The sequence below is a fragment of the Engraulis encrasicolus genome, chromosome 10 (assembly GCF_034702125.1).
Source record: "Engraulis encrasicolus isolate BLACKSEA-1 chromosome 10, IST_EnEncr_1.0, whole genome shotgun sequence".
In the NCBI taxonomy this organism is placed as follows: domain Eukaryota; kingdom Metazoa; phylum Chordata; class Actinopteri; order Clupeiformes; family Engraulidae; genus Engraulis; species Engraulis encrasicolus.
The window spans coordinates 18616193-18687617 of NC_085866.1; the positions used below are offsets into that span (position 1 = coordinate 18616193).

At 44.0% G+C, this 71425-nt stretch overlaps 6 protein-coding genes across 6 annotated transcripts; 2 read left to right on the forward strand and 4 right to left on the reverse strand.

The window, feature by feature from the left end:
* Positions 1-7267: 7267 nt before the first annotated feature.
* On the reverse strand, positions 7268-9717 carry b3gnt7l (UDP-GlcNAc:betaGal beta-1,3-N-acetylglucosaminyltransferase 7, like). The gene has a single exon (XM_063209619.1). It carries the CDS (start codon positions 9335-9337, stop codon positions 8018-8020), a length of 1320 nt encoding a protein of 439 aa, XP_063065689.1. The 5' UTR covers positions 9338-9717; the 3' UTR covers positions 7268-8017.
* A 7975-nt stretch (positions 9718-17692) lies between these two features.
* On the forward strand, positions 17693-19841 carry c10h1orf174 (chromosome 10 C1orf174 homolog). Its single transcript, XM_063208288.1, has 3 exons — positions 17693-17874; positions 18578-18988; positions 19487-19841. Exons 1-3 carry the CDS (start codon positions 17860-17862, stop codon positions 19586-19588), a joined length of 528 nt encoding a protein of 175 aa, XP_063064358.1. The 5' UTR covers positions 17693-17859; the 3' UTR covers positions 19589-19841.
* Positions 19842-24709: 4868 nt separating this feature from the next.
* On the reverse strand, positions 24710-32775 carry dffb (DNA fragmentation factor, beta polypeptide (caspase-activated DNase)). Its single transcript, XM_063208291.1, has 7 exons — positions 32383-32775; positions 32074-32200; positions 31522-31707; positions 31039-31118; positions 30050-30223; positions 28379-28479; positions 24710-25218 (listed from the first exon to the last, which is right to left on the reverse strand). The coding sequence occupies exons 1-7, from the start codon at positions 32503-32505 to the stop codon at positions 25011-25013; spliced, it is 999 nt and encodes a 332-aa protein (XP_063064361.1). The 5' UTR covers positions 32506-32775; the 3' UTR covers positions 24710-25010.
* A 93-nt stretch (positions 32776-32868) lies between these two features.
* Positions 32869-33805, forward strand: mnd1 (meiotic nuclear divisions 1 homolog (S. cerevisiae)). The gene has a single exon (XM_063208289.1). The coding sequence runs from the start codon at positions 32972-32974 to the stop codon at positions 33587-33589; it is 618 nt and encodes a 205-aa protein (XP_063064359.1). The 5' UTR covers positions 32869-32971; the 3' UTR covers positions 33590-33805.
* A 1167-nt stretch (positions 33806-34972) lies between these two features.
* Positions 34973-46401, reverse strand: zgpat (zinc finger, CCCH-type with G patch domain). Its single transcript, XM_063208290.1, has 11 exons — positions 46199-46401; positions 45376-45449; positions 44787-44975; positions 44685-44726; positions 44350-44612; positions 41755-41888; positions 40229-40378; positions 39423-39545; positions 38654-39068; positions 35535-36957; positions 34973-35299 (listed from the first exon to the last, which is right to left on the reverse strand). Exons 2-10 carry the CDS (start codon positions 45430-45432, stop codon positions 36819-36821), a joined length of 1512 nt encoding a protein of 503 aa, XP_063064360.1. The 5' UTR covers positions 45433-45449; positions 46199-46401; the 3' UTR covers positions 34973-35299; positions 35535-36818.
* An 11013-nt stretch (positions 46402-57414) lies between these two features.
* Positions 57415-62949, reverse strand: LOC134456766 (tumor necrosis factor receptor superfamily member 6B-like). The gene is made up of 4 exons (XM_063208292.1): positions 62171-62949; positions 61525-61915; positions 60787-60969; positions 57415-59853 (listed from the first exon to the last, which is right to left on the reverse strand). The coding sequence occupies exons 1-4, from the start codon at positions 62177-62179 to the stop codon at positions 59603-59605; spliced, it is 834 nt and encodes a 277-aa protein (XP_063064362.1). The 5' UTR covers positions 62180-62949; the 3' UTR covers positions 57415-59602.
* Between the last annotated feature and the right edge of the window lie 8476 nt (positions 62950-71425).

Genomic DNA, 71425 nt, shown 5'->3' on the forward strand with positions numbered 1-71425 from the left:
GTCCTGTGCATGAGTGATCTCGCTCTGGCTACTGTTATCTCTGTCCTACGACTGTTTAGTGTCGTCCTCCTGGGTGTTTGGCCGCTGGTGGTTTCGCCTGTGGGCCTCTTGATGATGCCACCGGCGCTTACGCCTTGACGGCTGCTGCAGGCTGATGTGTGGGCCTTGGTACCTTTGTGATGGTATCGAATGTGCATGGTTTGCATGATTGCATTGCAGTGAGTGGTCCTGCTCCCTGTCCTGCGGCCTGGCTTCCTTTTATTCATCGCCTTGCGACTGATACGAGTCGTTATCCAGGCTTTGGTTGGCAGTGGCCGGTTTCGCCCGTTGGCTTCTTGAGCACACCAGGGCACCCGCGCCGTCATGGCTGCTGCCGCTGTTGGAGTGACTTCGCTCCAGATCATGCTGTGTAGCTCGCTACTCTTTACCATGTTGGCCGTGGGCGGTCCCGCCTGTCGGCTCCTTGAGTGTGCCGTTGGTGTCTACGCCTCTACGGCTGCTGCTGCTGTGTGAGAGTGGTTCCGCTCCATGCCCTGTTTTCTGCTCGTCTGCATTATCATTGGACTGTTATGCGTCATCCTCTGGGGCCCGTTTGGCCGTGTGCGGCTTCACCGTGGGCTGATTGTGGTTGCCGTTGGTGCCCTCGCCACTTCGGCTGCGGCTGCTGTATGCGAGTGTTTCCGCTCTGCCTCCAATTGTCCGCTTTTGCCCACTGCCCTATGGCTGGCGCATCGTCCTTCGGACCTTGCAGGGCCTTTGGCTGTTTCGCCCCTTGGCCCTCTGGTGGTCCACTGTGGCTGATGCCACTGTTTGTGAGCATTCCTGCCCCGAAGCAGTTGTCTGCTTTCTTTGTCTTCAGCCTGCTGCTTGTTGTCCTCCGTAGGCCCTTGGTGACTTCGCCATGGCCTCGCTGGGGGGTGCCCTTGGTGCCTACACCACTGCGGCTACGGCATGTATGTGGGAGTGGTCCCGCTCCATATTCTGTTGCCTTACATGTTTCCCTGTTTCATGGGATCGCTTTCCCCAGGGGTGATGATGGTGCCACTACAGCTTCTGTTGCTGTACGTGGGCGGCCCTGCTGCATGTTTTGCCTTTTTCTGACGACTGTTCCTCGTCGTCTCGCTAAGCTCGCCTCGTGGGTGATCTCTCCTCGCTGTTTCCAAGCGCCGGTGGGTGACTGCGCCCCTACGGCTGCTACTACGGTGTATGGATGGTTAGGCCCCATGTTTTGCTATCGGCTGCAGGGGCATGATGGTTCGCTTATCGCGGGCGAGTGCGCCCTGTGTCGTCTCGTGCCTTCTCTGGGCCTGGCTTGTTGCCATTCCCACCTGGCCTGTTGCACATTTCTATTGCAGTGGCTGCACCTGCTGCTTGGCAGCACGTGCCACCCTGTCCTCTCTCCTGGTGTGTCTACCCAGGGGATTGCGTACTCTCTGCCAGGGCTTCGGAGAGCCTGACTGTCTTCGTCGGGCGGACGGCCCTCTCCCTCTGTGCCGACGCCCCCCTACAGGGCTCTGTGTGTGTTGTGGCTGACCGTATACGTATGTGGCTGACCGTATGCGCTTTGCGCACAGGTTTGGCGATCAGACTTTGGCCGGCATACTGGAGGCCTCCACCTATGGCCTTGACTCCTTCCCGGGTATTGGCCCGGTTCTGGACGCTCTACTTGCCTCACCAGTTCAGGTGTTGAGCCTGGGGGCACGCTGCCCCGGCTGCAATGTCACGTCGCAGATGTGTTCGTCTGCGGGAGTTGTGATGCAACATTGCGTGCAAGGTCTTGAGCCTGGAGGCACACTGCCCCGGCCGCACTGTCACGGCGCGGATGTGTTCGTCTGCGGGAGTTGTGATGCAACATTGCGTGCGGCACGCCAGGGTGCTCGGTGCCCCATGTCTTGTTGGCCGTCTCTCGGCCACCCTGGGCCATTGTGGCCTGGCCGCAATGTCACGTCGCAGATGTATTCGTCTGCGGGCGTTGTGATGCGACATTGCGTGCAAGGTCTTGAGCCTGGGGGCACACTGCCCCGGCCGCAATGTCACGGCGCGGATGTGTTCGTCTGCGGGAGTTGTGATGCAACATTGTTTGCGGCACGCCAGGGAGCTCGGTGCCCCATGTCTTGTTGGCCGTCTCTCGGCCACCCTGGGCCGTTGTGGCCGACCCGCCTGCCCGGGCCTGCCTCTCTGACTCTTGGTTGCAGGCCTATGTGTCCGGGGTACTGGGCAAGGTTTTGCCCAACCGGACCATGGCACGGTGATTGCTGTGGCTTGCGCAGCACCCCTGTCTGAGCCATGCTGGGAGCTGCCAGCGATCTCTGGACGCCCTTTTGGTCCGTCCACTTGCTGCACTGTGGTGTAGCCTTCTGGGCGCTGCGGTTCCTTACATGTGGTTTTATTCCACTTCAGTTGCCGTTCCCGTCATGGCGCGGGCTTTGCCCCGTTCTCGACTTGCGGCCTCCTGGACCGCCGTCTCGAGGTCTCCTGCTGCTGGCATCCTACGTGCCGGCATTGGACGCGCTCCTTCCTGACGCTATACTCCTTCCGGGTGTCGGTGTGTGTGTGTGCCGACCCCGGCATCCTGCGTCGTTTCCCTCGGCCTCCGCTTGCTGTGGCCTCTTGAGGTATGGGTACATGGTCTTGCCTACGCCATGTCCCAATGCCGCAGACTGTTCTGCATTGTCTCCAGCTGCTTACTCTGCCTTTGTCCGTGGTAGTGACACTCGCCTCGGTCATGGTGTACACTTGCGAACATCGTACAGGACTCTGTTGCTGACCTTCTTTTCCTGTGTTCCGCCGTTCTTCTCAAGAAATAGGCCTACAAAATGTGCATGAACTAACTAAAATATCTGTAATGAAAATAAAAGGTTATAAAGTCTGCGAGAAGCTCGGAGCTTCAGAGCAACATAAGAACTGGTGCTCCCACGCCACGGTTCTTTGCGATCTGAAATGAAAGCCGGCTCGTCCATTCTTAAAGCGACAGTACACATTTTTAATATAGGCTACAAAAAACCCAACAAATGACCTAAACCTGTGAATTCTTATTGTTTTAGCTTTCCTATATAATATTCATCATTTTAATCATGGAATATGCCTATTAATTACATTTCAAATTCAAATTAAATGATCTTTTTGACAATTTTTAACTATTTCTATTTATTATAACTTAAAGTCTACTTTGGCTGCTACAAGGATTATAAAGATGACAGTGGGTTAATTGATTAAGCATCCTCATATTTAGCCTATTAATTTACTCATCATTTCATTTCATTTAAGATGAGGATGACTCAGAGCCACAGACCTCTGCACATAGGGCAGGTAGGCATAAGACTGATAATCTCTGTGACTGATACAGGTTTAAAAACTATCAAGGCTTTTTCTCATAATTTCATTTAATTTAGGGGCAGCCACATACCACACATGAGGAAATGTGGATCAGGAGACATTTAGGGCAGGTGGGCATAAGGCTGATCATCTCTGATATGATTAATAGGTAGGCCTACATGTTTAAAAACTAGCATGTTATATCATATGGTACGCATATTCAGGATACTATACAATAAAAAATATTAATAATTATGACAATAATATACTACTTCTACTACTACTACTAAAAATAATAATACCCATGGTGCAGTTTCCTAAAAATTCTGAAGGCCGCTCATTGTTGATGGGTTTTTTTTTGGGGGGGGGGGGGGGGGGTGTTGCCCTTTCTTCAGGTTAGAGCAACTGCCCTTTGAAATTCCTGTGCACGTCCCTGTTAAAATCAGTTCAGATCAGTGAAAAACCGAACATTTTACCACCCGATTCGATAAAACGGGCCACCATGCATATTATATGACTGCCACTACTTCTACTTCGTCGTCAGGGCCGAGATATAATTTTTCAAAGAAAAAACCCATTCATTTGTTGCAGGGGCTTGGAACGTTGCCAGCAGGGGGCGATGAGATTACTTTCCCTCCCAATTAGTCACACCCAGTGATTGGATAATCTTTGGTGAACTCTACAGAGTATCCAATCACTGGGTGTGACTAATTAGGCTGAATACACTTGGAAGTGTGCGCACTAGGTTTTGAGAAATGCCCACTCTCTCTCTGTCTCTCTGTCTCTCTCTCACACTCTTTCGCACAGATACACGTACACACACATGCTCTCTGTCTCTCTGTCTCTCTCTCTCTCTCTCTCTCTCTCTAACCACATAGTTTCATTGCAGTTGAGACCCTTGGTGTACTGATGAACAGCCCCCCTTTCCAGCATGCACCTACACACACACACACACACACACTAATGAACCAACATTCACAAACACACACACACACACACACACACACACACACACACACACACACACACACACACACACACACACACACACACACACACACAGTGCAGACACACATCGTCTCATGTCAGTTGAAGACCTTGTACTGAGGTTTCATACACGAACAATGTGTGAGTGGCAGAGTCTGTGGCTAACCCCAGTGTTGCTGCTTGGTTGGTGTCATGGCACCTCGTGTTCATGTCTCTTCTGTTCTGCTAAAGAAATACGCTTTCAGGAGGTTTCGTAGCGGACTGCTCTGTCAAAAAGTTACATTTGGGGTTCTCAGGACCGTGAAAGTGGTCACGAGAGTCATTGTTCACTTACTAAATTAGTTTAGCATGCTACACGGATCCATTGACTTTCACTAGCTTAGCGACATGCTCCCTCTTTTAACTTGTCTTAAAGCAAGACAACGGCTTACATTAAAAATAAGACACTTTACCACCTTTATAAACCCCAGCCAACGATTTTAACTGTATTAAGCCCCAAAATAGTGGCATACCCCTTTAAACGAATGCTGTTTATTTAGTGTATACCAGAATAAATTAACTATATGCTGTAAGTTGTCATGACTCATCAGTTATCACTAATATAATTTTTTACAAGGTAGTCTAATGGCTGGTTTACAGTACTCGAGTATCTCGTTTCCACCACTTTGTGGTGGTGCGCTGACTGTGAATGACACTGGACAGAGGTGGTGCGTTGAGAGTGTGAATGTGTTCAAATGTGGCCAGTGTTAAAATGGAAGTACTGAAGAGCGCAAGTCAGCAGTTCGTCTTTCATTCAACACTGGGGGCTAACCTAGCTGGCTGGCTCCATAGAAAACTTGTTCCACTACTTACTCGCATGCACAAGCACACGCACGCACACACACACACACACACACACACACACATACACATACGCACACACACACACACACACACACACACACACATACACATACGCACACACACAACATAAATTCCACCACTAGCACATGAGCACACAAAGACACACGGATATACATATGCATACTAAGACACAGGGGACTACCCCATCTCCCTAGTGCTCCGTTGCACTGCGCCAACACGCCACTGAGGCCTACTCTGTCTCCATAGTGCCCAACTGTCACCACAGTGCATCTGGAACTGGAACCCCTGTTTCCATAGCGCATTGTTATAACACTCTATAACACTGTCACCATAGTGCATTCTGAATGTGGAACCCCTGTTTCCATAGCGCATTGTTATAAGACTCCACAACACCACTGTCACTTCACAAGACACGCAAACACAGACATCAGAGCTGACAACCCCCTCGGCACAGAGGATTGTTCTCCTCTGAGGGAGGCTGTGTCAACATGTTTTTGTTGTGTGTGTGTTTGCGTGTGTACGTGGGTGGCTAGTTTACAGCTTTTTTTCTGTGCCGGAATTGTTTTTCTTAGTAGGAATATGAAGAAAAGTCAATATAAACGTGAACATGCATGTTTCAATACTGTAGAAACAGTCCAAATCTTAAGATTTAATTTATCTATTTTGAGGTTTTGTCACTCTGACACAGCATACCCATGGTAAGTATCTCAGTGAGCGTTGTCAGACAGTAGCCCCTTGCTGCAGATGGGCCCTTTAAGGGGCCTATTCACTCTTTGCTGGAAACACTCAACTTCATCATGACAACATTGCTATGACAATCCAGAGTGTCTTAAGTAACCGATTAAGACGTGGTCGTTTTGTTGACAATGAGGTTATAACAGAGGCTCTGTGCTAAGGGGTTAACAATGAAAATGTCATCAGGAAGTGTCCTGGATGTTGTATGTTAGTCTACACTTCGATACATCAAGAGGAAATCTCTAATTATTTCTTCCCCATAACGGCCCTCTCCGCCAGCACAACAGGCCAAGGGAAGCCATGTTTTGGTTAGTTTTTTGTATCTCTCTCTCTCTCTCTCTCTCTCTCTCTCTCTCTCTCTCTCTCTCTCTCTGTGTGTGTGTGTGTGTGTGTGTGTGTGTGTGGAATAGAATAGACCAGAAAGGAACAGAATAGCCTGTAAGACCCATCTATTTTAGAGCTTATAATTCTGCATTCACAAACCGCCTTGTAGGAATACACAGAGGAAGACTGTCTGTGTGTGTGTATGTCTCTCTCTCTCTCTCTCTCTCTCTCTCTCTCTCTCTCGCACACACACACACACACACACACACACACACACACACACACACACACACACACACACACACACACACACACACACACACACACACACACACACACACACACACACAAACACACACACAGAGAGAGAGAGCAGGATCAGAGTGCCTGCCCTCAGCTGTTTTATGTTCAAAGACACCCAAGGTTTAGTAAATAAAGCTTTGCCCAAAAATCCCCTTCTGTCAAGTGTTTGTGTGTGTGTGTGTGTGTGTGTGTGTGTGTGTGTGTGTGTGTGTGTGTGTGTGTGTGTGTGTGTGTGTGTGTGTGTGTGTGTGTGTGTGTGTGTGTGTTCTAAACAGAGTGTGTAGTTTGCGTGGTATTGTCTAACATGGTGCACACAGACGCACCCTCAAGACCCGTGAGGAACACTTCTTTTATCTGCGCTATCTGCTATTTGCTGCCTTGTTTTGCCAAGACAGGCCTTTGTTGACGGTGCACAGCGGACACTTGTGAAGACAACATGGCTCCCTCGGGACCGCTTCTGGAACAGGTGCCTATTCATTTGGTTTTGGTCAGACTGTCAGCACCCCTGGAGGAAAACGATGCAGCCAGCTAAATACACCATAACTTTGAACTCTTAGAGCTTGCATTGGTCTTTTCCCCTGACATGGGTGCAATTTTATCACACTGTTTTCACTTTTCCATTCAACCATGCAACTGCACTTGCTGTGTGGTTATTCAGTACGCCAAGAATCCTGGCACATGTCTACCATGTCATTCATTGACACCTCTGTCTACTGCACTTAGCAGCTATGGGGTGCATTTTTCCCTCAAGGCCTAGAGAAGAATAAATGTAAAATTCAAATTCACAAACAAAACGTGTACAGAAAAAAATACATTTATTTGCCGATACCACCATACTCGCACAGAGGTCAATGCGTACACAGTCCAGTAGCCTAACAGTTTAACCCATGGCGCAGTGGTTTTATCATGGCGCGAGAGATGAGTCTTCTTTGGTTTGTTTTGACCGTGCCACATGGCCTATGTCCCTTGGACCCTTAAAGGATGAACAAGTCGTCGTTTGTGTATTTTCCAGGGCAATTTGGGTCATTTTCCAAACTCACTCTTCTCTTTTTCTGTAGCTTATATGGGGGTAGGGCAATCTGCCATTTCAGCACGTGCCCAGCCCTTCAGTTATTGTCCTCGTGGCCAATAATGACACTATATTCAGAGAGAGAGAGAGAGAGAGAGAGAGAGAGAGAGAGAGAGAGAGAGAGAGAGAGCATTTCACAGTGTTTTGAGTACTTTACACAACGTTTGATTTTCACTGGCGTATTCAGGTCGTGTCTACGAGGCCTATGATCACATGCTCGTGCGCAGTAAGCTATCCATAACTTCAGAATCCTCACAAGCGCGCGCAGTGGCAGGTGCTACTCTGTGATGGACAGTGTCATTTGGAGCACTTACAGATTATATCCAAGCCCTTCATAGGTCAAATATATCATCCAGGCCTATTCAAGTACCCTTCTATCATCATTATTCCCTTTGGTTTACTTTCCCCATACCTTCACATTCACAACACAGTCCTTTTAGCGCATATGAGGTTCTCATTCGTAACTATCTCCCACATCCTCATCAGCTCCTGCGGGGTGAGCTTGTGGATGACTATAAGGTTACGGAAGAAGCAGGGCTCGCTGTTCATCCGGCTGTTGCGCCGGTGCTTCATGATGCCGAACGTCTTGAAGCCCGGGTGCATCTCTGGTGCGAGGTGCAGCCGTTGCAAACACATCCCCAGAAACACGTCGTCAATCGGATAGAGCTCCAGGCCCTCGGACACCACAAACAGTCTCCGGGCCAACGCCGCTGACATCAGGAAGCCTCCCCCTCCCACATATGGTGGATAGGGCTTATCAAACAACTCTTTGGGGATGTAGTATTTACTTTGGCGGTTGCGGATGGGTATGGCCTTTGCGATTGTGTCCCCCACAAACAGGTTCTCCACTTTTCCCTCGTCTGCTCTAAAGCCTATTAATTCCACCAGGTTGTCTGGGTTCAGAAACACGTCATCGTCCCCTTTGAAGATGAACTGCACCTGGGAGCAGTGAATGTGGAACCACTTGAGGAAATTCACCTCCTTTAGTGTCAGGTTAAAGAATGTGTCCATGAAATCCCATTGCAAAATGTCTCCATATATTTTGTCCTCGAATTCCACCAACTTCTGCAGGTTTTTAGCATCCTTACCTGTGGATGGCGTGCCAAGAAGAAACAAAGTCTTAATTCTTTTGCCATTGATGACCTGTTCTTTGCCCCACGTCTTCCTCACAGCATCCCGCCTGTCGTGTTGCTCGATGACCGACTTGACCACCATCAGTAGGTCCACGTCCCCACCTCGGCACTTCTCCGGGTGGTCCAGGAGCATGGGGAAATATCGACAGTGTCTGTGCAGCACAAACTGGTGAAACCTCGGGTCCAGTCGTCGAAACCAGTCTTTGCTCCGCACCGTATGGTCCTCTGTACAGTTAATAACATTCACATCCCAGGACGTCGGACTTGGTTTAGTAGCGACAACATGATGAGGATCATCCGAGCCCTCAGCCTGAGCCAGGAGCGAGTAATTTCCAGCGGGAGACCGATGGTTGTCGGACCGCTTCCCCTTCGATAATTGGCACTCAGGTCCGCACCAAGTGCTTTTCACACCCGGTCTCACTCCCAACTCTTTCATATTACTCTCCAGCACTTTTAATTTTTGTATCATCAGCAGACTGGCAAAAACAAAGGCTAAAGTTAAGAGAGTCTTAAAAAGTCTCTTTCGCCGGAAAAAGTAATCCATCACTGCCGCCGCGCGCCTCAAGCAGGGTGTAAACCCCTTTCGGATGGACTGAAAATATTCCATTCACGCTTCATGTCCTCAAGATTGGATCCGTGTTTCTTATTTCCCGGAGAGCAACAGGCGACGTCCGTCCGCTAGTCATCCTGTCGGGACAAGGCGCACGCTCGCTCTGAACACACTGCGCGCGCTGTCAGGGCATCTCTGGCACACAGGCAGCGCTCGAGGCTGGGTGCGACCTGTTCCATGGAACTCCACTGGGGTTTTTCCTCTTCTTCGAATCTCCCCTCTACGTTTCTAAAGGAAGAATCTCTCCTCCAGTTGATCTCTTTATTGTTTGTTGGTGCAAATGTCACCCCCGGCGCTTCGCAGTTGGTCGCTATATTCCTCAGGTGCCTTCATCACTTAGCGGCTCTCAGGAAAGAATGTCTCGGAGGGACATCCTACCTCCCCTTCCCCCCTCTCTTGAACTCGACCCACCTCACAACACCTATCTGTAACTCAGGTTTCTTGTTTCAAGCCACAGATGTGCTTGCTGAGTCGACGTGTCCCTTGGGGCTTTGACCAGATACCCAATAGCGCTCTAATAATTAATTTAAACAGGTGCCACATGCAAGGGTTAAACAACGACTAGCCATAGTCCCCCTTGACAAACGCGCCTTTACGTGGCGCCTGAGTAGTTTGGTATGCTTGCCAAAACCATAGCCACCACTAGTTTGCATCATTTAGGGAAATACGCACAATAACTCAGCAGCTGGCACACATAACTATTGCGCATTCCTGAAAGTGATCAACATCCACGGCTGGCATCATCTCTCCGTTCCTACATAACTGTGAAGATGAAGTACTAACTTTTCGATTTGTAACGAGTGAAGCAATTTGATCAATGCAATCAATGATGGCTACGTGGAGAATGTAATAAACTTGTGAAGATGGTTTATTCTATATGGAGAGTGCGCCACCGTGTGGCACTTGGGATGCGAAACAAGCACGGTATTAAAAAATGAATTATTGACAGCGACTTTTGTGTGACGGTGCCAGGTTTTGTGGTGAGGGTACGTATTTTCTCAATTGTTTTGAAGCATTTCTCAAATCTCTCTCGCAATTTGCAAAATATAATGTATATTCTCAAAACAGTTTTATAAATTGCAAAGTGGCACACAGTGAATAACCTGCATAGTCAAATTGATTTGCTATGTTGTCAATTGACCAGTAGCCTACACTTCTGAGGGTCTTTTCTGATGTCAAATGTATAGATTCGATGAGAAATGTAAATTCGACCGTATTGATCAGATAAGACTGAACTAGATAGGCTACACATTTAGAGTATGACTAATTTATTGGCAGGAATTCTATTTGCAAAATAGAAAAAATAGCCAACTCTATCACCTCTTGCAGGCCCATGCATGTGGAAAACATATAACTGTAAAGCAAAAGTTTTGTGTGAATTTGAAACAATACACTGACAGCCTATTATGAAGTGTTTAGGCCTACTCTATTGTAAAATTCTAGTGGCATATTGTAACTTTGTGTGGAGCCTAATTATACAGGATAGGCCTACATAAGGCATAGAGTGTAATGCAGTACAGTGCATATTGTTACATCGCATGCCTGTTTTTTCATTGAAATATTATTTCATTTTGCTGCCTTTGTTTAGAGAGGGTCAATATTTATCTGGAAGCAATTCACCTACTCGGATCATATTTATAGACAAAAAATCTAATGGAAATTAGACAGTGCTTAAACACATTATGAACCTTTTGTAAGTCATTTTGCATGTCAAGCCAATGGCCTGGGGCCTAAATGTTTTGGGGGGTGAGGTAGTTTCATATATTCAGTGTCAAAGCTTTTTGAGTAACATCACAAAACAGATAATGTACTAAAAACGGATTATACACAATCAATTGCATGGATTAACAAAAGCATGCAATATGCTAAAAGCAAGCAGAACTGACTTTTTCACCAAGACAAGTGACACGATGATGTGACCATTCTACAAGTATACTTTTGGGAATTACCATTCTGACGTGAATGTGCCAAACCAATTGAGGAAAACTGTCAATCTGGCTCCATCCAATAAGAGAAAAGAGTGTTCTGTATGCTTTCAATGCCCTGTACCTGTGGGATGCTGCAATGCCACCTGCTGGCAGCGGTTCGGGAGGTCCCAGGTTTGAATCCGGCCCATAGAGGAAGAACATAACACTAGAGTTGACATGAAAATTTGCGACAGCTCTGGGAAACGGCACCCTTCCATCTTGTGTAGGTATAGTGTAGGCAGGCACCTGTGTGAATATGAAGTCACATATTAATCACAGACCAGATTTGAAATGTCAGGTTAAATACATGTACTTATATCATATGAGTCGATAACATTCATTTAAAAATCAAATTATATGGGAGGCACTGTGGCACAGCGCGCTAAGCCCCCCACATTTGGGCTTGCATGCCCACGGGGACCCCGGTTCGAGTCCGGCCGGGGTCATTTCCCAATCCCACCCCGTCTCTCTGTCCCACTCACTTCCTGTCACCATCTCAGACTGTCCTATCAAAATAAAGGCATAAAAGCCCCTAAAAAATATTAAAAACAAAAAAAACAACAAAAANATCAAATTATATTAATTATGTAGATATTTAACACACTTCAACTATTCAACTTGTATAGTGTGTTGATGGACATTTCCACATTATTAAGCCATTTTTTGACATAGGTGAGCCTCCTCCATTCAATCCATTTCACAGGTCTACCTCCAAAAAATGGCTGCCACGGATTGCCATGAAAAGGGGGACGGGGTCCACTCCAGTGTTATGTTCTACCTCTATGATCCCGCCTCTGTCATTTCCTGACCCTACCTCATCTTTCTTTCTCCAACTCGTGCCCTGTCTGACTCGGTCACTGTCTTATCATAGTAGAGGGGAAAAGCCCATAAAATATATACTGTACATGTACATGTATATAAAAGAATATACTGTAGGATATCTGAAACTCCATTGTCTTTGAAGATATAGTCGTGGAGTTTATGTCATGCCATAACATGGGGGCGTTATTACAATATTTAGGCTGCCACTGCATTGTCTGTGTGTGTGTGTGTGTGTGTGTGTGTGTGTGTGTGTGTGTGTGTGTGTGTGTGTGTGTGTGTGTGTGTGTGTGTGTGTGTGTGTGTGTGTGTGTGTGCGTGCGTGCGTGCATGAGTGCTTATGTTTGTGTATGAGTCACACCCAGTTTAAGGTTATTATAGACCTAGCTATTTCAACAGTATGATAATACAGTTGATAGGAAAGTGCTTTGGCATGCTCAGATGTTTCACACATCAAGGACAATGTCCTGTGACAGGGCAAAAAGCTGAAAAGGCACATGAATACAAGGTAATAACACACCAAGAAGGGCATGGTTTCAAAAACAAATGCATCAGCAGGGTAACCTGACTTACTCCATTTGTCCTTTTTCCAAACTACAGGTGAGGACATTTCAGGGTATCATGAAGATAAATTCCCAAAATACCAGCAGGTTAGTCAGGTTAGCAGCAGGGTCCAGTCATGCAAAAACGTATTGAGACAGACCTAGAAGGTAAACAATAAAGGGCTAAGGTTCTCAACCTTTTTAAACAAACACCCCACTGACCACATAAGTCTGCCTCATCACACCATAAGGCCCCAGCATCATCTTGATAAAGGTGATGAAAACATTAGGCTCTGTCTTATTTGGTGTGCAAATGAACGTATTCTAATGTAGAGTTTTGCAGACTGCGTGAAGAGTGTGAATAAGTGGTGTAGTGGACGAGAGGAGCCAGAGGTAATGCTCTTTGGTTTCCTGGAAATCAGAGGTCTACTGACTGTAATAAAATTGTAATTACAGGTGGCACAAGGTGCTGGTTCCATACGCTGATATTTTTAAATGCAGATCATTTATGCCCATAAGTTAATTAGTAATTAGTGGTTGATATGCTTCAATGAATATGGTTCTTAGACAGTCCACAGGCTGTTGTTGCGCCGCCCTGACGTGTGCTATTGCTGAAAGTAACGTCACTGACCCACACGTCAATAGATTCTTTCTTCTATTTTTACTTTGTTTGAACCCTACTAATACTAACAGTAGGCCTAATAGCTAAAAAAAATCTACTGAGTAAAAGTTTAGGAGAAAAGTTATTTGTTTTAATAAAATTTGAGTAAATGTTAGGCCTACTGTACTTTTACTTTCAACATGCTCTCCGAAAATTCAATAACTTGTTCTTGAATATCACTCTGTGACCTCTGGGTTCCCATTCATTTTCACTGACAATATTTCCTAAATTTTCCATTAACTAATATGAATTTTCCATGAGTTTAGGACACCCTTCTTGGTAGAATTCTGCATACTTTTAAGGTGATTAAGGAATTTGTGTGGATTTGATCATTATAATGTAGCTTTTTTTAAAAGAGATATTAACAAACTGTTCAGCCTCCTGCCCTCTGGAAAGAGGTACAGGCGCCTCCGTTCCCGTACCACCAGGCTGGCGAGCAGCACAATGCACCAAGCGATCAAGATGCTGAACACTCAACCCACTCTCCCTCCACTGTCAGCCTCTAGCCAGCAAGGCCACTGACAACCCCCCCCCCATCCCCCACCACCATATCTGCGACTGAACATTCCACCTGCACTACTATACTTGTGACTGAACTTTCAACCTGCACTAACTCAAAACATGCACACACACACACACACACACACACACACACACACACACACACACACACACACACACACACACACACACACACACACACACACACACACACACACACACACACAAGCACTTTCTGCACTAAACCCAAACATACACACACTGACACACACACACACACACACACACAGACACACGAACACACACACAGACGCACACCGCACCTTCTACCTGCACTAAACACATACACACACATACACACACACACACACACACACACACACACACTGCTGCTGGTGTACTTGACAGACCTTTTTAATATTTATTTTTCTTCAAAATGCTACTATTACCATGTCAGAACGCTATAAAGAACTTTTTTAGGAAAAGCACAAAAGCACAACAATACCTCTTAATGTATGTCCTCTACAAGTCTTCTGTTGTCCAGTCTTGCACTTTAAATGTCTGTATGAGCACTGTCTATGTCCATACTGTCTTACAGTTTTTGCCTACTGCTTAAACACTATAGGCAGATGCTTAAACCAAAGTAGCATATCGTTAAGTTGTTGGTGCATAACTTAAACACTTATTGCTTGACTTTAAACAAAAGTAAGCATTACACTTTCATACCAGTTTAGCAAGGCACTTGCTCCTTTACGCAACACACAGACTCCAGCTGTCTACACACAATTTCATACACAAGACACTTTGTTCAAAAGTAAAATCTCAGAGTGTCATTGTGAAAACACATCTGTTAAAAAAACAAAACACACTGATGTATGACAAGATTTAGACACAGACAATAAAACACATGCTTTCAAAATTGAACACTATTCTGCCATGTTACAAAGTTGCATGCTTTATATTAAATTGCATTTGTTTTATTTTGCATTTATTTGTTTTACTTTGATTGCTTGTATGCTAAACAAGGCGAATAGCACAATGGTACTAAAGTGTAGAATATGGAGTATGGCATTGACTGACTCACTGTAAAACCTAGCCTGATACATGCCGCCAAGAGTAGCCTTTTATCTTCATCATCACATGTTAGATAATGTGAACATGATAGTTTGTAGAAATAGTGTCATTTTCAGAACACAACCAAGCAAGACCACTTGAGCAAACTGACTGAACATGATATAATTTTGATGATGTCATGTAGATGTCAGCTGCATAGTGTGTCTGTGAAAATGTATTGTATTTCGTGAATACCTCATACCTCATAACCAAACAAAGTAGCCTATATTGACTTGATTGTTATTGATGATTGTTATTACAGCATGCTGACGTAACCCCATATTTATATCATATTTAGATGTTTGAAAATTTGTGAAAATAACCAATACACAAAAAAGGTACATAAGCTCACCTACACACTGTTGTATTTAGAGTGATGTACTGTTTGAGATATATTTTGCTTCGGTTTAATGTCCTGTATTGTAAGATGCAGTTTTGTAATGTACAGTATTGAATTTTGGGGTCTTGTGAAAATGTGCATTCTGTGAGACTGAATAGACTGCTCCAAAAAGAAAGACTGCTGTGTTTTGTATAAAGCAGACAACTGTTTTAAAGTCGATCTAATTTGTTTTCTCATTTGGTGCTTTTGTGTGTCTTTTGACATGAAAGTGAGGTTTTGACAAAAGATTGTAAGGTTTTTATGGCAATGTTTATGCTTTTATAGCAAAGCTTCATGTTGCCATATATGTGATGGGTTTATCTCCAAGTGTTGAGAGTAATTGGCATGTGTGTAGAGTTTTGACTCTATGAGCCAAATTTTGCAAATTGTGTGCAAGCAGTCGGCAAAAACTGTAAGTCCATGTATAAGTACTGTCTATGTCTATACTGTCTATGTCCTTACCTAGATTAGTCTATGTCTGTATGGGAAAGCAAGAAATGTAATTTCAAATTCTTTGTATGACCAGTGCATGTAAAGAAATTGACAATAAAACCTACTTGACTTGACTTGAAAGATTCCAAGACATCCCCTGAATTTACAACATCCCATGACCTTAACAGGCCTGACAGGTTACATTTTCAATTTCCATGACTTTTACAGGATTCATAGGAACGTTGAGCTCAACTTTCAACATCATCCTGGTGCATCCAGATGGTCAAACTGTCCAATTCACTCCTCTCCTCTCTTCTCCTCTCCTCTCCTCCTTGATGGTCAAACTGTTCAATCCTCTCCTCTCCATATTGGCGTCAAGCTGTACAATCCTCAACTGCCCATGGGCGTTTATTGTTCTTTAAGACAGTAAGTTAAGCAACCTGTCTCGAAGAACAAAGTGTTTTAAAATCCAGAATGAAGAACAATGAGTCACTCATATCAGCACAGCCCTGTATTTATTGGTCACATTCAATTCAAGTTTGATTAGGAGGAGCTGATGGGCTTTATAGGCCTACTGTGTGCATCACTTTCATATATCAGGGCTTGACACTGGCACCTGCCAACCGGCCAAATGCTGGTAAAACTTGGCTGTGGCTGGTAACAACTTCAGTGTCACTACTAGCCAATTTGGCAGGTAGGTTATTATATGGCATGACATATCAGAATAGTGTATATTCTGCACTTTGTCCCTTGTGTATCAATTGTTTGTATTTAAGTTCAAGAAAAGCTCAGTTACACAGTTTCTATTTGTTTGTTTTATTCCCATGTAGAAACCCATGCACTTATCTTCTTGGTTTAAGTACCTCCTCTTCTGAGGTTGGATGTATAAAAACAAAATAAATTTGTAGCTAGTAGAATAGCTGGATGGCTAGTGACTCGGGAAAACCACTAGCCAAAGTGGCCGGCAAGCGAGAAAGTTCATGTCAAACCCTGATATATATACATATATATATATATACATATGGCTTGGGAGTTGGAATGGGAAGGTTGCAGGTTTGAATCCCACAGCAGTAGTCAGAATGTGGGTGCTCTAGAGACTGTCATCAAATACCATGTCCCTAAAATAGATGTTAAGTGTTGGCTAAGTATAAAATACAGATAGGTCATGATGGCTGCATCTATTTTGTACTGGGGTGAATTTCTCAAAACCAAAGTTGCTTACTACATTAGCTAGGCCTTGTTTTCAATGCATTTTCCCATTGGCAACTACCGAAGTTGCTAACAGGCTAACAACTTCTCTTTTGAGAAACTCACCCCTTGATTGGCTACATTAGCCTACTAGGCCTATCAACCATTGATCAGCTATCTGGGGATTGTCTTCTATCACTGTTCTTGTCAGTTTTCCAATCATATTTGAGGATAGGCCTACATTAAACAAACAATCATTATTATCTCATAATTCTAACCAAACTTCTTCTTTATTGTTTTATTGTTATTTATACATTGTTGTTATTATTAGGCCTATTATTATTATTATTATTATTAGTATTGTTGTTGTTGTTGTTGTTGTTGTTGTTGATGATGATGATGATGATGATGTTGTTGATCTAGCGTCCATCTACTAACTAGGCTATGCCTTATGTTGAATTAGTCCATAGTCCCACAACATAATTTCCCTAGGCCTTCAATTAAAAAACATTCTCAATGATTTCAATCATCCGATTCCCTCGTATTCTTGCCTATACAACCACACTTGCCCGGAAAAAAACACTGTCTAACTTGGGGCCCCTCTACATCCGGAGCTTGAGCTGATGAAAAATGTATGACACCACCCGCCTGTTACTCCGGATGAGGGTGTAGCAATCACAACACAGGCTCCGAGGGTGCCATGTGACGAGAGGCTAGAAAGCGAGCCCCCGTGCTAAGCGATGACGCACTAGACTGCCAGTAAACGGCGGAGGAGGGACTAGCGTAGGCTTCGCTAGACAAGGGGGCTGTACTTGTTGCCGTGAGCTCAACCCTAAACCAGACCAAACGTCTCTCCCGGCTGGCAGCGAACAGACAGGGGGAACTCGACGCCCAAACTGAAGTTTGACAAAAGAGGAATGAACCGTAAACAGGTGAGCGATAACGCGTCGATTCTTTGATTTTGTAGTTTACAATGTACCTATTTATGGATGTATAGGCTAACTAAACTCTGGACACTTATCTCGAAGTTGGCAGGATGATATTTTTTTTTCCAAAAATGTAACAGGGCGTGCTGAAGTTTGGGTATCACGACGATTTCGTCGGCCTGCTTAGGTTTAATTCTGTCGCTTCAGATCTGAGGAGTATTCGATGAGTCTGGTGTTACGCATCATTGCCTGATAGGCCTACCCCTATTTTTATTCAGATAGCCTACTTCAGTTTTATGGTTTGTTTTGTTTTGTTTTGTTCCTGGTTTTACAAAGAGTGTAGGCCTAAATGTTTGTGTTCAGTTTAGTCAACTGCCCCCATTACTATGCCATTTGGGAACGAGCCAGAATTTGGATTCTTTAGAACACGCTTTTGGAGTGATGAAAGGCTACATGTTGCATCCGGACAGCAGTTGTGAAAGTGTTTTGTTTGGAATTGGTGTGCTGTCACTTTAAATTGGGCTAGGAGTCAAACGAAGTTCAGCTAAGGTCAGAGTCAAAGCCGCAGTACAAAAACTAACCCCCCCACCCGAGCAGTTTCCGTCCCGAAAGACAACAGTTGCTCCAGAACGCTGCTTTAGGCCTGTGTGCGTTTTAGCTTTATTTCACCATATATATCTCTAATGCACACGATGTTTTTATTTTCCAGCGGCTAGTGGAAAGAGGACCGTTTCAGGCATTGGCTGGGAGAGTGAGGAGCGAACCCTATCGCGGTACTATCCTAATGGCCGTCGACAGCAGCGAAGCGAGTCGGCGGTCCAAAAGCTTCAACGGTCGTAGCGAAGGGGACGAACGGCCAGCAGCATCCACTGCGCCCGCTTCGAAGACTCGGGCTCGGAACAAACCTAGGAATGCTCCGAATGGAGGAATGGCATTGCGAGGCAAGGAGAACGCCACAGAGGTGTTGGCATCCCCATCGCGGCGCAGGACGAAAGGCTCAGCGCAAAGACTCGACGTGTGCGCGGCCTCCACGCACGAGAGCCCTACCGTTGTGATGGATGAGGACAGCAACAAGATCTACCCAGTCGGACAGTTCTTTGGCAATCTGGATGTTTTGCCGGTGAGGGTTAATTTTAATTCCCACTGAACTCGTTTTCTCAAACAGAGCTTGACGGCTCTGAACCAGCGTAACCAAAAACTGGCCAAATGTAGCCACCATAAGAATGCGAAGGGTAAAAATCCCGTCAAAAGGCATATATAGACAGGGTTGCTATTTTGGCGCGTTATTGTTGACAGAAACGTTACTCATTCCATTAATAATAAATGAGGTCAAATGGCAGAGTCCACTCCGCCATTGTGCGTGTTTATCTCCACCATGGGCTCCTGCTGTGCCGCTGTGCTTCCCATAGTCAGCACGGCACAGACCCATCCGCAACACCTTTCTCTCACGCATAGGCAATACTCTTTGGCATGCAAAGGCTTTAACCTTTCACACACATTCACGCATTGCATTTTGTTGGTTGTTGTTGATTAATTCCACCACAGCTAATCCAGCTCGTTTTCATGCGCAACGCGATTTTATTTATTTGTTTGTGGGTTTATTTATTTATTTATGCAGGATTATCCGGAGCGGCCACATACGACAGTGACGACCAGTCAACGACAGAACAGACGGCGGCATTACTACGCCAAAGAGGATGAAGACGACGAGACCCACTAGCACACTGCTGGATGGATAGGCTACTGGGGCCGGAGACTGACTGACTGGCTTTAATCTGGGGTTTGTTTGCGTGGAATCAGCGCTGCATATCTGGAGATGCAATCACAAGTTCACTAGGCCTACCAGCAGCAAAACACGAATGGAACTTGCCCTGACTGTACTGTGCCAACGTCTCGCTGCCAAGACGCTGCGTGCCAAAAGGTGATCATATCGGACTGCAGTCTTCTGTGCCATAAACATCAACTCAAACCAACTCAGTGATTTTCTTAAAACAATGCGCTGGAGAACACCGGCGCTATCTGCCCTTAGCCTTTCACCGGCCTTGGGGAACTAGAAGGAATCTGTGTTGCAATTCCTCCGATCATCTAAATGGTAACATAAGCTGTTGAAGTGAAGTGAGTTTTTTTTTTAATGCGATGAAGCTTATGCACACTTATGTTCAGACCAAATGCGACTTAAAAGCGTCCCAATATGATGGCCAATCTGATGGGTTTTAAAAAATGTGGGAGATTTAGTATGGGATGATACATCACAAATGCTTATTTGGGAAACAATTACGCAAAAATATTTTTACATTGGAAAACCAATTGGTGACAGTTTGTGAGATGCCAAGGAAGAACAGCTAATTCAAAGCACGTTTCTCACATTTTTAATTTTGTAAAAAGTCTAATAGATGTTGCTGTTACAAGACTTTGTAATTATATAAATCTCCAAACTTTGTAAATGTCTGTGAATATAAGACATGCACTAATATTTCTAGTAGCTAGATACCTGTGGCTGTAAAAAATGTTTATTTTTATATGAAATCTGTGTATATCTTGAAAGTGTTATATTTTATCAAACAGAGGCCTTGTTTCAGAAAATGCAGCTAGTTATTTAACAAATCAAATCAAATCAACTTTCTCAGTTCACATTTTAGCCCATATTGTTTGATTAATCCGTCCATGCACGACAATAAAGCATTTTCATGTTTTCCTAGCTAAAATTCTTTGCTTCAGCTTTTGTCTTTAACTTCAACTTGGATTTTAATTTATTCATTTAGGTTTATTTATAATTTAGTAAAGGATCCAGGAGATGATGATATGCCTGAAATGAAAACAAGTCAAATTTATTCTGACTATACTGGTCAAAGGTGAAGGGTAGCCTGTCAAATGCTCAATTGTAGTGCCTTGTCTGAGCTGTTTCAGTCCTTCCTTTATACACCTTTGTCCACTTTGTTACAGAGAATTAACTTGGTTATCACATTTTTTACGATTTCTTTTTTAAGTATAGGTCCATCTCTAAATGAATGGACACTTATGTATGTGCACTATAACCAACATTAATATCACATAATGTTACGTTACATGTTGTTGTACACCTTTTAACAGAAGCTAATATAACAGGGGCTTTTTAAGTGTAACCACTACTTCTGTAATTAGCAGATAAATGCTATGTGAATCTGTGTGGCTGTATTGGAGCCATTTTGGACTTCAAGGCCATGCCGTATTGTTCAGCCCATAACACGTGTTCCTTATCTTGCCCAAAATAATGTGCTTATAACAGTCCTACTACCGCTTGTCTCAGCCCTGAGTTGAAATAAGACACCATTACAGCTGGTGACTCACTTTTATGAGTGTGTGTGCTTGGATATTTTAACACAGTGTTTAACAACTGTGAAGCACATACACAGGTTTACAACACAGACATAAGAGTTACAAAGTGTCTACTACTTCATTTTGAGCACAGTTAAGTAGAATGGCATTTACATGGTAACACACATAGGAAAGACGACGTCTCACACTAACACTTCCCTCTTGATGGATGGCACCAGGTTTACACTCTACGCCAAGAATTTTTACAGGTCTGATGTGGGCTGTGAAGACACTACTCATATCCTCTTCCTTCACACATGCCACTGTGGAGAGATACCGTAGACATGCATAGAGCGGTGGTAGAGATGGTGTACTTAGATCTGCACTGTGTAGATCAGCGGTTCCCAAACTTTTTCAGCAGGGACCCCCTTTTGGACTTAAGAATATTTTTCCCCCTTCAGTGCCGCTGCGGCCCCCCTAGGGGCCCCGACCCACAGTTTGTGAACCACTGGTGTAGATGATGGGTTCCCGAACTTTCCCAACTTGGGACCCACTTAACATTTTCACAAATGTTTGCGGCCCACCACCGACTCAATAAACAGTACAACTGAAATAAATAGTCAACTGCAATACACACAAAAATATTATTCCGATTTTTAGAAAATTATTTCACTGCCCAGATGGTGTGTGTGTGTGTGTGTGTGTGTGTAAATTCTCACAGACAAGCTCTGCCTGTTCAGGGTGGCCTCACACACTCACATGAGATTCGGACTGCACGTCTGTCACAGGAAATTTGATTGTTCCAAGTCAATAAACAAAAACTCGAGACTCACTTACTCCCTAAACATCCTTTGCAGGCAAAGCCAAACGATAACAAATACAGATAGGGACGGACTGTTCCACAGCTTACACAACAGTTAGAGTTCATATTCAACCACCAAAATACAGCACAGTCAGGGATTGACAATGTACGTTCAAATGCAACTGTAGTTATTCTGCTAAACGACCTAAAATGCAAAATTCAAACTTCTATTAAAGGCTTTAATATTTACTGTCAGTTTCGCAAATGTGGACTAAGCCCTTGGCAAAGATGAACCCTTGCTCACACACACACACACACACTGACAATTTTGGCCAGGTCCAGGGCAAAATCATCTGAACGGGCCCCCCATCCAGTTCATACATTGAAATGAGGACCCAGTTCTGGGCTTCCTCTCTTTTTGGGCGCAGAACAACTGACCCCTTGTCATACACACACACACACACACACACACACTAAACAGAACAGAACAGTCGTCAGAGAAGGAGTGTATTTCAGAGGTCTTTAGTCTGATTGCTAAATAGCATCACATTCCAGCACTGGATAGTATCCAGTGGATACATCATCAAAACTAAATCTGTTCACACTCTGGTGAAAAAATACTACATACAAAATGTTTGTGCAAGTCATCACCTGGTCTGTTTTTTTGTATTCACATTAAAAATGTATAGCCGAAGTTGGCACATAAATGCTAAAAATCAAGTCATCATTCAAAAATGTAAAACAATTCATGATCAAATATAAATTATTTGCCAGCTTAGAAAAAATTGTTTGTAATTAAAAAAAATAACGACAATATATAAAAATTGCTGCTACTACACATTATGAAGCTGCCATTGTAATGGAATATGACTTCAGTGCACTTGAACGTAGTAGATCCTGTGACAGACTCTGATAGCGTCTCATTTCCTCATTCCCTTTTGAAGAGCTCAGTGCCTCCTACAGACTAGAACAACAGAGCAGTAATACATCTTAATCTTAACATGCTCGTCTTTCTAGCTCAAACACTCTGCTTGGCTTTCTGTCTTGGAACAGCTGACTGTGACAGAATAAAGTTAAGTAGTCTGGCTGTTTCTCTTGGACTCCACCAATCTCTGTGCCAGACACTGGCAGCGTCCCCCATCATCCACATTTACACACACACACACACACACACACACACACACACACACACACACACACACACACACACACACACACACACACACACACACACACACACTGCAGACACTTGCGAGCAGGGCTCTAAATTAACGCACGCCAACACGCCAAATGCGGGTGAAAAATCATTTTGGCTGGTAGAAAAAATCATCCACTAGCCAAATTGGCCGGTAGCGCGCGCCCGACTGAACGTTAAACAGCTGCCCGCACAGATCTGTAGCTGCCGTCTGATGAGCGTTAAAACGTTGCCTACATTACCCATGAACATTAGTCCTACCGTCATGATGTAGCCCACACCCATTGGCTGACTGTTAATCACAATAAGGCAGCCTCGCATCCATTGGCTGCGTGTTTGATACCCGCGCGCCGCTCGAACTAGTGTTAATAAAATATGTTCAATGAGCGGACTAGCCGATTACTTTGGTTTCGTAGGTTTGTCAGATGAAAAATAATGTGGCAGTGGTTAAATCACGGTTATGTGTCGATGAATGCAAGTAATAGCAGCGTAACTGTTGTGACGGTGAAATAGAGTATTGATGGAGCGAAAACGGCGTGAGTGAGTGAAGGGACAGGACAGCTGTCTGTCAAAACAGTGTCGTTGCCGTCAGAAGCCGTCTGATATTTGCGAGGTCCTCGCAACTACAAACGATGGAGTTGTCGTTTCCTAATAACGCCCACGCCATCGCAAAGACCCTGCACGAGTTTGACATGGATATACGAGTAAGTGAAAAAAAATATAACGAAAACTAGCGACGAAAGTAACAAAGTAGCCTGGTGTGTGGTAGCCTGGTGCGTGGTGTCCGTGGTGTTATTGGATATCTAGTTGACATAGCGTAACGGTAATTGTCATTCCAAGCGCATCGTAAGTAAACCTAATATTAATTTGACCTGGAGGAACTTGAAGGTGTCACGCAGCAGCAGCATATACACACAATGCAGACATCATTCACGCACTGTGTAGGTGTGTGTGTGTGTGTGCGCGCGCGCGCGGGTGTCTCCTGTCCTTCTCCTCCCTTCATCTCTTCTCCCCTTCACCTGTCTTCTGTGCATTGTCCATGGTATTTGGCCCACTGTGTGTGAAGTGATGCTGTGTAGGGGATATGTGGTTTTGCAGTGTTTGGTTGTGTGTGTGTGTTTGGCTAGTGTATGTTGAAAGTCTGGTATGTGTGTGACATTAGTGTTGAAGGCATGCTGTGTTTGTGCCTATACTGTATGAGGTTTGGGTGATGGTGTGTGAGGTAATAGGCTAGTGTTTGGCTGTCTGTGCAGTTTATGGAAAGGGAATGAAAAATAATGAAATGCAGGTAATACAAATATAATTACTAAATAATTATAGAATAGACTGAATTATATTGAGTATAATATTTATATTGTTTATCTGTGTTGAGGACATAGCCTAGTTTAATAAAATAATTAAAAGCAACATAATTAACGCATGGTTTATTTTGGTGAGAAAAAAATGGCTAGTTGACCTTCCATTTGGCTAGCAAGAAAAAATGTCTACTAGCCAAATTGGCTGGTGGTGGAAAAAGTTAATTTAGAGCCCTGCTTGCGAGCCTTCACTCACACATCACTCGCAGTCTCTACACTTAGACTCTCTCTCTCTCTCTCTCTCTCTCTCTCTCTCTCACACACACACACACACACACACACACACACACACACACACACACACACACACACACACACACACACACACACACACACACACACAATGGTCTTCTACAGTAGATCCTGTCGGTTGCAGGCCCTTACTATCTCTGTGCGCGCGCACACACACACACACACACACACACACACACACACACACACACACACACACACACACACACACACGCACATACACACACCCTCCCTGCCCTCCGGATCAGCGTGTCCTCTTGGCGGCCTTGTAGATCTTCCTGCGGTCGCAGGCCAGCTGGTGCGCTCCCTTCTTGTGGCAGACGATGTGCACCAGGCGCAGGTTGTCTGTGGTGAAGAGCAGCCGGTAGAAGTAGTCCGCGTTGATGTCACCGCTCTTACGCTCCTGCAGAGCCTGCGCCAGCGTCGGGAGGATGGTGCGCTTCTTCTCAATCCTGATCAAGCACACAAGCATTGAGGAGTCAGTAGAGGATTAGAGTCAGGGCTCCAAATGAACACCAGCCAAACGGCCAAATGCTGATGAAATTTTGGCGGTTTGGCTGGTATAAAATGAAAAGGCTACATTACTAGCCACTTTGACCCATGAATGTGTTTGACTAGTAACATTAACATCTACCAGCCATTTTGGCTAGTGGTGGAAAAAGTTAACTTAGAGCACTGGATAGAGTAGCATAGAGTAGTTATCTAAAAAGCAGGATGCCAAGGCACTTTTCTAAGATAAAACCGCTTTAATATGAAGGCTAGTTCTTGTTTGAAATTAAACATTTAAAAACTTTGGCTTCCTGCTTTTTTGATATCGTCTCAGCCAAAGAGCACCTACACACCACCACCACCTGTTCTTTTAATTGAACAGCCACAGCCCTCCAGCCCTCTTTCTCCTAGCATAGAGTAGTCTTCCAACTCAATATAGGACTGGACAACACAACGTCAAATACTTCTCAATGTTGATGAACCACAGAAGCATGGAGGAGTCAGTACACAGTACTGTAGTGGTAGGACTAGAACACACCACAGAGTAGTCAATATAAAAGACTAGACAACACAAGGCTGTAGAGGAGTCAATTATAGTAGGACTAGACAACGCCACAGTGGGATAAAGCCATAGAAGAGAACTGAATAAATCCTCTTGGACTAACAAACTAACAAGACCGTTCTCTTCTCACCAACCCTGACAAATACCATATATAGGAAGACTGGACAACACCCAACAAGATCTTTCTCTCCTTCTCAGTCCTGAAGAATGACAAACATAGATCCTGTCAATACACTAGGAGGAATAGACAAAAACCGTAGAGAAGAGAACTAAATAAATCCTCTTAGATAGTGTTTCAAGTCAGCAGTTCAGAAACATGTTACATACATAACGCTGTATTTGATTGGTAACATGCCAACCACATCTTCATTTTAAACAGCATTCAATGCCACCATACCCTTTTTGTCAGCGTCTATGAAATCCAGGGTGTGCGTGTGTGTGTGTGTGTGTGTGTGTGTGTGTGTGTGTGTGTGTGTGTGTGTGTGTGTGTGTATATTGTTTACGGTCTGCAGACTCTCATGGTTGTGTGTGTGTGTGTGTGTGTGTGTGTATGTGTGGGGGGGGTCATGTGCTCTGTTCTGTTCTGCTGCATGACTGCTTGGCACAGATTATGCAATTGTACTGTTACTGGATTAGGACAGCTAGACCAGGACTAACGGCTGCTGCTGGACGCCCCCCCAACCCCCACTCCCCTCTCTCACACACACTCACGCATTCTCCCTCTCTCTCTCCCTCTCTCTCTCACACACACACACACACTCACGCATTCTCTCTCTCTCTCTCTCTCTCTCTCTCTCTCTCTCTCTCTCTCTCTCTCTCTCTCTCTCTCTCTCTCTCTCTCTCTCTCTCTCTCCTAGACTAGTACTACTGTAGCTGGACCTCTTTCCTTCTTTATTCCGTTCTTTCTTGCTTACTTTCTTTCTTTCTCTACCTCACACACACTCTTACACTCATTTTTTTTCTCCCTTTCTACCCCCCCCCTCACACACACACATACAGCCTCTCCCCCTATCCCTCTATCTCCACTCCTTCTCTTCTTCATCAGACATTCTTCTGCCTCTCCCCTTTACTCCACAGACGGTTTCACTCCTTCCTTCCTCTGTCTTCATAATCCCTCCACTTTACTCCACTTCTGTCTCTCGTCTCCCTTCGATTTCCCCTTCCTCTCCCTCTCCTATTCACTCCAGTTTTCTCTATTTCAGGCTCTCTCTCTCTCTCTCTCTCTCTACCTTCATCCTGTCTGTATTTCTCTCTCTTACACAGTCTCTCTCCTTGCCCTTCACTTTCCTTACAACCCTCTTCACTTCTCTCTCCCCCCTTTCCTCTACTCGTCTCCGTCCTCATACTTCGATCCCCCTTTCCTACACCTCCCCTTTAATCCACTTCCATCTCTCTCTCTCTCTCTTCCCATCCCCCCCCCCCCCTCCTCTCCTTTCCTCCACTTCTGTCTCTATGCATGAAAGGAAGTGTCCCGTGAGCTGGGGACCGTTATTCGCTTGGCCTCTCAATGCTGTGATTGGACGCAGAGGAGGGTGTTTGGATTCTCAAGTAATCGCCATGACGACCCCAGTCAGTTGGGGAACTTGATGCGTAGAGCAAAGCAAAGCAGAGCAGAGCCGAGCCGAGCCGAGCCAAGCCGCTTGTTAGTCAAGGCCCTGGCCTGATTTGGTTGGACAAGGCCCCATCCAGTTGGTCATCATCGCCCAATGTTGGAAGCGGAACATGCTCCTCCATCCAAACAGCCAGAATACCTTTGTGAATGCCCACTTAAGAAGAAGAGGCAAAAGCTCGAAGCAATTACAAGACTGAAGAAATTAACATCAATGAGCTTGCATGTGCTTCATAAGGTAGATGAGGTAGAAAAAATAAAGGATTTCAGTTTCTAATTGTTTTCAAAGAGGATAATAACCTAAATCCAAGGTTTAGGGTCTGTTCATCTGGAGCCAGTGAGCCCCTGTTGGCAGAGCTCTGTTGTCCCACCATGTTTTACAGTAGCTCAGAATAATGTTAGCGGTGAGCAGTGTGTCCTGGGCATTTTCACAGCCTTTCAATTACAACCAAAGCCTGCAGCCTGTGTTCAGAATGCAGACGACCTTCAGCTGGTTGCAATTTTCAGACTCACCACTGTGTGTCTCTAAATCTTTCACACTTCCGCTTGACCTGTCAGTAACCTCTAGACCTCTGGGACAAAGCTTGTTACACAACAAATACTGTACAGCACAACAACCCACGACCCCCAACAAGACCGCCTGCCCTTCCCCCACTTTCAGACAGCCATCCAGCCATCCCACTCTCCAACAAGCTCACTCCACTGTAAATAACTTATGAAATCATGTCTGTGCTCTCTCGCATGCAACCTCACGCGTTCATGCACGCACGCACACACACACAGAACATACATGAACATAATGCATACCTAATACAAACATATTTTCATGTAACATATTATCATGCATACATTAAATACTAATGTACAGGAATATACACATCAAGATGAACAGATTACAGTGATGATCAAATACTGATGTATAGGCACACGCAGGCACACACACGAATCTCACATGTGGTCAAGGTTCCAGGTGCTGAAGAGAATCCTGCTCTCTCGGTTGCCATAGGGATTGATGGAGTGCAAGAGGTGGCAGTCCTCAACATCATACGCCCCCTACAAACACAGACAGCAGTAGGAGCTTGAAGTTTCACAGGATCATCAAGTACAATTATCAATAAGTGAAAACCTGACTCTTTTTTAGTACCATGTGTCATAGCTGATGTCTCTTTATCTATGGAAAATATAACAGCAAATATGGCTGTTTTTTTCTTCTTTTTGTAGTAAAAGGCCCCTTCAAACTGTAGTGTTGTAGGCCAACATTATTTTTGTTAATAGTAGCTCTGGCTATTATTTGTGGAAATATTGTCGGTCTATCTGGCATGAAAACCATCCCTCTGGCACGTATCGATCAATCAATTGATCGGTCTGTCTGACTGACTGATTGACTCATTGGCTGGCCTACCATGAGAACCAACTGTTAAATTGTATGTTTGACTCTCTGTCTGTCTGTCTGTCTGAGTGCAGAATCATATCTGACCTGACATGAGAACCAGAGGGAGCATTTCAATTACATTATACTACACTTAGCTGCTGCTTTTATCCAAAACGCCTTACAGTTATTTTAAAGGGTATTGGTTACAGTCCCTGGAGCAATGTGGGGTTAGGTGCCTTGCTCGAGGGTGCTTCAGCCATGGGTGGAAGTGTACGGAGAGGTAAGGGTGAGATTCGAACCTGCAACTCTGTGATCTTAAGACCACTTCCCTATGATTCGGCCACGGCTGGCCCAGGGAGCAGAGGCAGGGTGTGTCAATGTCCACTTGTAGTTAAATGGCCTGTCTGTCTGTCTCTCCATCTCTCTTGATAATGGCCTGTTGCATACAGTATGTATTGATCTGATCTGCACAAGCAGCCCTGTGGGGAGCTGAGGTGATGTCTGTCCTTGTCCTTGCTGTTAAATTGGACTCTGAATTTCTCTCAGTCTGTCTGTTTGTGTGTCTCCCAGTCTGCCTGTCTATCTGCCTGAGAGCAGAGGCTTAAGTTATGTCTGACCTGGCAAGAGGACAAGAGGCGGTGTGCATCCTTGTCCAGTAATTACATGGTCTGTCTGCCTACTTTGATACTGGCCAATGGCATATGTATTGCTCTGTAGCAGTGATGGGCATGCTCAACTTCTGAAGTAAAATGAATTACTTTGGGCACATGTTAAATGGCCAGCAAAGTTAAAATGGAGAAAAACTGCACTCACAAGCTCATTATTTATTATACCACCATGTCCACAATCAGACGCATTTCATCCCTGATGATGGCTCAAGGGCCAAAATGCGTCTGCTTGTGGACATGATGGTATAATAAATAATGAGACTCGTAAGTGCATTTTTTTTCTGCATTTAAAATATGTATTGCTCTGAGCTGGCATGTGAACCAGCCCTGTCATGGAGCAGAGGGGGCACAAGTGGCATGAACTGTATTCTTGTCCAGTGGTTAAATTGTCTGCTTGTCCATCTAGTTGCTACTGTATCTTGATAACGACCCATTACATGTGTATTGCTCTGGGCTGAGTTTCTCAAAAGAGAAGTTGTTAGCCTGTTAGCAACTTCGGTAGTTGTCAATGAGAAATTGCATTGAAAACAACAAAGTAGCTAATGTAGTAAGCAACTTTGGTTTCAAGAAATTCACCCCTGACCTGGCATGTGAACCAGCCCTGTCGGGAGCAGAGGCGGTGTGCATCTTTGGCGGTGCGGTCGAAGTAGCAGCCATTATACGCCGCCTCCCTCAGCTTGGCGGCCATCATGTCCAGAACCTTCCGGCACTCCGCCTGCTGCCGGGCGGGGTTCACTGTACGAATGAAGGCATCCATCTGAGGACGGACACACCACATTAGAGACTAGCGTTAAAGAGCACCTATTGTGCTGTTCCAGGTTCATCTATTTCTGCTTATTGTGTTACATGTCACCTCTTGAATTTAAAAGCTTGGTGAAAGCCACATTTCACAAATTGTCTTCTTGAGGGAGAATTTCTTTACTGAAAGAACGTTATTTCTCAACTGCCTCAGAACGCATGGTTTGGAGTTTTCAACATTCCATTTCAACATAGCTTTTGTTTCCGGTACAAGTATACATCACAGTGTACTTTGATATATCACATGTGGTGGTACGTGGACTGGTGGTGCGTGGTAGTGTGTAGAGGATAAAACACATAATGTGTTAGGGAAGGAAAGCTCGCCATGTGTGGACAAGGTATACCACATTAGGGACTAGTGTTAATGCAGTAACTTGTCTACACTCATTCTGATGATCGTGCAAAGTTAACTATAGGAGTGCCAGGAAAAAAGGAGTTTTTATTTGTCACATGCATACAATTATGAAAAGAAAAACATTCAGTGAAGTTAAAGTCGTCTAAAAGGGAGAGCGGGTTTGCACACTGATTAAGACACTAAGGTCAAGCACGAGGAGTTTTTTTTCTCTCAGAGGAGAGTAGAGCAGATGTTTCAGGGTTCTACCCTCATTAGTGCTCTGTGCTCGGCTCTGGAGTTGTCGGCCTGTACTATGCATTACATTAATCAGGATTTTAGTACAACACTAGCTCAGTTTCAACACTCAAATACCAGGTGGGTTTCATTCATTACACAAGTAAGTTTAAAGCCAGGTAAGCAGTAAATGTAAAAATGCCTACCTCCTTCAAGTATCCACGAATACGGCTTTCACAGTTGTACTTCATGAAGGCAGATTTGGTCTTAAATCTGCTATTAAGACCTGCAAGGGATTTGAAGACTGTGAATGAAGATGCCATTTCATGCATGCCTTCAATTCTAATCATCTGCTCTATTATTTTCTATTCTTTTCTATTCATCTTCTAGTTGCTATTATATTTTCTATTCAAGTGTTTCCCACAGAATGTTTATTAGTCACGGTGGTGAGTGGCCAGCTGGTATCAGAGACACATTGGAATGGGTGAGCAGTTTCATGTGAGAAATGGGATATGAAACCCCCTACGAGTACTTTTTTGCGAAGCATCTTCAGAAATTACAAGAACATCACAAAATTGGTATCTTTACAGGGGACCCAGTCAAGGTGGAAGGTGTTGTTTGTCAAGGTGGCCGCTTTCACAATAAAGTGCTGAGGGGAAATCCTGTATTCTAGTCCATCATTTGTTTACCTTCGAACCAGTCCCCATCCTCTGCTCGCTCCTCAATGTCTGAGCGGTCCTTCAGGTTGAAGAGTAGATCACTGAGCACTTTGCGTCGCTGTGCTGACTGGTCGTTGGAGAGGAGCTTTTTGGCCTCATCGATCAGCTGAGCAGAGTAGCGGTCCACATCTAGCAGTCGTCTGATGTCACTGAGAACTACAGGCAAACATGTACGTTTATTATATTATTACCGCACATGTAATACAGGGTTTAATAGCCTATTGTCTTATCCTCAATAATAGGCCTACTATACTGAGGAGAGAGAGAGAGAGAGAGAGAGAGAGAGAGAGAGAGAGAGAGAGAGAGAGAGAGAGAGAGAGAGAGAGAGAGAATAGTGAACAGGAAGGTGATGAGCCAGAAATAAAGTGATAAAAGCGGGGCTGGGGTAGTGAAAGCGAAAGTAATCTGTTGTGTATTCTACTTTGGGGCAAAAATGCAGCTACTGATATAGGCATATAAAGGAACATGGAATTTGTCTGTGGAATCTCTGAGTAGCAGGTGAATTCCAAGATGCAAACCCACATCCATCCCAGTGCTGCCCTTTGGTTAGCAACACCAGCTCAGTGTTGAAGGGAAGGCAGAGAAAATACTCTTCTGTCAGCTGAGTCCCATCCTCGTACAAGCATACGCGAGCGCCAGACACAGGGATCTAGAAAAAGAGAATAACAAGGAGGGAAAAACACGCGTTTGGTACAGTTACACAAGAATATAATGAACGTGTAATGACTGTAATCCGATTGGTTGGAAAGTCCAAACTCATCAGCAGACAACCAACCAAGTGAGCGACTGACAAAACAACATAGCAGAATGCATAACATAAAGGGAACTTGCCTTCAGCAGCTGGCCTGACTTTTTGATAAGCTCGTTTAAAGTTGTCGCCCCAACACCAAACTTTGATGGGTCATTGGCGCTTCTTATTTTCACTAGTTTAGTTGTTTGTTGTGGTTTGGACATGATAACGCGCGCGCCGTGTGTTTTTGACTTCAGCTGTCTGGTTTATGAGCGGAAATCCTCGCCCTTGTACGAGTGTGCTGCCCCCAAGTGGACAGGAATGAGCATACACCAGTGCACACCACCTGCTTTGAATGTGAAGGTACTGGAAAAAGCTTGATCATTTGTTCTGCATCCTGCGATAATGATGTGTATGCACTTTCATGAGCAATTTTGTCATCCCAATAGGTCATAGTTTATAATGGATCAAAACATCACACAAAACTGACTGGCCCACATTTTTCATCCAATCACGGCAAACAAGAGCATTACATCTGGTCAACAATTGGTCGTGGCCACTGTCAATCAAGCACCACCATACAGGAAGGAACTTTCGCACCACTTCTGTCAACTTCGCTGACCGCGGGAATTTTTGATTGCAGAGAGAAGAGACTACAGTTGTGAGGTGAACGCTTTCCTCAACGTCAAAATGTCAAAGAAAAAGGGTCTGAGTCTGGAGGAGAAGCGTAGCCGTATGATGGAGATTTTCTTCGAGACCAAAGATGTATTTCAGCTGAAGGACATCGAGAAGATAGCCCCCAAACAGAAGGGAATTACACCCATGTCTGTGAAGGAGGTACTTCAGAGCTTAGTGGACGATAACATGGTGGACTCGGAACGGGTGGGCACCTCAAACTACTTTTGGGCTTTCCCAAGTAAAGCTTTAAACGCCCGCAAACGCAGGATCGAGGAGCTGGAGAAACAACACGAAGATGGGAAACAGCGGAGGGTAACTCTCCAGCAAACTGTAGCGAAGGCACGAGAAGGCCGACAAGACACAGAGGACAGGGCTGTGCTCCTCCAGCAACTGAATGAGCTGAAGGAGCAGCGGACCAAGCTGAAGTCGGAGCTGGAGAAATACAGGGAGTGCGACCCCGAAGTCGTGGAGCAGATGCGCCAAGAAAACGTGAACGCCAAGGAGGCAGTGTCCAGGTGGACGGACAATGTTTTCGCCATTAAATCCTGGGCCAAGAGAAAATTTGCGTTTGACGACAGCAGAATCAACAAAGCGTTTGGGATCCCCGAAGACTTTGATTACATGGATTAGTCTATTTTGCAGTGGGTTTGTTTTCTCTCTCCATTGACTATGGGTTTTCAACCAGCTGCAAGTGATGCACCCTTTGCAGTGGGTGAGGTTTCCATGCCCGAAATTAACATATCATTGCAGAGGAAATACGGTTTTGTTTGTTGTATTTACTGCAGATTATTTGAATGTATTTATCCAAACCTAACCAATAAAAGCAGACCACGCTGGTTGTGCGAAGTCTTCGAAAGATACTTGTCTAACATGTCTACCATTGAACAGATAAGTCATATAATGACGTGTTTATCATTGAGATTTTACGTTTAATTATACCAATAATATTATTTTCACACTAACCCAGAACGCTGCATGTATGTCTGTTCTGGGACTACCAGTCCCTTTTTCATCAGAAATGTTAAATCCCCATGCATGTATATATTTTGTACAACTGTACTACCATTTTAATACTTAACAGATTGCATGTTAACCGTAGTCATAATCCAGGTGTTTTCAATCTTTGCCAATTTGGGGCCAATTTGAAATTTTCACAAATGTTTGGGGTCCACCTCTGACCCAATAAACAATAAAACTAAGAAATATCAACAGCAGCACACACAAAAATACATTTGAGTTTTTACTAAATGATTTCAAGACCCACTTGGAATAGCTTCAGGGCCCACAGTTTGAGGATCAATGCCATACACTCCAAATACCATTTGCCATCCATACAACATACACAATTTATTTTGAATAAACGTGAAGTAACACATACAAAATCTGAAGTACATTGGAATCCTATCTACCACCTTGTAAATAAAATATAATGACCGTTAAAGACCTCAAAATAATAGGTTCACATACTGTGGAATCATTTACTTCCATTTTAACGTGTAGTCAGACCGAGGTTGATAAAGGATTCACATGCTCACCTTTCACCATTAAAAAAACAGAGAAAGGCCTGTTTAGATGTACAAAAAAATCCAACAAAATGAAACTGTATGAGCATCTCACCTTTGAAGGATAATGTCAAATAATATCAAAATAAAACAGAGTTCAGAGTTATGCACACACACATGCACATCCCTTTATTTTGCAGCCTGTGTGTAAGGCCTGTGGCGTCCCAATGGCTCATGTGCTTGCACAATAGGTCAGCACCTGCGCCTGATAAAGTAAGGTCAAAGGTCAGGTTTCTCCGCAGGTCAGGGGTGCATCCCAATATGTGACCTTGCCTCCTCCACTTGCCTCCTCCACTTGCTTCTCGTCATGATGACATCACTGACAACAGCATTATATTTCAATATCTTGCAAAAGCTCAATTGTAAAGTCTTTTTCTCATTTGCAATTGGGATGGTGAATGAAAAACAGTCCCTCAAAAGTTGTTGTGGCTAGGCTGACAGCTGGGAAACTTTATCGTTTTCTCCATGGAGGAGGGGCCAGGAGGCGGGACGAGGAGACAAGCACAAGTGGAGGAGGCAAGGTCACATATTGGGATGCACCCCAGGTGTGTACCAGGGGAGGGTACAGTACACTTTGGCAGCAGGACAGATCTGGTAAAGGACGGTCCAGTTTTCCTACAGCGCAGGTGTACAGCCTCCCTGTGGAAAGGGAAGTCATGTTTGGCAGCGAGATAGGGGGCCCAGAGGTTCTTTCTAATACCCTCACGTCCTCTCTTGCGCTTGTGGCCTCGTGATGATGTTGCAAGACGTGTAACACCCACCAACATAACTTAATAACCTATAAAACAAAGGAGATACGCACTCCGCGCTTCTAAATTAACAATCCGGTGCAACCAGAGCAGGACCAAAACATAGGCAAAAAGGGAAAGAAATCTGGTGCCACACGGATGTCTATTTTCTGTAATTTATTTTTTAGTGCAGTGAGACTGTCTCACTGCACTAAAAAATAAATTACAGAAAATAGACATCCATGTGGCACCAGATTTCTTTCCCTTTTTGCATAACTTAATAACCCTGTCTACGTAATGAAAAAATGTACAGTTCAGACGCAATAGCCTGGCCAACCTAATAATTTTCTGGCAACGTAATAACTGTTGCCTTATTACATTGGCAAGAAAGTATTACGGTAGTGGGAAGGTTGAAAAGTCTTACATTTGATTTCATTTTCTCAGTTATTCCGTCTTACATTTTGTTTAATTTTCTCAGTTATTATGTTGGCCAGGCTATGACGTCTGAACTGCACATTTTTTTATTGCGTTGGTGGGAGTTACAAAGACGCCATTGACGACAACGTTTATTTCCATATCTCGCAAAAACGCAATTCATGTTATTTTCTCATTTGCAATCGAGATGCTGAATGGGGAATAGTCCCCCTAAAGATGTTGTGGCTAGTCTGACAGTGGAGAAACGTTGAGGCAGTCAGTGAAGTGCAAGGCCAGTAGTAGCAGGACGCTGTAGATGCAGCAGGATAAGTGGCCCAGGTGTGGCAAGGTGAAGTTTTGGCTGCAGGACAAAGTGTGTACTTGGGGAATGCTAACGTCAAGTTTGACAGTACAGGCCTTGCCAGAAGTTTTGTCGCCTATCCATGTTGTGAGAACAGCTAATAACCCGAAATACAATTATACACTTGGCTTCAGAAGTCGCTCATATGAAAGCTAAATAACTTCTGGCAAGGGCAGTAGAGGATAGGTATGGCTGGTTAAGAGTGGTAGCAGGGCAGGCGTGTCAGGTAAGGTGTGGTGAGGTGATTAGCTGCAAAACACTTCTGTTGGAACAGCAGAATGTTCACTAGGAATGAAGCGGTGTTGTGTCTGCAGGGTAGTCTCATACCCCTGCCCTGATTTTACAACGCCATTTGACCAGGTGGCAATTTTGGACACCAAAGGCATGCCCATTGTGTGTCATTTTGACATGGTTGCCTGGACATACACCCTGCCCTAAACCTAACAGCGAGGCCGTGGTTTTGAGCCAAATGCATACTCTTGAAGTCCAATACTGCTGCCTGGTCATCTGAGTCGAAAAGTGACACCTCGGAGCGCACTACGTACGTCTATGAAAGACATTTGTGTTGCTATGTGTGGTGACTTGAGATACGGTATGTCATCAACATTGTGTGTTTAGGACTCTGCCATTCCTGTGTGTGATGAGAAGCAGATTATTTCATTGGGTGGGAAGACATTTATGATGTTTGAGTTTGACAGAGCCTCAGTTAGGGATGTTTATGAGTATATTTGTGTGTGTGTGTGTGTGTGTGTGTGTGTGTGTGTTTGACTGTCCATCGTTCAAAGAATCAGAGGTCAAAATTCCGTCATGTTTTTGTGCGTGTCTGCCCTCTTTCGCTGTGATTGGAGCTGCTGTTCCTGAGCCTTCAGCTGGGTCAATCGCTTTTGAGCTGCCGCCAACTTCTCCTCCAGACGACCAATGACTGCAGCATCCCTGAAAACACACAAACACACAAACACACAAACACACACACACACACACACACACACACACACACACACACACACACACACACACACACACGATTAAATCAGTTATTAGACAGATAATAATCTCAAATCAGAGGGATACACACAACAGGCAGACAACTATCATACATAAACAGAAAAATACAAATACAGACTTACTAGATCCGATAAAGGCATACTAAAGTGCCAGTGATAAATGATCATAATTAACCCATTGACGCCGGTTGTTGCGTTACGCAACATTGGCCCTGACGCCGGTTGTTGCAAAACGCAACATTATTGACTTGTCAATATTATCAAGACGCATGGGAGATGCAATGCACAATATTTTGTTCAAATACACAAGAGGTGGGTGTTCTCGATTTTTTAAAGATCATGTGGCAAAAAAAAGTTTTTATTTGTCGACAAAATTGTCAAATGAAATCAACCATGCTTGCTTCTGCAGACGTGGGTTGTTTAGCCATTTCACACAGGTAAAAAGGCTGTGGTTCGCGAGACACGCTGTTACAGTGAACGTGATGTTAAGTTGAAAGGTAATGAAGAGATTTCAATCGAGGAAAGGAAATATGATTGAAGACCCTTTAGATAGAGATCAGGAGTGTGGTTTGCCGCGGCCGCATGAAGAGGTAGGCGAGTGGCTTCCAAATAGACAGTCAGTTAGATTTCCCCCCCGACGTTACCAAAAGTTCACTCCGACACTCGGGGCGATTGGCGAAGGTGCCAATATCTGAGGAAGCACGTCCTTTAGATATAGGCCTATTTCAGAATATTTTCACTGAGGAACTTACGGATATGGTGATAGCCTATTGGTGAGGCAGACAACGGTAGACATGCGGATTATAGACGCGCGGCCACACATCCAGCTCAAAGTGGAGCCCCGTCTCAAAATAGGATGAAATTGCTCATCTGTCTCTGCATAACGTTGGGAGGAATAAAACGGCCATACTCGCCGGTGGGAGAGCAAGTGGCTGTATTAGACAAATGTCCCTCGATTTGGCAGAAATGACTGCCTAATAATTATAATAATGATGATTATTATGATTTAGTTATAGTCAGCTATTGTAACAGTAGCAATAGCAAGTAGCCTAATAGCCTATAATAAATAGCTGCATCAAGCATTATCCTGACAGCACATGAAACTTGTTTCAATCATTTGATTATGAGATATGATTTTTTTAAGGAATATGTGATAGTGTTAATGCTGAATGAGCATAATCCCGTGAAAGCAGAGGATTTTACCTTTTAAATGCAATCTGTCCCATGTCCCTATGTGTTCCAGAGGCTGAGATATTGAATTTCTCATAGGAGTTTCCTACCATTTTTTCTTATCTCAAAAAACCCTCAGGCATTGGTGACCTTTTCTAAAAACGGGCTCAGGNGCCAATGGGTTAAGATAAGTAAGAACCACTAGACAAAAGTTGTGTGTGCTACAACAATTCCCAACCACTTGCTGTCTTCGCAACTGAGCAGTGTGTGTACCATCATGCCCTCTGCACCCCCACCTACCTGCCAGCTTTGCAACTGCGCAGTGCATGGCTTACCATAAGCCTCATCCCTCACACCTCATCAAAATAACCTAGACTAATGCCCCCCTGGGGGGCTGTAGAACCCCCATTGAGAAACACTGGTGTACAGTCATGTACCCCCCGGCCCCTACCCACCTGCCAGCTTTGCGGCTGAGTGAGTGCCTGATCTGCTGTATCTCCTTCTCTGTCTGTGCGATCCCCTCGGTGGCCTTGAACAGCTGCACGTTCATGGCCCGCGTGTCGCTCTTGCCCCCCCTGTAGGCATCCCGCGGCGCTGCAGAGGGGCGGGCCTGAGGCCGGGACTGGGCGGCGCCTAGCTTGGCGTTCAGGAAGTCAAAGACGTTGGGCTTCCCCTCTCCTCCACCGCCGCCACTCTTCCTCTTCAGCTTCTTCTTGGGCAAGGGGGCGGAGTCCTTGTCCTTGGGTGGGCGGGGCTTCATAGCTAATGAGCGGGCCAGTTCACCACAGCCCTCCAGTGAGGCCAAATCACCTCTGGGAATCACCATGGCTTGGACAGGTTCCACACGGCCCTCCAAGGACTTGCCCAAGCCTTATGGACACACACGCGCGCACACACACAGCGAAACCATGAAAACACACACACACACTTTCATTAAATAATTATACAAACACTATCGCTTACACCGGTTTCAAGACGGGACCATAGGGATGAACCCAGGCTTCATGGAGAGACATACACAAAGAAAAACACGAAATACATTCAGACACTAGCCCTACCGTCTACAAAATACAACAGCTCCACAATGACTCACTTGCCTCCAAAGGCTTTCGAGACAGCAATTTTACAGCAAAATATTCCATACACGCACACAGACGTCGGTATCTGCACTTAGTCAAGTACTTGCACACACAGAAAGACAACAAACACACAGAAATGTGGTACCTTTGCCCTGTTCGTATCCCATCTTCATGAGTAGTCTGGAGCCGATGCCGCGTGTGTGAATCTCCCAGCCTCCAAACTCAGCCTGGTTCACCTCCGACCAGCCCCCATCAGGGCTGTCCAACACTACACACAAGCGCACACACACACACACACGCGCGCACGCACACACACACACACACACACACACACACACACACACACACACACACACACACACACACACACACACGTGCGTGCGTGCACGCAACCCATTTTGAGATTAATGATCATTGCATTGCGGTGGCACACACACACTACAAAAAAAAGTTTTGTACAAATATCTAAAGCAATGGTTTCCAACCTTTTCCAACTTGGGGCCCCACTTGCAATTTTCCCAAATGTTTGCAGACCACTTCTGGCCCAGGGCCTATACTACAAAGCTGGTGCAGGATAAGTTAAGATTACATTAAGAGGTAAATCACCTAATACAAGAGCTTTTCTTAAGAAAATTCCAGGCCCCAGGAGTACTCCAGGCTCTTCTATTAGATGATTTACCTCTTAACTTAACCTTAACTTATCCTGAACCAGCTTTGTAGTATAGGCCCCCAATGAATAATGCAACTCAAGTAAACAGTCAGCAGCAACCCACACATATTATTTACATTTTTAGACAATGATTTCCAGGCCCGCTTGAAATACCTTTAGGGCCCAACATTTGAGAATCACTGATCTCAAGAACGTACATAACAATATGAATGAAAGGATAAAGAAACACCCAAATATAATTCCCCCCCATACACACACACACATCTCAAACATACACACACCTTTAGCGAAGGCCATGTCTGCGTCGTCATCGGAGTCTGAGGAGACGGGGTCATCGGTCCTCATGGGCGGAATCACTCCATCAGCTTCAAGCACCGCCTCCTTCAGCAACAGCGAATCATATTTCACCTTGTACACGCCATCCTTCAACTCTGGAAGCACATTGGCAGATGCATGAGTCAATCATCGGAAGCCATCAACATACACTAGCATGAATGCTCATTAGCACATGCCATTTTGGCACGAGATTTTGGTACCACCAAGTGTAAACAGACATTGTACACACTTGTTTATCTCAACTGAAACCCTTTTGGCATTAGCAACAGCTATTAACACACACACACACACACACACACACACACACACACACACACACACACACACACACACACACACACACACACACACACACACACACACACACACACACACACACACACACACGGTATCAGACTACAGGGGAACTATAACAGGGTGGGAGACGTGACGCCTTGTTTTTTCGTAACATTGGTTAAAAACCTACAAAACTGTTATTTTCCTTTAAAAAACAAATGTCAATGAAAGAAGATGTGGTACATTATGTTTCATATTAGTCTTAGATGAGAAGAAACATTTTTGTTAAGATTTATGTAAAGGTTTATATGTCAAATTTCCTGCGGTGTGACTGTAACATTAATGAAACAATATATAATAATATATATATATATATAAATTAACCAACAACATTTTGAATAATGTATGAAGCATTTGGCATGATTGCATAAATCTTAACTTTAGATTAAGATATGTGAATATGGAAAAAACTCAAGACAGTAATATTAACTACAAGTTCAATTTCGTAACACAAATTGCGTCCTGTGGGGTGACAATATGTATGTCAATGTTTGTGAATGGGCAGCTGCAAGGCCAATTATTGGAGAGTGCTGTGGAAGTTTAAGGTGACTCTTAACCTCTTAATATGTCTTCATATTGCAATCTTTCTGTCACGCAATGCTTACGTTCATTTTATGGTGTCCTGTGGTGTGACTGCTCTTATAGGAGGAAAAAAAAGTTTTTTTATTAATGAAAACACATATTAAGATTAAACACCATATCATTATCAAGTTAGCATGAGCTCAGATGTCAGTCATGTATACAAGAGGATTAAAATGGCCATAATGCATTGAATTCCCTGTGGTGTGACTCCATTTTCCTGCGGTGTGACATGCCTATGCTATGTGTTGATGCGGGACACATTTTCCCAAAAATGGCAAAAAATAAGGTGAAATTCCACAGACCACTAAGTGCTTTATTTTTTTCTATCTTTTTCCAATTTTTATCCATCATTTTTTTCAGGAATTTGAAAAACTTTTTTTTTTTTTTGCGTTACGCCCTTAAACGTCAACCACCCACTAACAAGCTGGTCCAGGAGTAAACCAGGTTAAGTGAAGAGGTATATCATCCAAAAGGAGAACCTGAAGTTTTCATTTAGTATGCCCCCCTGATCCCCAACAGTAAGCTTAAACACACAAACACACACAAAACACACCTGTGATTTTGGCGGGGTACCAGACTCCATCTTCATGCCGTGCCAGACAGGACGAGTCCTCCTTCAGGTCACTCAGATCGGCACCCACAAACTCCTTCAGCTCCGACACACACACCACCTCACCATGGGAGAACCTGCACACACACACGCACACGCAACCCCATTAGCTCCGACACACACACCACCTCACCATGGGAGAACCTGCACACACACACGCACACGCACACGCACACGCAGCCCCATTAGCTCCGACACACACACCACCTCACCATGGGAGAACCTGCACGCACACACGCACACGCACAAGCAAACACAGCACCATTAGCTCCGACACACACACCACCTCACCATGGGAGAACCTGCACGCACACACGCACACGCACAAGCAAACACAGCACCATTAGCTCCGACACACACACCACCTCACCATGGGAGAACCTGCACGCACACACGCACACGCACAAGCAAACACAGCACCATTAGCTCCGACACACACACCACCTCACCATGGGAGAACCTGCACGCACACACGCACACGCACACGCACAAGCAAACACAGCACCATTAGCTCCGACACACACACCACCTCACCATGGGAGAACCTGCACGCACACACGCACACGCACAAGCAAACACAGCTCCATTAGCTCAGACACACAGACACCACCTGTGTGACTTCAATAGACTGACATAATCAAGGATGAATGTTTAGTGATCTACTCTCTTAATTAAACGTTCTGTTTCTCCCTTAATATTGGTCTCAGATTCATGCAAATGCATTTCTGGGGTCCAGTTCTTGCCATTATAAAGCCACACCAACTTTAATTAATATCTGAGAACGTCTGAATGGAAACCTTGAAGTGTGTGTGTGTGTGTGTGTGTGTGTGTGTGTGTGTGTGTGTGTGTGTGTGTGTGTGTGTGTGTGTGTGTGTGTGTGTGTGTGTGTGTGTGTGTGTGTGTGTGTGTGTGTGTGTGTGTGTGAGTAAGTGAGTGAGGCTATGGGTATGGGTGTGCGGGTTGGTGTGGGCTACAGTATATCACGAAAGTGAATACACCCCTCACAGTTTTGCAGATTTTTGAGTATATCTTTTTATAGGAAAGCATTACAGAAATGTAACTTTGACACAATGATTAGTGACCTTTTAACAACATATTTAGGCGCTTAAATTTCTTGTTCACTCAGAAAAAAACAAAATACAGCCATTAATGTTTATGAGAGGATACACCTTTTTTGTAAAACTCACTTGTTTACCACCACACATGCTTGACACCATCTAAAGCAAATTTGTTTATCTTGGTCTCTTCAGATCACACAACATGGTTCCAGTGATTCATATCCTTGGTCTGGTCATCTCTCTTGAGACCAAGATAAACAAATTTGCTTTAGATGGTGTCAAGCATGTGTGGTGGTAAACAAGTGAGTTTTACAAAAAAGGTGTATCCTCTCATAAGCCAAGCATGGTAGTGGGACTGACATGGTTTGGGGATGCATGAATGCTGTCAACATTGGCAATGTGAAATACACCTAAAAGAAACATACATGTCAACATGCACTGTGACTACTGAAGCAGATCATGATATTCTCCATAGGATTGCATTCAAATCTCACACCAATCTATTTAAGCCAGATGCAGACTAAAAAATGTAAAAGTTCAATGCAAAGAAAGGTTGAAACGCACACTGATGACCTCCCTTGTCATCCCTTTTCATTTTGTTTCATTTCGAGACGATTTGAGCCAACATAGCCCCTTCTGTACCGGATTTTAATCTGGGGTGTACTCACTTTTGTGAGTACATGTTCAAACATTAATGGCTGTATTTTGTTTTTTTCTGAGTGAACAAGAAATTTAAGCGGTTAAATATGTTGTTAAAAGGTCACTAATCATTGTGTCAAAGTTACATTTCTGTAATGCTTTCCTATGAAAACATAAACTCAAAAATCTGCAAAACTGTGAGGGGTGTATTCACTTTCGTGATATACTGTATGTATGGAAGGGATGTATGTATGGATGTTTGGGTTGACCGGGTGTGTATGGGTGGGGGTGGGGGTGGGGGGGTGCACATGTGTGCGTGGGGAGGAATGGGTGGAGAGATAAATTAATTGATGTGGAGAAAGGAAGGCACTGTTGTTGTTTTCCAGTTTGTGTTGTAGTTCACTGTAATTCACCATGCTTTGTGCAGACTGGACGGATATCATGACAAAGTAAATAAAATTGCAACAAAAAAAAAATGTGTTGGTAGGACCCCAAAGTGACCCCATGGAAAAACCTGCAGACACATATACGCACCTCAGCAAAAACTCCTTCCATTTACACACACACACACACACACACACACACACACACACACACACACACACACACACACACACACACACACACACACACACACACACACACACACACACACACTGACACACACTGACACACACACACACACACCTCCATGAGTGAAGGTCAAGGCTGAAAGTAACCTGCTAAATCCTGACCCCTATGGCCAATGGGCTATGGGAAGACAAGACATACACACACACAGCCAAATCCTGACTCTTCTTTTCCTCAGCTTTCCATTTAAGTGATGCGCGGGTGATCTTACTTGCACTTGTCCAGGAAGCGGCACTTGTCCTCCAGGAAGTAGGGGCAGGGCTTCATGGAGCGGTGGGTGGGGTACAGGTACAGCACACGCACTCGCTCCTCCTCCTGCTCTTCAGACCCCTCCCCCTTCACCACAGGCTCCACCCCCACCACCATGGCGTTGTGGTACTCCAGTGTTCCCCACGACGTGTAGTATGGTGCCCGCACTTTACTCCCGCTCAGATAGTCCTCCCCCTCCTCCTCCTCCTCCTCTTCTTCTTCATCCTCCTTTCCTCCGCCCCCAACCGCTCCCCCTCCACCCCAAGATGACGCCTGTGCCCCCCCAGCGCCCTCCACTCCAACGAGCTCCGAGTAGAATGAGGCAAACTCATCGTCCAGCTTCGGTGTGGATCCGGTTTGTTGAACACCCCATACACTCCCCGAGTCACTGGCCTGCACCTGCGCCTGTGCGGTGTGTCCCTGCTGGCTCTCCGTAGGCGCCCCCTCCAGGCTGGCCAGTAGCTGGCTCTTGCGGAGGCTGAGCAGGCTGGACTCGGTCAGCTCCACCAGCTGCTGCAGGTCTCCCTTCAGCTGCAGAAGGTCCGCCTCCTGCTCGCCGTCAAGACCCGCCCCCAGGGCCAGCTCCACCTTATGAATCAGAAATCAACGTCAGCGTTATTGTCATCATCTTCACCTGTGCTACTAGACATGCAAAGAAACCCAATTGACATGTCCTCAGTGTCTGATGTGTAGACAGGAAAGACATTTATGTGCAAGACAGCACAACATTAGCATGGCATTCAATTACAGGACAACATTTACGTGCAATACAGAACAAACATTACAACCTTAGCGCAGAGGCTCTGTTACAACCTTATTGTCACCAAAAGGACCAAGTCTTCATCGAATACTTAAGACACTCTGCATTATCATAGCAATGTTGTAATGATGTAGTTGAGTGAATAGGCTCGTCGACAGGCCCATCAGCAGTAAGAGGCTACTAGCGCAAGACAGGACAAGCGTGAAAATGCTCAGGCACTTGCTTCACCTGCTGCAGCTGGGCGTTGTACGTCTCTATGGACGCCAGCAGCGCTCCCTCGTCCATGACTGCTCCCTACAGGTCTGGGGACGACACAACAGACAGGTTATAATATGCACACACATTGGGTATTTCTAAAAACCTAGTCTGCAGACTTCCAAGTGTGATCAGCCTAATTAGTCACGCCCAGTGATTGGATACTCACTCACAGTCATTGGATACATAGAGTTCACCAAAGAGTATCCAATCACTGTGCGTGACTAATTAGGCTGAGCACACTTGGAAGTGTGCAGACTAGGTTTTGAGAAATACCCATACATGCACACTATGTCTTCATGTACACACTTGGAAGGTTGCTGATTCGAATCCCTGTACATCCTGTGTACATAATAGGCTAAACTGTAGGCATATGTCGAATTGGATAATTACCATCCTTCCTTCCTTTTCCCTACTTACGTCTACTTGATGTTTCTATCCTACAAGCCCCTAGGTCCAGTGCATCTTTGATTTTTTTGTATATATATATGAGACTTTAAGTAGAGATAGGATAAGATTCCTCTTCCTGCAGGCCTACACTCTGTTTTGGCCAGGCCTAAACCTAACAAAAGTAGGCCTATCCAATATATGTCAAACTTTGTTTAGCATCAGGGGACAGGGATACAAAAGGCAGCGCATTCCCATCTTATAACCTTGTAACAATAACAAGATGTGTCAAAAATCTATTAAACCTAGACCTCTCCTGTGTATAGGCAACACACCTCTTTGACTGACCGTGGTCTCCAATTCACTCTCAATGGTGGTCTCTCTATGGGGAAACTATGAGTTAGCTTACCAGCAGCAGGCAGGGATTGGCACGCCACTCCAACGTAAAGAAAATAACGCCTTATTCGACCTCACACCCAGCTATGTTTATATCACGTCATATGAAAGTTTCACTTATCACATTTGCACCTCTGCTGCAGAGAAAACACTTAAATCGCGTCATCTAGGAAATGAATGTCAACAACACCGGTTAGCATGTCTTCTTCCCTACTATCTGTCTGACGCGAAGCATACAATCGCCATGCTACTGCCCCCCAATGGTGAGGAGCTTTGATATGTCTGAGGAAAGCTGTCATTGCTCAAGATAGCCAGAAGACGGCGCAACCGCACTACCATACCCAGCGCCGTATATAGAAATATAAACGGCTCTGACCATTCCAATCGTGGATTTGGCAAGTTGGATTTGTTGCATCTGTCTGATCTGAACAAGTCATAACAGTGTGGTAGGCCCTATGTGTGCAGGAGTTTAATTACAAATCTCCGGACAATGCTCTACATCCTTACCAGTGGTGTAGTCTACTTTTTTGTGGTGGATACTTATTTGAGCTTTTTCTGAAGTGGGTAGGCTATACTGTATATATTTGGGCCATTCTGAATAATGGATCAATAAATTATAAGTGGGTATACTGAAATCCCCGAAATTTTGAAGTGGGTATACTCTGTATACCCGCGTTCTACGTAGACTACACCACTGATCCTTACACAAAGGAGGGCGTAATGTAGGGTTGCAGCATGTGTGTGTGTGTGTGTGTGTGTGTGTGTGTGTGTGTGTGTGTGTGTGTGTGTGTGTGTGTGTGTGTGTGTGTGTGTGTGTGTGTGTGTGTGTGTGTGTGTGTGTGTGAGAGAGCGAGAGAGAGAGAGAGAGACAGAGAGGGAGAGTGTGTGTATCTGTGTGTGTCTGTGTGTGTGTGTGTGTGTGTGTGTGTGTGTGTGTGTGTGTGTGTGTGTGTGTGTGTGTGTGTGTGTGTGTGTGTGTGTGTGTGTGTGTGTGTGAGAGAGAGAGAGAGAGAGAGAGTGTGTGTGTATCTGTGTGAGAGTGTGTGTGTGTGTGTGTGTGTGTGTGTGTGTGTGTGTGTGTGTGTGTGTGTGTGTGTGTGTGTGTGTGTGTGTGTGTGTGTGTGTGTGTGTGTGTGTGTGTGTGTGTGTGTGTGTGTGTGTGCGCGCGCGCGCATGTGCGTGTAGCTACGTGTGCATATTTGTGTCTGTCTTCCTGTGTGTGTGTTTGTGCATTCGTGTGTGTCCGTGTCCGTGTGCAGTGTGCACAGGCGCACATGCCCCAGTGCATAAGCTATATGCATAATGAAATAGGCCTACTGTGAGATATGAAAGATGGTGACTACAGACTCCCCAGGCTTCTGCATGAGAGTCACATTAGGTGATGTTAAGATGGTAGTTACATCCCATTGGTCCAACAGCTCATTAGTCCGACTATGCCCAAACCAAAACAATTCCTAACCTTAACCGTCATTAAAGGCGTTCTGTCAGTATACAATTATTTCAGCGGCATAGTTTTGTTATTATTCACTTTTAAGTGAACTGAAAAGTGAAAACTATGCCCAAACCAAAACAATTTCTAACCCTATTAAAGGCATGTAGCATGTAGCCTGTTAATCCAGTAGCCTGAGCGATATGCTCATTTTCTACCTCTATGGATATGCTCCTCTATGGCTTATTGTCTGACTTGTGGGCTGTCGGACTCATGGGCTGTCTGACCAATGGGCAGACCCCAAGATGGCAGCTTAACGAGGAGCACAAGTTCAAATTTGAAATATCAACTTGTGTTCCTCACAATTTATATTTAGCTGGTCCTACTTCAGTGTGCACTGAAATTCTTTGGTCGCTCGCTGAGTCTGGCTGTGATGTCCAACAAATTCCGTTTTGAAACGGAGCAGACATGTAGGTGTGCATTTCGCTCGGTGATGTGCACAGATAGGAATGAGGTGTTGCTTAACCCTTTGAGGAGTACCATCACAAATAAGTGATTAGAATTTTGCGTTCTCATTATGATGTCATAAGGACTTTGCAAGATTTTTAACACAGACTTCGATGGGAGCAGTAGAGTGTTCAAGTAAAATTCTAGAAGAACCTGGGGAAAGTCCTTACTCCACCTGCCCCTTTGCCCTACTGGACAAAAAATGCCCTTTTGAAAGTTCTTTTTTGAAACTTTGTTTTGTTGTACTTTGGTCCATGTTGACATTATAGTCAAATAATGCTTCATGATTAAAATGTGACAATAATGCCCCAATATTATAGTAAGTCAGCCGGAAGTTTCTCATGGGAACCCCTGCTGTAGGCAAATCGGCAGAGTTTGGAGCACAGGCAGGAGAGGAAAGGTGAGGAAGGGTTGAGTCAGAGTAACGTCTCAGTCTCTCATAAACGGTTTCAGGAAAAACCTGACAGTGAATGACAGGACACTGATATTGAAACACTGATATTATTACAAGCACTTCGGGAATACTGGGAGAGACGACAAACTTGTTATACAGTAGTTTCTGATAGGTCAGTGGTTCTCAACCTTTTTGAACAAACGCCCCCTGGACTTCATCCTAAGCCTCCCAACAGCCCCTAAACCTCATCATAAGCCCGCCAACGCCCCCTTACTATTAAAAAACTGTAAATGGACTAATGCCCCCAATAACAACTAAGCACCGACCCCCTTTCAACCATCCTTCTCAGCGCCCCCCTGGGGCTCCCCAACACCCCCTTCTGGGCTGTACCGCCCCCATTGAGAAACACTATGATAGGTTGAGTGCCTGCTAGCATCTGTTTTTAGATAGCCAGGGCCTGCTATGGCCTGCTTGTTCATACATGAATGCAGAAGCAAGCCAAATTCCTCCACACACTTGAAACCATGAAAGGGGTCCCCTCGGGACAGTTTCACCTACTTTTTTGCAGACAACCTTATTCCACCGGTAATATCGCTACATAGGATACATCAAAACCAGTTTCAGAAAAAAATGCGAAGAAAAACAAATTCCTACACACAATTGAAACCCTAAAAGGGGCTCCTTCTATACAGTGTCACAAGCCTTTCCCTCATTCCATGCTGGTGTGGTCATTGAAGAGGTTTCACATTGGCCACAGATATGGGAGTGGTGTCATCATAAGACACGTGAGGTTGTAGGTTTGTATGTACGATACTGTACCAACATGCTTTCGAGAGATAGACCCATGTATGGCCAGTGACAGGGGTTCCCTCATTCCAAGATTCACAATGTTTTGGTTAACATTCCATGCTGGTATTGTGATACTGTCATAGTATGATTTCAACAGATAAATGACCCATGAGCCATCCCCTGTGAAAGGGGTTCCCTCTCTCTGCAAGATTCACACATATAGTATAGTATCTTGTTTCCCAAAAACAATTATATATTTAAACTTATATACTATACTTAAAGTGTACTTTTGATGATTATACTTAGTACAAATGTACTGTTTCCTGTGATTTAAATTGTGCTTTATTACACTATAGTGAGCTGGAGCACTATTAATTAAATCAGTACTTCAGCACACTTGCAGCACACCGAGTATGCTAAATTGGCACCTAATCGGACAGCTTTAAGTGCACTACAAGCCTACTTTTGAAATTATGCTCCAAACACGCTTTTCAGGCATTCACATAGCATATAAGATAAACAGCTTTCTGTTTGAGGAAATTTAGCTCGAAGAAGTATATTGCATGATTGGACATAATCTGGAGGCAGCCAGTACCAATGTCGTTAGCTCCTCACCCTCACTTACGCAAGTAAAAACCAATATGTTAAATGTATCAGTGCTTCACTTTTAAATTTACTTTGTGAAATCACACTTTCGGGTGAAGTATAATGACAGTGCACTTTCAAAAAGTACAATAGCAGTGCATCATCAGTGATACATTGTGAAATGCAGTGATGCATTGTGTACTGGTAAGCACACTTTGAAGACATTTGGGTGAAGTTAATCATTGTGCACAAAAAGTACAATAGCCTATTACAAAATACACTTTTAATAAGTTCACTACTAGAACACTATTAGTATGTTCCTCTAAATACACTTTAGACAAACATCTTTTAAGTCAACTTTAAGTATGGTTGGCTAAGTGTTTTCTTTGAGAGCAACTTAATTACATCTAATTTTAAGGAGCATTTAAATAAGCATATTGTAAACATACTTTTTCTTAGCACTTTTAACATGCTAAGTACACTTCAGTCATGATTCTATTATACTAAATTGACCTACTTTTTCACCTGGGTTTAAGCCCACTCCTTCCATGCCGATGTTATCATGGAAGAAGTTCCCTCACAGTTTCTGATTTTCCATATTTTCCATCTAACGGAAGAAAATCAGAGGAGGAAGGAAAAAAAGAAATGTAATCTTATTTGTTGAAAAATGAAAAGAACTTGTGTTCACGGCTTTAGAGACAAGCCAAGACTGCCAAAGACACGACACCCGTCATTGTGTCACGGGTGTAAGGGATAAGATCTTGGCTTTGCATGCCTGACAACAGTATCAGTATGCTTTCAAGGTTTGTTCCTTCTAGGCATGTGTAGACAGACACCTCCCCCCCACACAATAACAAACGTGCACGCACGCACGCGCACACACACACACACCTAGCCGCATCCGCCCACTCCCATTAGGGTATCTACTCTGTCATCCAGGCCAGGGCTGGTCTACATTATAACAGGCCTACAGACAGTATCAGTCGAGCAGGTAATGATAGGTGTGCTGTAGGGTTTTTCATTTTCCGTAAATAGAGGTTACCTGTACGACCTTGCGTGGGCCTGCCTATAGTTCCGTTTCCACAACTATCTACTCGATCTCAAATGGCAAATGTTGTCACCCACAGCTGTGTCCTCCGCTGTGATTTAGGTGTATCCCACTCAACGTCGTGTATTCAAAACATCAAAACAGGTCCAATGGAACATGCTTATAGCACCCTGATAAAAACAGAGGAAGTGTTAGTGCATCTGGAAACATTGCGTATTTGTGTGTGTGTGTGTGTGTACACTGTGCGTGCGTGCGTATGTGTGGTAACAGTGTGTATTAGATAATATGTACAGTATGATTGTGTGCATGGCAATACTGTGGGTGTGTGTGTGCATATTAACAGTGTGTAACAGTGCGTATTAGAGAATGTGTAGATTGTGCATGATAGTACTGTGTGTTGGGTGTGTGTGTGTGTGTGTGTGTGTTTGTGTGTTAACCGTGTGGAGAATGTGTAGGCCAGGGACGGGCAACTGGAGGCCCGGGGGCCACATGCGGCCCGCCTTCTCATTCAGTGTGGCCCTTAGATAAATTATAACTTAAAAATAATAATGACAACAGTATTTTAAACCACTACTACAGTAAATTCATCTGTTGTAATAATTATACTGTTGGCCGATAGAGAACACCCCTATTCCTTCCAAACAATGCGCAGTAAGTGAGCAACCAACTGCACCTCGAACTCTGTGAGTTGCGATCAGGTCCGTGGTCATGTGGCCCTCCAATGGTGGCCATGAAAAAATGTGGCCCTCCTCATTATGAAAGTTGCCCATCCCTGGTGTAGGCTATGTTTTTTGTGCATGGTAATACTATGTGTTGGTTCTGTGAGTGTGCATGTTTTTTTTGTTTTTTTTTGAAAAAAGGTTTGCACACTCCGTCATTGCTATTGAATGAATGAATAAAAAGAAGAAAAAATAACTTAAAGAAGAAAAAAATCCAAAGGAGTGTGCAAACCTTTTTTCAAAAAATACGTAATCTTTTTGTTCAGCACCAGGGATTGTGGACAAGTAACTCTCTACATGTGTATGCATGGTAACAGTGTGTATTGGAGAATGCGTATGTTTGTGTGCATGGTAGTACTGCATGTTAGGAGGGGGCTACTGCTGTCTGGTCACCACGAAGGGTATAACGAAAGCACTGTATGGTAAATGGACTGCATTTATATAGCCTGCTGCCTTTCCACTCCTTAGAGCACTCAAAGCACTTTACATTGTATGCCTCACATTCACCCATTCACACACTGGTGGACGTGGCTGCCACTCAGGGTACCACCCTGCCACCAGGAGCAACTTGGGGTTAAGTATCTTGCTCATGGACACATCGATGGGGTTAGGTAGAACGGGGCTCGAACCTGCAACCTTCTGGTTGCTGAGTGGCTCCTCTACCACCTGAGCAAACACTGCAGTGGGACAGAACTAATTAGTCAGGCCCATTGTGTGCGTCAATACAAACACAGTAGGACTACAGTACCAATAACTAAGATCCATGATGTCACTACTCTAAATGACCATACGCCAGCAAAGATCGTCTAGGTTGTCTGCCTTTTCACCATCTCTGACCCCGGTCAGAAAGGCCCACTATGTCATAATAAAAGCCCTGTCTGTATGCCAATTGGTAAGATCCACTATGACTATGTCATAAGAAAAGGGCCTTAAAAGGTGTTGTGGGCAAAAAGTTGGTCAGTATTCCGTGGAAGTGACATGGAGATGGGGCATGAGCAATTAGAGCAAACATATCCTTCATTTCCCTTTACCCAGACTGTTCAGATATAGATTTCCTCAGTGAGCTCACCTCTCTGTGCTCATACAGACAGCGCTGCACTTCATTAGAAGGTGAACAACAGAGAGTCTGACTCAGACGCTGGGCCCTCAGGGATGAAGTCACATATTAATGATTTAAGCCACCGCTAACACTTACAGTAGACCAGGGACGGCAACTGGAGGCCCGGGGGCCACATGCGGCCCGCCTTCTCATTCAGTGTGGCCCTTAGATAAATTATAACTTAAAAATAATAATGACAACAGTATTTTAAACCACTACTACAGTAAATTCATCTGCTGTAATAATTATACTGTTGGCCGATAGAGAACACCCCTATTCCTTCCAAACAATGCGCAGTAAGTGAGCAACCAACTGCACCTCGAACTCTGTGAGTTGCGATCAGGTCCGTGGTCATGTGGCCCTCCAATGGTGGCCATGAAAAAATGTGGCCCTCCTCATTATGAAAGTTGCCCATCCCTGGTGTAGGCTATGTTTTTTGTGCATGGTAATACTATGTGTTGGTTCTGTGAGTGTGCATGTTTTTTTTGTTTTTTTTTGAAAAAAGGTTTGCACACTCCGTCATTGCTATTGAATGAATGAATAAAAAGAAGAAAAAATAACTTAAAGAAGAAAAAAATCCAAAGGAGTGTGCAAACCTTTTTTCAAAAAATACGTAATCTTTTTGTTCAGCACCAGGGATTGTGGACAAGTAACTCTCTACATGTCTATGCATGGTAACAGTGTGTATTGGAGAATGCGTATGTTTGTGTGCATGGTAGTACTGCATGTTAGGAGGGGGCTACTGCTGTCTGGTCACCACGAAGGGTATAACGAAAGCACTGTATGGTAAATGGACTGCATTTATATAGCCTGCTGCCTTTCCACTCCTTAGAGCACTCAAAGCACTTTACATTGTATGCCTCACATTCACCCATTCACACACTGGTGGACGTGGCTGCCACTCAGGGTACCACCCTGCCACCAGGAGCAACTTGGGGTTAAGTATCTTGCTCATGGACACATCGATGGGGTTAGGTAGAACGGGGCTCGAACCTGCAACCTTCTGGTTGCTGAGTGGCTCCTCTACCACCTGAGCAAACACTGCAGTGGGACAGAACTAATTAGTCAGGCCCATTGTGTGCGTCAATACAAACACAGTAGGACTACAGTACCAATAACTAAGATCCATGATGTCACTACTCTAAATGACCATACGCCAGCAAAGATCGTCTAGGTTGTCTGCCTTTTCACCATCTCTGACCCCGGTCAGAAAGGCCCACTATGTCATAATAAAAGCCCTGTCTGTATGCCAATTGGTAAGATCCACTATGACTATGTCATAAGAAAAGGGCCTTAAAAGGTGTTGTGGGCAAAAAGTTGGTCAGTATTCCGTGGAAGTGACATGGAGATGGGGCATGAGCAATTAGAGCAAACATATCCTTCATTTCCCTTTACCCAGACTGTTCAGATATAGATTTCCTCAGTGAGCTCACCTCTCTGTGCTCATACAGACAGCGCTGCACTTCATTAGAAGGTGAACAACAGAGAGTCTGACTCAGACGCTGGGCCCTCAGGGATGAAGTCACATATTAATGATTTAAGCCACCGCTAACACTTACAGTAGACCAGGGACGGCAACTGGAGGCCCGGGGGCCACATGCGGCCCGCCTTCTCATTCAGTGTGGCCCTTAGATAAATTATAACTTAAAAATAATAATGACAACAGTATTTTAAACCACTACTACAGTAAATTCATCTGTTGTAATAATTATACTGTTGGCCGATAGAGAACACCCCTATTCCTTCCAAACAATGCGCAGTCAGTGAGCAACCAACTGCACCTCGAACTCTGTGAGTTGCGATCAGGTCCGTGGTCATGTGGCCCTCCGATGGTGGCCATGAAAAAATGTGGCCCTCCTCATTATGAAAGTTGCCCATCCCTGCAGTAGACTAGCTAACCTACTGTCGGACTTTGGCCATGGCTGAAACGGCTATGGCAGGGGTTCCCAAACTTCACCATGACAAGGCCCAACATGTACTGGTAGATTCCAGCGAGGCCCCCATGACATTAGTCGAGCCACTTTTTTCTTTTTTTCGGTACACCCCTTTTCACAACCATAGTCTAGGCCTGTGAGAGGCAGTGTCCCACTGACTCTAAAACAATAGGGCCTCATGAGAATAGTTCAGATGCAATAGATTATTATAATGCTTTTCTCAAGTAATGGCTTATGCTTACGTTCAGTTTATTTTGTTTCATGCGAGTTATTCAGCTTATTCAATTGTGCTATACATTTCCTGCCAACTTGCCGCGGCCCCCCAGGGGTCCCCGGCCCCCACTTCGAAAACTACTGGGCTAAGGCACCTAGGCCTACTGTCATGCCAGGGGGCTGGGTTGGATTTCAACCCAATACTTCCTGGACTCTCTCTTCCATTGCGCTCCTGTCTCGTCTTTAACTATCCTATAAAATCAAGAAAAGCCCAAACATATCTTTAAAATAAAAAAGAATGCATAATGATGGTGTTGAAGTGCACATTGCACTGATGCAGTGTGTCACTGCATGCTCATGAGGGACCCATGTTCGAGACCCTGGCCTGGTTCATTTCCTAATCTTCACCATCCCAGTCTCACACACTTCACCCGACGACTGTCTGGCAGCAGATGAAAGAGTATGCTGTGCACACCCATACCAGCAGAATAAGGGACAGCTTCTTCCCACTGGCCATTAGGACGCTTGACTGCTATGAAGGGCCAGCGACCACTACAGTCATGGCACAGAATTCTTCACATCATTTTCTTAACAGACTTTTTTTTCTCTGAGAGGACCTTTTTCTACCTTTCCAACATTATTGTCTTTTGGGGATTTTTTAAGCACAAACATTTTCATTGCTCATAAATGAAATTCATGAGCATGTGAGAATAAAGCATTCTATATCTTGTGTCTTGAATGCAGGCTAGTTGGTTGATCCATATGACACCACACTGTGTACTGTATGTTGATGTGGGTGGCCTGGGAACTTGGCACAGAGTGGCTGAGAGTATGGTGCCAAACTAACACCTACAGAGGGAGCAAGCCAGCGAGAGAGCGAGAGCGAGAGCGAGAGCGAGAGAGCGAGAGAATTGAAGCTGAAGGGTGTGTTGGGTGTGGGGGCCCTTTAAGATGACTTTGTCCTGGGCCCAGCCAAAGCTGTCATTGGCCCTGCAGCCAAGTGTAGAGGAGTTATCGTGAAACAGAAGTATGATGTCAGGCAAGCACAATAGAAAGAGTGAGGTCACCGTAAACAAGACAGAAGACTCCAGCGTGAGGTAGCATGTCTACACTCTACACTCCGTGTGGCAAAAGGCCCAAATTTGGTAATCATGTGACAGAGTTAGCCTACAGCTTTATAAATGGGACTAGACCCAAGAAACTGGCTGCAAGTAGGTTTCTGCGGCACCCTGAGTTAATCCTAGATTCTGATAGTGCATTATTCTAAACTTTACACTTAGCTGTTCACTTCACACAGGCTTAACACCATCTAAAGCAAAATTGTTTATCTTGGTCTCATCAGACCACACAACATGGTTCCAGTGATCCATATCCTTGGTCTGTTCATCTCTCTTGAGGCCAAGATAAACAAATTTGCTTTAGATGGTGTTAAGAATGTGTGGTGGTAAAAGACTAGCCTGGGCGAATAGCCGACTGTTGACTTCGATGTGCGGAGCCGAAATCTTTGGGTGGAGCACATAGGATGGCGTCGCCAGGCTAGTAAAAGACTGCAGAAGCAGATCATGATACTCTCCATAGGATTTCATTCAAAACTCACACCCATCTATTTTAGCCAGGTGCAGACTCAAAATGTAAAATTTCAATGGAAAGAAAGGTTGAAACACACACCGATGACCTCCCTTTTAATTACTTTTTTTAAAAATGAAAAATTGAATGTTGTTGCTGCCAAAGGTGGTTCTACAAAGCATTAAGCAAAGGCTGTGAATACTTATGTAAATATGATTTCTTTGTTTTTTAATTTTAATACATTTTCAAAAACTCTCAAGAACTCTTTTTTTCACATGGTCATAATGGTAGCCTGATAAACCAGACTAAATGTGGATGCCTAATTTTGCCGTCCAGCGGGTGGCGCTGGTTCACCAGGCTATCATAATGGGGTATTTATGTTACATTTTGAGGACAGAGATGAATTGAATACAATCTATCTATCTATCTATCTATCTATCTATCTATCTATCTATCTATCTATCTATCTATCTATCTATCTATCTATCTATCTATCCATCATTGTGTATTACATTGAGTGAAGTGGGGATGAACTGAACTAGGGAGTGGTATGGTGATTGTTCAGTGAATGAGAGAACGGAAATGTATTGCGTTACCGTGAATTAATCAATCTTTCAACCATAGTGAGGGAATGGCTACATGATCTTTCACATCAATTGTTCGGTGGAATATCCAAGTGGTGTCTAATGTGGTGATCACTGACCACGAATAAGTGATTGAAATAAAAGGAAAATAGGAAAGTTATCCATGGCTTCTCAAAGTAATGGAGCTGCACAAATAGTATCCGATATCGATCGTCTCTTAGTATAGAAAAGAAGACTGTGTGTGAACAGCTTCTCTGAAAACAGGACAGTACTGATGAACACATGTACAGTATGCTGGAAGTGTGTGCGAAAGAGATCATTCATTACAGCTTAACTGAAGATAATACATTTATTTACACACATATTGTAGCAGCGAGAACATAAAAAATACTTAGAAGCAACCGTTGTCTTGTGACTTGGTGTACAGAATAGGACTGTATTTCACAAATGTGAGGTCGCCCTAGTTAAGACAAAGACACATTCGCGCTGACAGTGCTACCATACCTGAAGTAGTATCTCTTAAAACCCTTCCCACGTTTTCCAACACAGGTAAAAAGGGTTGTAAGCAACTACTTGCTTGAGTTTCATTCTGAACTAAGATGACATGAAAGAGAACCAACACAGGTGGTTTCAGTCACAGAGCAGCTCATCTAGCTGTCTGGAATGATCATTACAAAAAGCTGATTCAGAGCTTGTGAGATCAAATGGGTGCCAAGTTTTTTTCCCCCCTTGACTTTTCTAAACCTGGGACTGACAACTCTGTGCACTCCACACAGATTGTGTAAACATTAGTCTTTCCCGATCAATGGCCGCAGCGATTCCTGGAATGCTGTGCTGCCAGGGTTACGCTGTCTCTTTGTTTAGAGTCAAGACTACTGGGAACTCATCCAGTGAATGAGACCTTTCTGCAAACCAAGTACAGCAACCAGAGGCATGCATAACCTACACTCACTCACAGGTCCTCTAAGGTAACTTAACATTATTACACTGTAAATGGGCTGAGGTCGGAAGAACAACACAATATCACAACAGCACAGATCATCAGACCTGACGAGCTACCTGATACCTGACGAGCAATATACATTCACACATACCTATATATACAGAATATGTATATACAATAAAAACGTATGCAGCATGTGGTACACACACACACACACACACACACACACACACACACACACACACACACACACACACACACACACACACACACACACACACACACACACACACACACACACACACACACACACACACACACACACATTTTCACATTTACAAAATACAATACATGCATATACCGGATTTCCTCAAATAATAGCCAGGGCTATAATTAACAAAAAAAATACTTTGGACCAGGCTACAATTAGAGGCAGGCTACAATTTGAAGGAGGCATTTACTAAAAAAAATCATAACAGGCAGCTCTATTCTACTTGCCATGGATACAGAGACACCGGCTGTGTTACAGGGTACTAAAAGAGGCAGGTTTTTATTTATTAAAAGTGGTTTCAGACCAGGTTACTGAAAGAGGCAGGCTACCATCAGGAGACAGGCTATAAATTGAGGAAATACGGTACATACATGCGATTCAAAAATTGAAATGAAAATGTTATTATGTTGAAATGCTCTCTGACTATGAACTGACCTAAAGCAAACATTCACTAGTTGTGTAACAAACACAAAATAAAATGTGGCACAGCCACACACAGCAAACAGACAACTCTTCTTTCCAATATATTAATTCTCTCTTACACAGATTTACAAAAATAAGTTCTCTGATAGTCAGAGTTGAACTGTCGCGTTTTGACAGTTGAACTCTCTATTTTATTCTGTCAAACTCCATCAAACTCTACATTGAATGGACTAAAAAACGAAATGGTTAAATAACATGAACCTTATCCCATCAAATAAATTTGAAATCTCACATTTCACAGCACATTGCTGTCCTCTGGACCGAACTCTGGAGTGTGTGTCCTCTTATTATGTATAGTCAAGTCTCCCAATTCCGCCTGTCTCCCAATTCCGCCCCCCTGTTATAAGTGATGATAGTTAATTATTTCTCCACTATTCAAGTCAGAAATGGATATCCTCATGATAAAGAGTTTGTATGCTTACAATTTGAAATGGTAAAGACATTTAAAACTGAGTCAAACAGCCATAAATAACATTGTAATGAAGGGCGTCCTGTAACAAGTCTCATGCTGGAACGGCAGCATGAGAGATATAAAAAGAGTTAAATAGCATGAACCGTTTACCATCAAAGTGGATTTGAAATCTCACAGCACATTGCAAACTCTGGAGTGTATGTCCTCTTATTATATAGCAGTATTCACTATGTTCCTCTATTGGTATTGCTTCTGCATCAGAGGTATCTCTGTTCCTGTGACTGTATTGCTGGTGTGTGTGTGTGTGTGTGTGTGTGTGTGTGTGTGTGTGTGTGTGTGTGTGTGTGTGTGTGTGTGTGTGTGTGTGTGTGTGTGTGTGTGTGTGTGTGTGTGTGCGTGCGCAACTGGAGCTGTGGCTGGTCTTAAGCCAGAGTGTGTGATCTAGATCAGCAGGTCCTTGATGGTGTCTAAGCAGTTGTAGACCCGAGCCCGCTCCAGCACCTTCAGTAGGGGCTGCAGGTCCACCGAGCCATCTTGCTTCACCACCAGAACCTCCATGAGCTCCTGCATGGTTTTGGACTGGGCGGGTGTGCGGGTCACTGAGCGCAGAACCTTCTTCAGCCGGCCCAGCTTGCCCGCTGGCACACGCTCCAGAACCAGACGCATCGCCTCCTCAGCACACACCTTCTTATCTGTGGAGAGAGAAATACACAGTGAACATCACATCCTACAGCAAACACTCCCTTGTCTGCAGAGAGAGAGATACATTCACACACACACTTAATATCACATCATAAAGCAAAACACAAACTCTAAACATCAACTTTAACAGAAACACACATACCCTATCACACACGCAGAGTTCTGAAGCTTAGGCTTGCACAGTACACAGACATACTGTACCATACTCTTTTAGGCCAACGCACAAGCAGGGCCAGTAAAATCACATATCATGTTAATCAAACGCACTGAGCTGAAAGCACTGGAGGACGTTTCAGCTTCCAGTCAAAAAAGCCTCCTCAGTTCTGAACTAAGTGGTGCATGACTGGTCTCGCTACACCCTCATCCATGGCTGCAGTGCCCTTCAGCAAGGCACCTGGACGTACACATTACTTGAGGGAGTGTAACCATTTCACTGTACCTAAAATAATGCTTCAGCCACTTTACACCTGGCTTTGCTGCCACAATACCACAGAGAGTGGATGTGAAGTCCCTAGGTCCTCAACATTCACTCAACAGTCCTCGAAGTCCTCATCCTGATTTCGCTACTCAAATGTTGACAGCTCTTCACTTCACCTCACTTCACCTCAGCAATACAACCAGCTGGAACTGAGAATATCAACACAAAACACCCCTCAAGGCACAACCCCTTAAAGATAACACCTTTAAGGGGTTTTGTTGCGTTGTGTCTTTCACAAAGACAGAATGACAACAACATAGTTGGGACATGTTAGTTGAGTACGTCTGTACGTTTGTAATCACATCGTAGTAACATTTAAAAAAGTTACACTTCCACAGACAGAACAGGGTGCGCTAAGCTGTTAATCGCAAATACACACCACATGTCACAGTGCTAGTTCAACACTTCGAGAGAGTAGAGTAAGACCAAGAGAGAACTGCTTTACCGTGAGGTTCTGTGCTGTTGGCCTTGCAGGGGGTACAGAATGTGTTGTGGACACTGTTGCCGGGAATGGTGGCCTGGTGGTTCTGACAGCGCAGGTGGGGCTTGCAGGTGGCAGTGGTGGAGGACTCATTGTTAAACGTGCCCTCCTTACATGGTTCACACTCCACATTATACTCGCGAGTACCTGTGACATATACACACACATAGACAAACACCGCAGATATTAACAACACACCAAACAGGATCACGCACTTGCATTTGTGTGAGAGACTCTGACATGAGATACTTGTGGAATATCTGTTTATCTGCATATATATGCATATATATGCATATACCACATAGGCCTACTATATATCAACTTTACAGCATATGGTATGTGTGAGTATGTATATCGTCAAGTCAGCCAGTATATTTTGCAGTGTTCATTCAACACTTGGTCCAAATACACTATGAAGGAGAGATAAATTAGATAAATAAAATCTTAACGTGTTAAATTTACACTGCAAAATTACACTGAATGTGTGTTTGCGTACAGGGATGAAAATTTACTTTTTTCACCACCGGACAAAATGGCTAGGATTTTAATCTTACTGGCCAAACGCACACTCACCAATGGGTCAAAGTGGCTGGTAAGTTTTCTTTTCTACCAGCCAAACTGATTTCCACCAGCATTTGGCTGGTGTTGATTTAGAGCCCTATTTGCGTTTGAAAGACAGACAGATGTGCAGCTCTCCCTTACCGTTGGCCTTAACTCCCTCTCCTGCTGGGCAGGCGGTGTGTTTGAGGCAGAAGTCGTACATGGCGTAGTAGCCCTCCATGCAGATGCACTGCCGGTTGTGCGTCGGAGCACAGGCGCGCTTCTCCTCCTGAACCTCCGTGCAGGAATAGTCGCACATCAGACACTCCTCCAAGTAGTTCGAGAACTCCGTATAATGGCCCTGACCGCATTCCAGGCACTGGGTGGCCGTGTCTTTCGTGCAGTGAGCGCCCACGAACTTGCCGGGAGGACACTTGTTGCATGTGATGTCCTCACCCGTCTGTGCATCCCGCCAGAGGTACGTGGGATCTGCGCTTTGACAGGAGCTTGGCCCGGTCAGGAGTACAGCTGCCAAGCTGAGCGAGACGTACCACTACAAGAGGAGGAGTAACATGCGATAAAGGATGCTGAAGTCACACATACCCAGTGCGTAAAACATAACGCGGAATTGTTAGCATACGCACGAAAACATACATGGGATATAGGCTACATACTAAATACACATTTGGTAAACTTATAACATACTTGACTGGATAACTTTGTCCCAATGTCAGTAGGCCTATGCCCCTATTAACTATTCGATATAGATCTACATCTGTGCAGTTGTCAGGGCGACAGAGGTACTCACCATAAACATAGCTGATGTGCGTAATGGCAGGACCCTCTCTGGAATAGCCCTCTATGGCAGGACACCCGACTTTTATTCATTGCGAGATTACTAATGATGAGATGATGACTAATTCTCCTCCATGACTCAGAAGTAAATGTAAACAAACAAGAAATCTGCTTAACATGGTTGTGTCAAGTCACATGGGGGCGGGGTAACCCGGTATTGTAATGTAGCTTATTTCTGACGCAGCAGGTCTTGAACCAACGCACAAAAAACTCTAGAGAGGAAGGTTATGATTCCGGTTACTTAAACTGCTTCCCCGTCTGGTGTTAATGAACAACGCGGAGTAGACTAAACCCTGTTTTTCCGCCAGAAATGGGGTTACTTACGCAGCAGATCAGCTGTCACTTCTGTCGATGAGACCTCTCTAGCGTAACAGCTGCTTGCCATCGACTGGATAACAAAACTATACGGTAAAAAGTCAGTTTGATCTATATTTAGATATTTCCCAATAATCTTGGTGTTCCAGAGTCCAAACAATGTCTTGTTCATCATGGCAGGATCACAGTTCCAGTGCGTCTGCCTTGCTCCTGCACGGCTTCCCTGCTGGAGTCAGTACAAGGAGCCTTCTAGGTGATAAATAACGCCTTCCTACAAAAAAGAACAGCCACATTTGAGCAGCGCAATGGTGTGAAATACTCAGTCAGACATCATTCAAATGTAAATGACTAACGAATACAGACATACATAAAACTCTACTAACAGAATACACTCACACACACACACACACAGTCAACCTGTTCACTTCAACTCCCCACTTCCTTATTTCAGCAATACACGCGCGCGCGCGCACACACACAAACGCGCACACGCACACACACACACCAGGGGTGGAACGTAAAAAAAAAAATCCCGCCAGTTACTGTGGCAGGTAGATTGTAAAATCTACCAGTCACACAATTTTTTTTACCAGTCACCATTTTTACCAGTTCATATTTAACCGTTCCAAACATAATACCAAGTAAGATCATTTTCTGATCAATACTTTTGTTTTAGAAGTCATAAATTCAGTTATTGTGATGCCAATAACGCTTTTCATTACCAATTTGCTTAAACCATTTACTGGTAGGGTATCATGCTGACCATTCAAATGTTACCTTTTCCACAAATACCACCACCGCCAAATTCTAAGTATTTATTATGACTGGGAAAATTGCACTTTTCATAGGTGAATCTTCTCCTCGTCACATGGGTGATTGTCTCCATAGACATTTTAAGCAGCAAAACTTACTGCAGTTTGGTCATACCAGAGACGGTTTAAATGCAGAATAGAGAATCTTTGGTCATACTAGTAAATAGTTTATTACTTAGCAAATATCCCCGAAACAATCTCATTTGGTAATAGGCAGCACAGTTTCAATGAGCAGCATAGTTGCAAAACCTACTCTGGCCACCATCCTACACAGTACACCTTTAAGTGACCCTGGATTTAACTGGTTTTGACCCCCATAAATAGAAAGAGGTTGGGGGCGCTGGTCATTTCTCATGGGCTCTTTAAACAGTATATCATACTAAAGTGGATACACTATACTACCTGATGTTAGAGGCCTGCTGTGGAAAGTGTTGGTGTAAATTTCTGTAATGTTTTCCTATGAAAAGATATACTCAAAAATCTGCAGAACTGTGAGGGGTGTATTCACTTTCGTGATATACTGTCACTGAGGTTATCCTGCGCTAGTTCTCCACTCTGGGCTCGATTCGAACCCACCACCTATCAATCAACACTCCAGTTTGGGCATGGCAAACATAGCAGATATATTAACCATATAGCACACACATTATGTACAATTAGTCACGGCAGATCAAAGGCACATGCACGCACGCACACACCTCAGAGCAGAGAGCAGACAAATAAATTAAAAAGTGACGTGGAAACCTCCCCACAGTAAGTCACATTGGGCCATCATTCACCATCAGAGTTCCATATCACTAAATACGTCTCAGCAAAATGCCAAATTAAGAATTTTATGCCACCTCATCACTCTTCCCCTATCATTACACTTTCCACCTCGAGGCCGCAAGAGCGCGTATTCGCAGTGATTGAGAGTGCATATTTATAGTAGTTGTGGGTGGCTATGACATTCTGCCGAGGGGGGAAGTAAGTGAGCAGCGCTGGACATACAGTATATGGACACCGGTGATGAATTACAGCCTCCGTGACACACACACACACACACAAACGGCATGGAAATTATGTGCCCTGTTTCATTTCTGCAAATCCACTTCCGCCTTCCCAACAGTATATTCTCTCAGCTCAGGTCAGTCTGTGTGTTGTGTGTGTGTGTGTGTGTGTGTGTGTGTGTGTGTGTGTGTGTGTGTGTGTGTGTGTGTGTGTGTGTGTGTGTGTGTGTGTGTGTGTGTGTGTGTGTGTGTGTGTGTGTGTTGTGACAGGAAGGCCAATACATGTTGCTATGCAGACTGGTTTCTGTGTGGGTGCTGTGTAGTTGTGTATATGTATGCCAATAATTATTGTCCAGCCTTATAAGCCAGCCTGTGAGTGTTTTGATGGGCTGATACCAGTCAGTCGATACCGACACCTGTGTGTGTGTACGTACGCGCTTGCATGCATGCATGTGTTGCGATGGATTAGGTCAATAGACATGGTCTACCTTGACCTCAAGTGGCGGTAGCAACCATATGATTAATTAGCAATCAGCTGCCTTGTAAATCAATTACCAGGGGTGGAAAGTAATTTTTTAAGTAGTTTTTAATTTTACTTTTACTCAAATTACATTTTAAGCATGTCACTTAATTATATTTCAATCTGCCTTGAGTACTGAGTAAATTCTAATAGGCAGAGAAAAAATGAAACAAAGTGGAAGATCTGCCTGACATGAAGGGAAATTGTCCGTGTTTACCATTTTACATAAACTATTTTGGACGAATCTATTGGATGACTATCCATGCCATTAGTTCGACTGTCCATTAGTCTGACAGTACACAGTAGAGAAGCAACTGGTTGAGAATAGCAGAGCATACACTGGGAACTCCAGCAGATGGAGGAGCAGTGCTCCTGAAAACTGAAAACAGTTTTTTAAGGAAACGTACAATCTCTAACTTCTACACCACAATACTACATCATAGATGTATCTCTGGTCATGTTAATCTTGTCTACCTCAACTCATAGAGTATGTTTTTTGCACATTTGTCTACCCCAACTCACAGAATATGTTTTTGCACAATTAATTTTTATTCTTCTGTAATCTTTATATTCCCCCCTCCCTATTATGTGTGTTACATGTGTCTTGAAATGTCCATGTCCATATGGGCATTGTGTGTGTGTATTTATGTAAGCTACTTAATTTCCCCACCCGGGGATCAATAACGTTACTCATCTCTACTGTTAGACTTATTTATTAACAAAACTTATTCATGAATTGAAAGCAGCAATTAATGAAATCCACCAGACTATTTCCTTTGGTGGGCTACCCGCCTTTGAAATTGAAGGCCCAGGGCCCAAACACAACGAAATCCAGACCCCAAAGTTCAGAGTAATGGGTTGTTGGATCAATGGCCTGCCTATCATTTTGATTCTGCTCAAAATTCCATGCCTTTGAAGTTCATATCCGCCTCTTTTTTTGAACCAAATTAAAGTTGAGCATTTAATCTTCCCCTCTGCAGTAGTGAGAGTCTGCGTTTGAGACCATCATGTGTCGATCGACGTTGTAAAGTACGTCAGCGTGAACTTGTCGTCGTGATGAGGGTGGTGTTAAACACAGCGCATTTAAAGTCGACCACAAATTTGCATGAGATAATGAGCTCGCACCAGTTTGACCTACGTAGCACGTCACGTGTGAGGTGTGGGGGACAGGTGGTGAGGAGTTTAGTACCATTGCATTTTTTTGCAAGGGCGGATCTGTGGCCGAGATGGGCCAGGCCCACCTGATTGGCTGTTGGGCCTGCCCAGTCAGAAGCTTATTGTAGGAGTCATATTTGTATTTATATTTTTGCTTTTCATTATGATAAACTTTATGGTTATTGGTTTACTTTGATTTGTGCATTTATTTTTGCTTATTGGTTGATGTTGGACATGGGTGTGGTGGCACATACTGTATGGGAAGATGTAAATACCAACTTTCCTGCTTTCTAAATTCATTTTTGTGCAGTCATCTGACATGAAGTTGATGGTTCCCTTTCATTTTAGCATCTATTTGTAAGGGGGCTCAGCTGGGAGCCGTAGGGAATTACCTAATTTGCTTGCCTGCTTGTGACAGGCCTGTCATCTGGATACACACCCACACCCACACCCACAGGATAATTCATCATACTGCCAATTTATCGTAACCATAATTAACATGAAATTCCAAATTGACAGCACAGAGTAGGACGATTTCACAAAACAGAGCATGAACTCGTGCAGTGGAATGCAATGAATGTGAAGAAAACAACAATAATAAAAAACATACTGATACAAAGTTACTTACAGTAAAAATAAATAGTCATATGCTTGATCAGCACAGTTGATTAACAGGTTATGACTGATGGTTATTTTTTTTTTAGGCCTCAGGCCTTGCCCTAATGACTGATGTATATTTCTGTTTAAGAGTCCCCTCGCAGCTCATACACATGCATTTTAACTCGCAGCAAAACTAGAGATGTACAGGACCCAAGATCCAGTTCCGGATCCGGCAGGATAATTGGGTTTTTCAGTCTATCCGGATCCGGCAGGATCTTAAGCAGTGGATCCGGTATCCGGCAGTTACCTAAAAATCAGGATCTGGGGCATCTCTACTTTTTACATAGCCTATGCTTTTCAGTCAGTCTTTCACAACCCCAATCACTGCATGGAGTGAAAGCCCTTTGGAAGCGGCCGTTGAAGGCACTGTGGCAGTGAGCCAATGAGTCTTAAAAATAGTTTGCGCCAACGTAATAAAAAGGGCCCACGTGTGCGAATTGGCTATGTGTTTCAACCCTTTCGTAGGATCCGGTATCTGGTTCCGGATCCGGCAGAATCTTAAGCAGTGGATCCAGTATCCGGCAGGATCCTAAAAATCAGGATCCGGTGCATCTCTAAGCAAAACTCTGCATCTCAGCTGCCGCCGTTGGTGTTTTGACTAACACGAACTGCGAGGACGTGAAAAGCCAGCTGATGGTGTTTCAAATCTTATTAGGTTACTCATAGTGCATGTTGAAAAATGCTGAATAACAAGACATCTTTAACCCCTACATTTTAATAATCAATTATTTCAGGACGCCACTCAACTCACGATTCGGTTCATATCCCAGTTTTTGACACACGCTTTGATACACTCAGATTTTTGAAATCTATGAGAACTATGACAGTTTATAGAATAGGTTACAAAAGGCTACTAATAATATAAAAAAAGTTTAAAAATGATAATGATGAGGATTTGAAGCACCATCACATCATATCATGTGGTTGTTTTCTGGACTGAAAGGGTAACAAAACTTTGAAAGGGTGAATCACGATACTACCTCCTTGGATCACGATACAGTATCGTGACTCTGTGTATCGCGATTTCTCGGTTCGATACCATATTGTTACAGCCCTAATGTAAATGCTTTTTTGATTGATAGATTTTGATTACAGTGCTGTTAAATTAGCATCAATACTGCTATAACTCCACATTATCAACACACAGACACGGTCTAGCATGGTAAAAAAAATCAGATAAGCCCATAACTCTCTTTGTCCTCCTTTGCATTTTATTGTGGAGATACAGTAATGGCGGAATTCTCCCGTCTCCACTTAAGTCTGTTTTACGCACGCATATTTTACGCGGTCTTATCTTGCACGTATTCTCCCCTCTGGAACGTCGCCACACCCCTCGTGCTTAACTCAGAAAAACAGCGCGTAGCCCAACATAGGCGTGATATATGCTAAATGGGGGGATGAGTCTCCGCCAAGTTCATCAGTTGTGGCTACAAAGAAACTATGGAGCATGGATTTTCAGATCAACCATGTGAAAACCTCGGCAGTCCATTGAGATCCAACACTGAACTTTAACTTTGAATTTAAAACCACGTGCCAAAAGTCCTCTTGCAAAAGCGTTTCAAAATCTAACCTCCGCTCCTTTTCACAAGCACAAGGCAAGTATTGGAGGTGAGATAATGAGATGGAAACGCGATGTGTCCCTTTGGCGGGAACTCAGCTGAGCGTTTTGGTGCGCAACAGGTTGATTGAAATAATAAACATGATTAAACGTTTTGTTAAAAATGGAGTTTGGCGTGTTGCCTGGACAATTCCGGAAATCAAAAAGTGATTTGAAATGCTGATCATTCCCACAGTTAAACAAACACATAGTAGGCCTATTTGCTGACTGTTTTCTGTTTTCTGTTTTTTTTTTTTGTGTTTCTCCGCTTCTCTATACAGCAACGTGACATTAAAATAATTGGAAATATGTGGATCTCAGCTGTCCGTCAGCATATTACACTCACTTCGGCTACATGCATGCTGAAGAATGAGCAAGGAAATCGATCGTCATGAAAAAACGGAGACTTTATATTCTGTCGCAGACATGGGAATTAATTGGACATGGGCATGCAATGCCAAGCCAGGACTTAAACGCGCAGCTGATGGGGTGTAATAGAGACCAGAAGCGAAATGCCAAAGACATGCTCTGATATGTAGGCCTACCTTTTACGTTTAGTTGTAATGACATTCAGGAAATATTTTCTGCCTTACAAAAACAGATAGGACAACCTGTAGCCTACCTCAGTATGTAGTGGTTTTGTATGTCGGGCATCAGTTGAGAAAGTTTAATAGGCTACGTGCACATATGCACGAGTTCCAATAAATCACAAAAGTGGAGGAGTTGCAATAAAAACCATTTAGCCTACTTAACGTCGTGGCTACAACATAGTAAAATGGTGAAGGTTGTTTTTTTTAATAGGCATACTTTGGCTGTTAGGACGACTGGAACAGCAGTCTTTAGTCTGACGTGCCTTGTCATCTTACTTGCGCATGGAGCAACGAGGTGTTTTTGGTTTTACCGTCCGTGGGGACAACATGATGATCCTCATACTGATGAATTAATTGCCTGCTTTTGTTTGTAAGTTCACCGATATGAGAACATGCTCTGGGCAGCTGGTCATATTTTGTCACAATTAATGTAGGATGTTTATGTGGATGTTTATGTGGAACTGTGAATGAATTTCGATTTGGACTCACGCTGACGGTAAGGAACATCAACACAGCATAGCCTACCGTGTAACATGTTCAAAATGCGAGCCAAGCGAGCATCAATGGCAATATTACATTTTACCTCATAGTGGCGCTTGACCTTACTACAGCCCTTTGATGCGCGTAAAGGCAAACCCGCGTAAGTGGACGGGAGAATCCGCTTAGGATCGATTAACATGGGAAACTCCCTGATTTTGGCCTGGCCCCACCCAAAGTGCGCAACTGAAGAAATCGCGCGTAAACCCCGCTTACTCACTGGCTTGAGTAAGGTCGGAGGCGCTGTTGCGCGCTTTTTTTGACATAAGCGGGTGGGAGAATTCCGCCCTAAAAGCGGAATTTGTGTGTGTGTGTGTGTGTGTGTGTGTGTGTGTGTGTGTGTGTGTGTGTGTGTGTGTATGTGTGAGTATGTATGAGCACGTACGTTTCGCTTCGATCTTTGCCATCAATGTGCAATGTGCAAACACAGTGAGATATGACGTGACGGGAACCACTTGGCTTCCGCCAAACGGTCAATGGTTTTTTCAAGGTCACTGGACCGCACTCTCAAATTACGCAACTATACACCACGACTGATCAGAAAGGCAGAAAACCCAACAGTTGTGTAAGTAGAGGTGGGCGATATGGAACATTTTTCATATCACAATTTTTAATCATAAAATCTCGATTTACATTTTTTATCACGATTTTCCATAAAAAAACAAAAACTAAAAAACATGCAATCTTGGGCTACAACCCTTTCTGGACAGATTTGAATGAATAAAGATTTTGCATGCAAACATTAAACCAACTAAAATGTGAAGATTTTCTGCAATCCCCTTTTCATATGACTTTATTATGAGCCATTTCCCCCCCACTGAAGTGTTATTTCTTGTGTGCATGCTTGCTGTCACCTATTTGAAGTGACTTTAGTTTGGGATTTCGTGGAGGACTTTTACATGTCGCTGTGGGAAGTAGACTAAGTGACAGTTGGACACTTTTTGTTTTCTGACAGAACAGCGGTTTGCAGGCGTTTGCCGTTTTCACATGGATATTCTCTTCGTGGACGTTAAAGACATCACATCCCAAGTTCCTAAAACTTTCTCTGCAGTCGCCCTGAACAGACCACTCACTTTGAAAAGACGCGCATGCACTCAGGTTAAACAGAACACAACACAGAAGCACTCCCCCCTCGCTCTCGTGCCTGTGATATCTAATCTAAGTAGGCTATTCCACGCTCAATGCCAGCACATTATCACAGCATTGTCAAAATTCAGGGGATTGCTGGTGTTTGGGCTGTTGTTTTTTTCCGTCTGTTGTTTCTTTGAGCTGCGACGCTGCGTGTGCTAACAACCCTGAACATAGCGCACGCTATCTGCAAACTTCTCGTGTCTTCCTATTTTTTGTGCTCTGCTTGATGTTACTGACCATGAAGAGTGTCGAGTGTGGCGCCTGACAGTTATCATCCTTATCTGAAGACGTCGTTGTGCAGTATTCACAGTGTAGAAGCCACCCGTGGAAAAATAGCCCTGTGGCCTTTTCCCTGCCGGTAAGCCAGAGGTGAATTGTTAGAAAGTTATTGGTCTCATTGGCCATGTGATGTAAATGGTTTCTCCACTTTGGCAGATCGTCTACGATCCTCTTCTCTCTCGTTCTTAACGATTTTACAGCAGGCTAATGATAGTATGCAATCATGTTTTTTGGCGATAACTGGAAAAATATGGGTGCTGTTACTTTCTCATTTTTATGTTGAAATCCAAGCATGAACGTACAATTACTTACAGAACTATTACGAGCTACGATTAATCTCAACAATTTTAAGTGGAAAAATGTAAAATACGGGTGGATATATTTAAGATGCAAGGAACATGGTTATGGGCTCATATTACAGGAATATTAAATGAATTCTTTACATATATTTTTTTTAACTGAATCCCCTCTATATGTCCCAAAACAGCAAACCTGCATAATATCCTTATCCATCCGTTGTGGGTTTTTTTTTTTTTTTTTTTTAACATTTTTCCACTTAAAATTGGTAATATTAATTGTAGCTCGTAATAATTCGGTAAGTAATTGTATGTTCATGCTTGGAT

What these genes read in the sequence shown, in the direction of transcription:
- dffb (XM_063208291.1), bottom strand. Translation starts at nt 32,505, where the DNA reads ATGTCCAAACCACAACAAACAACTAAACTAGTGAAAATAAGAAGCGCC. An exon ending in AGGGCAGCACTGGGATGGAT is followed by an intron (nt 31,708 to 32,073) that starts GTGGGTTTGCAT and finishes GTTTGCCTGTAG; the next exon opens with TTCTCAGTGACATCAGACGA. An exon ending in TTCGTGGATACTTGAAGGAG is followed by an intron (nt 30,224 to 31,038) that starts GTAGGCATTTTT and finishes GTCCGTCCTCAG; the next exon opens with ATGGATGCCTTCATTCGTAC.
- b3gnt7l (XM_063209619.1), bottom strand. Translation starts at nt 9,337, where the DNA reads ATGGAATATTTTCAGTCCATCCGAAAGGGGTTTACACCCTGCTTGAGG.
- c10h1orf174 (XM_063208288.1), top strand. An exon ending in GCAATCTGGATGTTTTGCCG is followed by an intron (nt 18,989 to 19,486) that starts GTGAGGGTTAAT and finishes TTATTTATGCAG; the next exon opens with GATTATCCGGAGCGGCCACA.
- zgpat (XM_063208290.1), bottom strand. Translation starts at nt 45,432, where the DNA reads ATGGACGAGGGAGCGCTGCTGGCGTCCATAGAGACGTACAACGCCCAG. An exon ending in GACACACCGCACAGGCGCAG is followed by an intron (nt 44,727 to 44,786) that starts GTGCAGGCCAGT and finishes TCCACACCGAAG; the next exon opens with CTGGACGATGAGTTTGCCTC. An exon ending in CGCTTCCTGGACAAGTGCAA is followed by an intron (nt 41,889 to 44,349) that starts GTAAGATCACCC and finishes GTGTGTGTGCAG; the next exon opens with GTTCTCCCATGGTGAGGTGG.
- LOC134456766 (XM_063208292.1), bottom strand. An exon ending in AGAGGGAGTTAAGGCCAACG is followed by an intron (nt 60,970 to 61,524) that starts GTAAGGGAGAGC and finishes TATATGTCACAG; the next exon opens with GTACTCGCGAGTATAATGTG. An exon ending in CAACAGCACAGAACCTCACG is followed by an intron (nt 59,854 to 60,786) that starts GTAAAGCAGTTC and finishes CTCTCTCCACAG; the next exon opens with ATAAGAAGGTGTGTGCTGAG.
- mnd1 (XM_063208289.1), top strand. Translation starts at nt 32,972, where the DNA reads ATGTCAAAGAAAAAGGGTCTGAGTCTGGAGGAGAAGCGTAGCCGTATG.